The 72,089-nt window shown below is 41.8% G+C and overlaps 2 protein-coding genes across 5 annotated transcripts; one reads left to right on the forward strand and one right to left on the reverse strand.

Moving 5' to 3' along the window:
• Window positions 1–2,454: 2,454 nt before the first annotated feature.
• LOC100285784 (uncharacterized) lies at window positions 2,455–6,104 on the forward strand. Of its 3 annotated transcripts, none has more exons than XR_004849266.1 (11): window positions 2,455–2,851; window positions 3,070–3,160; window positions 3,256–3,308; window positions 3,402–3,494; window positions 3,575–3,646; window positions 4,169–4,241; window positions 4,571–4,616; window positions 4,992–5,023; window positions 5,112–5,165; window positions 5,264–5,341; window positions 5,695–6,048. XR_004849266.1 is itself a non-coding variant. In NM_001158674.2 (11 exons), exons 1-11 carry the CDS (start codon window positions 2,684–2,686, stop codon window positions 5,785–5,787), a joined length of 885 nt encoding a protein of 294 aa, NP_001152146.1. In that variant the 5' UTR covers window positions 2,511–2,683; the 3' UTR covers window positions 5,788–6,104. The 3 variants fall into 3 exon arrangements, 1 of the variants encoding a protein (NP_001152146.1); NR_182228.1 differs by having other exon boundaries at window positions 2,511–2,851; window positions 4,149–4,241; window positions 4,960–5,023; window positions 5,695–6,104; NM_001158674.2 differs by having other exon boundaries at window positions 2,511–2,851; window positions 4,960–5,023; window positions 5,695–6,104.
• Window positions 6,105–48,787: 42,683 nt separating this feature from the next.
• Window positions 48,788–57,349, reverse strand: LOC103637596 (P-loop containing nucleoside triphosphate hydrolase superfamily protein). Of its 2 annotated transcripts, none has more exons than XM_008659756.3 (7): window positions 56,973–57,349; window positions 54,890–55,618; window positions 52,965–54,122; window positions 52,517–52,844; window positions 51,427–51,682; window positions 51,153–51,330; window positions 48,788–50,540 (listed from the first exon to the last, which is right to left on the reverse strand). In XM_008659756.3, the coding sequence occupies exons 1-7, from the start codon at window positions 57,201–57,203 to the stop codon at window positions 49,086–49,088; spliced, it is 4,335 nt and encodes a 1,444-aa protein (XP_008657978.1). In that variant the 5' UTR covers window positions 57,204–57,349; the 3' UTR covers window positions 48,788–49,085. The 2 variants fall into 2 exon arrangements, with proteins under 2 accessions (XP_008657978.1, XP_020402007.1); XM_020546418.3 differs by lacking the exon at window positions 48,788–50,540 and adding an exon at window positions 50,551–50,880 and having other exon boundaries at window positions 56,973–57,305.
• Window positions 57,350–72,089: the final 14,740 nt, after the last annotated feature.

Consider the following 72,089-nt stretch of genomic DNA (forward strand, 5'->3'; position numbering starts at 1 on the left):
GCCAAGTCCCTTCTCCTTTTCTCTATTCTTCTTCTTTCTGTTTCTAACACTTAGACAAATATATTAGTACTTAAAACCAATGTACTAAGGCTTAGAAACATACCTTTACTTCATGATTTTCACCTTGTTCATCCATGTACATAAATTCCCAATTAAGCACATGTGTTGGCACTCAATCACCAAAATACATAGAAATGGCCCAAGGGCACATTTCCCTTTCACAGTCCAGTGCGCCAGACCAGAGCAGCCTTCAGTTTTCTTTAACTCCTTTCTTTTGAACCCTTTCTTGGACTTTTTATTGGTTTGTGTTGAACCTTTGGCACCTGTAGAACTTATATTCTAGAGCGAACTAGTTAGTCCTTTTATTTGTGTTGGGCAATTCAACCACCAAAATCATTTAGGAAAATGTTTGAGCCTATTTCCCTTTCACTTTCCTTGTAGTCTTCACTCTATCAGGTTATCTATAAGTCACATCATCTTGATATTACACCGAAATCCATCTTCTTAATATCTTATCAATGTCCACCGTCTCAATGTATCCTTCTTGTCCTTCTGAAATATCTTTGTCCTTCTGATATAGCAATCCATCTGTTCATGAGACTTCTCCAATTCATTATAAGCTTATTTCTCATAAGCTTTGTCCAATCATGTTTGCTTCCTTATATTTGTGATATCCCATATACACATATCCATCTGATATCTCTTATAGAATATCCTCAACATTGCCTTGTGTTGAACCGTTTGTATGCTTCTGTCTGACCATACTAAAGTATATGCATTATACTTAAAGTATTGTTCAATACTTAGCAATCTGGTTAGTCCTTTATTGTGTTGTCATTCAATTCATAAAAACCTAGAAAGGGATAGATACACTTTCAAGTGACATACAAGTTCATACAAAAGCACGATTAGTTATAAAAGGGTTTAAAAAGAGATATGACATTAATTTCTTGGATACTTTTAGTCATGTTGTTAAGGCCGCTATTATACGACTTATTGTTTACTTGCGATCTCTCAAGGTTGGTGTTTAAAACAACTAGATGTATAGAACATGTTTCTTCATGGGGTTATATAAGAGGACGAAGTATATATGAGATAACATTTTGTGTATAAATACAAACAAAAGCCCTCCTATATATGTTTGCAAGCTTGATAAAATAATTTATGGATTAAAACAAGCGCCTAGGGCATGATATTCAAAGTTGAGCATCAGATTACATGAACTCGACTTTATCTCATCTAAGTATGATGCATCTTTATTCATCTACCAAAAGTTAAGCATTACTAGATTCCTGGAAATCTGATTCTAGCTGTGAGGTATGAGAAACCTGTTGTGAGTTGACGATTGTGGAAAAACTGGAATTTGTTTGGTTGAAATAACTATCAACTATAATTTCTATAAGAGCGTGATAGCTTGTAACTTGGGTGACAAAATATGAAAAAATATGGGTAGGAGGTGATTTTGAATTGAACTATAGGAATCTGTGGTTTTTTAGAAATCTATTCTACTTGTTTGGTTGGGATTTTAGATTTTTAGTAGTGAATCTGGTTCAGAAAGCTGAACCAAACACACCATATATATGCTCATTTATGTAGATGATATTATCGTTGCTGGTTCTTTCAGTGAGGCAATAACTGTATTATTAAAGGATACATTTTTTAAAAGATTTGGATGACTTCCAATATTTTCTTGTGAAGAAGTTAAGAAATCTCAAGATGATCTTATTTTGTCTTAAGAGAAATATACTCATGAACTGTTGCAACGTGCTAATATGAGTCTGTGTAAATCTTTCTCTATTCTATTAGCAATTAATAAAAAAAAACTTTTGACCTATGTTGCTGATGGTTAGTACTCAAAACAATACAAAGTAGGAGTACATGAGTATTATTGGAGCTCTATAATATTTGACCATTACTTGACGAGATCTTTCGTATTTAGTAAACAAGGTATGCTATTTCTTGCATACACCTACAACTAAACATTAGACAACCATTAAAAGAACTATATGATTTCTCAACAATACTATCAGTCCTGGATTAGCGTTCTGAAAATCAAAGTTAAAATTGATCAGTGCCTTCTCAGATACAGACTGGTTGATTGATGATAAACACTCTATAGTGATAATCCATAAGCAAGTCATAGGCGTCTATTTTAGATTATTGTTTGACTTTTACCTACTAATAATTTGTATAAACATACATCTCTAATTGGATTATATAAACTAGATTGTATAATCTATATAAAATAAATTGGACTATATAATCCTGCAAGGAAATAAATAGACAATTAACTCAGTAAAGTTATAGTTGAGGCTTGAGAGGTGTTAGAAACGAAACTAAAGGAAAGTATGTTGTCTACATTTTATGTCTTACGTAACTACAAGACATAAGCGTATCCTGTCAGGACTTTAAATAGGATTCTAATGTCTAAAAATTAGAGTTATTTAATCTGTCGAACTTTATACCTGTCAAACGTATAAATGTATAAATATAGAGGGCCCCCTTCGATCAAATCCTAACCTTCTCTCCTTCCTTTTGATCTTCCCCTCTACGCGATCGAAACCGAAGCTCGAATCAATCCTCCACCCGTTTCCAGCCCCTCGTCCCGGAGCCCCGATCCGCCTCCCGTCTCCTCCTGGGCAGGTCCCCCTTTTCCGCGTGTGCGTTGGCCGGCCGGTTCCCGATGAGGGGGTTGCTGGCGGTGGAGGCCGCGGGCGCGGCGTCGGTCCCGGCCTCGGTACTCCACGGCGCCGTGGACTGGTGGCGCGACGTCAACGAGTCGCCGCTGTGGCAGGACCGCATATTTCACGCGCTCGCCGTGCTCTACGGCATCGTCTCGGCCGTCGCGCTGGTAAGCACCCTCCCGCGCCCGCTTCGCTTCCCTGACCCTTGTCTGGTCCGATCTATCAGAATTTCCCGATCAGATGGGATTTTCTGTCGGTTTCGGTTGGTGTTCGTTTCGATAGCGCGTGCTGGTTTGATTTGTGGTCTTGTGGGACGAATTGAGAGAGGCGGCACTGTAACGTCTGCCGAGAATTCTGAATTCGCGGTGTTTAATTTCTATTGCAGGTCCAATTAATCAGAATCGAGTGTAGGGTGCCAGAGTATGGATGGACAACGCAGAAGGTGTTCCATTTTCTAAACTTCCTTGTGAACGGCGGTGAGCCAGCATTTGTGCCGCTTGCAATACTTAGCTTCTGCTAGGTGTTTAATTTGGTGGACTGATCGATGTGAATGCTCTATTCCTGCTCGCAGTGCGGTCTGTCGTGTTTGTGCTGCGGCGAAATGTGCAACTTGTAGAGCCTGAGGTTTGTAACTGATTTGATTATTATACTATACTCGTGTGATGAATTTGTTGGAGGTCTTTAGTACTAATGGTTTGAAGCAATGTGGTACCACAGATAATACAACATGTGCTTCTGGATATGCCCGGGCTTGCATTCTTCACGACATATGCACTTTTAGTGCTCTTCTGGGCTGAGATTTATTATCAGGTATTTCTTTTTGTCTCTGTTGGACCTCTATTGTTTTGTCAATGTTGTTGTGCCTCTTAATTTTTGTTCCTGTTCTCTAGGCACGTGCAATGTCGACTGATGGGCTTAGACCAACTTTCTATTGGATCAACGGTGTGGTCTATGCAATTCAGGTGATAAATGTGCTGTGGTAATTTAATGCTACATATGCCAATGTGCTCTTTTATAGTGCTGTGCTGTGGACATTGATCACATCTAAAGTTTTAATAGTCTATGAAAGTGCGTGGCAGGTACCAGGTCACTGTTTGCCATTGTTATTAGCCTGCAAAACTAGCTAATCCTTTTGGGTGCCAAGGACTGTGATACCTTCCTATACCAATAAGGAAAAATATCCTGTAAGGGCTAGTTTAGGAACTCCATTTTTCAAAGGGATTCCTATTTTCCCAAGGAAAAATGAACTCATTTCCCTTGGGAAAATGGAAATCCCTTGCTAGCCCTAAACATATTTAGCGCACTATCTTAACTACCATCGGTAAATGCTAGGCCAGGAACCTCTGTAGTACATGCCATAATTGTCTTGAGTCTGATCTCGGAGTAAAAACTGGATAATAATCACACTGGGTTTGTAGTGTATTCATTTTTATTTGATACTGACATTCTGGTTTCTGGACTCAGTTGACATCAATGTATTTCAGATAATTCTATGGTTGGTTTTATGGTGGAAACCAGTTCGAGTTATGGTCATTTTGCCAAAGATGTTCTTTGCAGGTATTCCATGTTTCATTAATTCATTTCTCCATCAATCTCTTTTTATGTCCCTATGACAGCATGAGATCATGGGCATCTTGCCATTTATAAAGTGCGATTAATTTTCTTCTTATGTAGGAGAATTATATTGAGGACTCATTGAATTTTTATTGGTAGAAAATTTTATCAAAAGTAAATTTTAGAAACAGCATTCGTGAAGCATTGGTTCGTGGTATCTGTTATTGCCTTATTGGCAGGGAATGATCTGAAGAACACACCACATTTAATGCTGCAATAGACTTTTTTCAGCTTCTTGACCTTTTCATCTGATAGTGTGTTATACTTTTTAGGTGTATCACTATTTGCTGCCCTTGGATTTGTTCTGTATGGAGGAAGGTAACATTTTTTTTACTCCACTTTGCCGTAACAGTGTTGCTATTCTCCTGAAAATCCAGAAACATTCTTTGCTCACTTTAATAGGTGTTATGTGTGCAGCACCATGATCTTACTATGCCATTTCCTGATAGAGTATATCAAATGCCTTCTTTTTCTTAGATGGTAGTAGAGTTCTGACCAATTTTCCACTAGAAGATCCAGAGCAAGACTTGTTCTCTGTAACCACTATTTTACAAGCAGAATCAGGATGTGTAGAAGTGGTTTTATACACTAGCCATAAATCACCCATTGCTATACTAGGATGCCTGTTGGCTGGATTTTGATATTCTGTCTGTTTCTGTAGGTTATTTCTGATGTTGCAGCGTTTTCCTGTAGATTCGAAAGGAAGGAGAAAGAAATTGCAGGAGGTACACTCTGGTTTCTGTTGGTCTGATTTTTTTAGGTATTTCTGTACAAATTATACACTAATTCTGTATTCTGCATACCATAATGCAGGTTGGCTATGTGACTACCATCTGTTTTTCTTGTTTCTTGATCAGATGTGTCATGGTAAGCAATTGCAATTTCTTTGGACTGGTCTATAGTATTACCAGTTCATGTTGGTAGGTGTGTCAAAGGAATCCACTAACTTAGCATGTATATTGCAGCTGTGCCTCAATTCATTTGATAAAGAAGCAGATCTTGATGTCCTGAACCATCCAATCCTGAACTTCCTCTATTACCTGGTATGAATCCTGACGGTGTAAAATGGTTTACCTTAGATTTTTTTTGTAACCAAGTGGCATTTAGATTTTGAAATATCGACTTGATCACTTCTAGGAAGGCAACTGTGGAAATTTGTTTGGTTGTAATTTTAAAATCTATGGTGAATATACATGTGCAATAGTTTTATTTTGACAAACAATAATTGAAATGTCATTGGAGGACTGTATAGATTATTGCATACGCAGATGCAAGTTTTTGTGAGCTTTGATGGCACATGCCTTAAAGCCCTTGCTCAAACAGCTATGGCTGGGAATCAAATTAGTAAATTACCCTTTTCCAATTTACTGACAGAATTCACCTATTGCGACTGCAGCTGGTTGAGATAGTGCCTTCGGCTCTGGTGCTCTTCATTCTACGGAAACTGCCTCCAAAACGTGGGATCACACAATATCACCCAATCCATTAGAGAGCAGGCCTTGGTGGACAGGCAAATGTTTTCTGGTGGATTGTCTTATATAGCGTGGTAAATACAGAAGGCAGAGTGAAAAGTACCACCTTTGCTCTCGAGCTTGCCCAGCTTTTCATACGAGGGAAGGCTTTAGAATCTCAGGTTTAGAAAATGCGATCTCTTTCTCTCAGATTTAGAAAATGTAAAATGTAATTTATATAACTTTAATATTCTCAGTGCATATCATTTGTTCACATCTCAGTAATCGTTTGCATGTTTCATTTGGTACTCTGCCTCCTCACCTTTGCTGAACCGAGAACAGCTAATCCTCCTGGGGTACGTGGATGATGTGACTCGTTCGCTTCACCGTTGTTCGCTGGAAACTGTTCGGACCCTCCACAAATTCGTTATAGAGATGTCAATAGGCAATTTTCCACCGGATTTGAACACCCTATTCTCATCTCCATCATGATGAAACTATACCTATCGTCATATCTTGGAGGATGGAACTATACCCATCCTCCTACCTTTTATGGGTATAAGATTTATCACATACCCATTCGGTTATCGGATTCTTAATAGATCCACATCTCTCGTAAGAAACATGATCACCTTATATTTTATATGACTTTAATAGGCACACAACATCTAATAACAATATATCACAAATAAATGTGACATGTAACAAATAAAAATATTTAGCCATGCAAAACAATAAAAACAAAGTGACACATTCAAGAGTGAAAGTCGCCTAGAGTGGGTGAATAGGCGAAACCTGAAAATTATAAACTTTGAACATGCACTTCGCCCGGGGTTGGGGTTAGAAATAAATAATATTGAATTCAGAGTGCGGAAGATAGTTCTTGCTATGAGTTGCTTAGTCAATACGGATAACTTTGGGAGCTAACTCAAAACAATGTGGGCAAGAGAACTTTTAGTGAGAGGGGAGAAGAAAGAAACAAATTGAATGTTGAAGATCAACACAAGTGGACACGATGATTTATTTCCCGAGGTTCGGTTCCAAAGAACCTACTCCCTGTTGAGGAGGCCATAAAGGACGGGTCTATTTCAACCCTTCTCCTCTCTCAATCAGTCACTTAGACCGGTCGAGTGCTTCTTCTTAATTATACGGGTCATTAAGACCCCGTAAGGATCACCACACAATTAGATGTCTCTTGCTTGCTTTACAAAACACTTGGACAGTCCGGTGCGCCACTGACTGCAGCTCTTTTATTCTCCAATCTTGTAGAATTGCCCCAATGTCATTTTCTTTGTATGTGTATGTGAACTTTATGCATCTGTGAAAAATATTAACTAGGCAAACTAGTTAGTCCATACGGTTTGTGATGGTCGTCAAACACCAAAATCGATTATAGGAAATGGTTAACCCCGTTTCCCTTTTTAATTTCCCCCTTTTTGGTGATTGATGACAACACAAACCAAAGCAAATACAAAGTGTAGAAGTGTAACTAGTTTGCATTTGACAGATGTGCATAAGTTACTTTGAAATGAAAGCATTTCTAAGCATATATGGTTGTTTTGATATATTTAACATTTTGGACCACACTTGCACCACTTGGCTTATTTTTGCAAATCTTTTGGAAAAGTCTTTTTAAATTCTTTTGCAAATAGACAATGGTATAAGAATATGATTTCTAAAAGCATTTTCAAGTTTTTGAAAATTCTCCCCCTGTTTCAAATGCTTTTCCTTTAGCTAAATAAAAGCTCCCCTAAGGAAGTTCTTCCCTTAGCTGTCAAGAGAGTTTTTGCAAATGCCTATTAATTTCTCCCCCGTTTGAAAAAGTTTTTAGAAAACGGGATGGTGGTGAGGTCCTTTTGCTTGGGGCCTATTAATTTCCCCCCTTTGGCATTAAGCGCCAAAAACGAAGAAAACTAGAGGCCTTTTACAAGATATGGATGTAAATACATGAGTAGGGCAAAGGAGATATGATACAGATAGAGTCGTAGTGGAAGCCTTGCCTTTGCCAATTACTCCATTTTCCCTTTCAATCTAAGACTAAGCATAGAAATATACTTGAAAACACATTAGTCTTAGCTTTGGCACAAGAAAAATAAAAAATATACATTTGTACCAAATGAAAGAGATATGATCAAAGGTATATAAATGAGTAATGTGTGCAAGATTTCAATCAAAGTTCCGAGAATCTAGGATATTGAGTTCATTCCTAAGCTTGCTAAAAGTCTTTTCATCTAGGGGCTTGGTGAAGATATCAGCTAATTGGTTGTGGGTGCTAACATAAGCAATTTCGATATCCGCTTTTGTTGGTGCTCTCTCAAAAAGTGATACTGGATGTCTATGTGCTTAGTGCGGTTGTGTTCGATAGGATTATCCGCCATGCGGATTGCACTCTCATTATCACATAGAAGAGGGACTTTGCTCAACTTGTAGCCATAGTCCCTGAGGGTTTACCTCTGAAAGGGAAATAGGGTTAAACCTTTTCCTATAAATAATTTTGGTGGTTGAATGCCCAACACAAATAATTGGACTAACTAGTTTGCTCTAGATTATATATTCTACAGGCGCTAAAGGTTCAACACAAACCAATAAAAAGATCAAAGTTAGGGTTCAAATAAAAGGAGCAAAAGAAACCGAAGTGAACCCTGGTCTGGCGCACCGGACAGTGTCCGGTGCCCAGGGCCGTACGACTTCAAACTTGCCACCTTCGGGTTTCAGAAGAGCCGCTCCGCTATAATTCAACGGACTGTTCGGTGTGCCACCGGACTGTCCGGTGCACCAGCGAAGCAACGGCTCTAGCGCAACGGTCAACTGCAATGGACACCTGCAAAAGTGCTACAATGCGCGGACAGTTCGCGCAGAGTCAGAGCAGCCGCCAGAAGGCGCACCGGACAGTGAACAATGCCTGTCCGGTGCTGAAAGGGAATTAGGCTTACACCTAGTTCCTATATAATTTTGGTGGTTGAATTGCCCAACACAAATCTTTGGACTAACTTGTTTGCCCAAGTGTATAGATAATACAGGTGTAAAAGGTTCACACTCAGCCAATAAAAAGACCAAGTTTTGGATTCAACAAAGGAGCTATGTGGCAACCGAAGGCCCTCTGGTCTGGGAGCACCGGACTGTCCGGTGTACACCGGACAGTGTCCGGTGCACCAGAGGACTCCAACTCGAACTCGCCACCTTCGGGAATTTCCGGAGGCGACTACGCTATAATTCACCGGACTGTCCGGTGTACACCGGACAGTGTCCGGTGCGCCAAAGGAGGTCGGCCTCAGGAACTCGCCAGCTTCGGGAAAAACCAACGACTCGTCCACTATAATTCACCGGACTGTCCGGTGTGCACCGGACTGTCCGGTGCGACTCCGGAGCAACGGTCATCTCCGCGCCAACGGCTCTCTGCCGCGCATTTAATGCGCGCTCTGCGCGCGCAGATGGCAGGCGCGCCCACTCCGGCTCACCGGACAAGGAACAGTGCATGTCCGGTGTGCACCGGACACCCAGGCGGGCCCACAAGTCAGAAGCTTCAACGGCTAGAATCCAACGGCAGTGATGACGTGGCAGGGGCACCGGACTGTCCGGTGTGCACCGGACTGTCCGGTGCGCCATCGAACAGAGGACCCTGCCAACGGTCAAGTTTGGTGGTTGGGGCTATAAATACCCCAACCACCCCACCATTCATTGCATCCAAGTTTTCCACTTCCCAACTACTACAAGAGCTCTAGCATTCAATTCTAGAAACACCAAAGAGATCGAATCCTCTCCAAAATTCCACACAACGCCATAGTGATTAGAGAGAGAGATTTGCTTGTGTTCTTTCGAGCTCTTGCGCTTGGATTGCTTTCTTCCTTCTTGATCCATTCTTTGCAATCAAACTCACTTGTAATTGAGGCAAGAGACACCAATCTTGTGGTGGTCCTTGTGGGAACTTTGTGTTCCAAGTGATTGAGAAAAGAAAGCTCACTCGATCCGTGGATCGTTTGAGAGAGGGAAGGGTTGAAAGAGACCCGGCCTTTGTGGCCTCCTCAACGGGGAGTAGGTTTGCAAGAACCGAACCTCGGTAAAACAAATCTCCGTGTCTCACTTGCTTATTCGCTTGGGATTTGTTTTGCGCCCTCTCTTGCGGACTCGTTTCTTTATTACTAACGCTAACTCCGGCTTGTAGTTGTGTTTATATTTGTAAATTTCAGTTTCGCCCTATTCACCCCCCCTCTAGGCGACTTTCAATTGGTATCAGAGCCCGGTGCTTCATTAGAGCCTAACCGCTCGAAGTGATGTCGGGAGATCACGCCAAGAAGGAGATGGAGACCGGCGAAAAGCCCACTACAAGCAACGGGAGCACTTCATCGGAAGAGTCCCGCACCAAACGGAGGGAGAAGAAGAAGAGCTCCTCCAACAAAGGGAAGGAGAAGAAATCTTCTTCTCACCACAAAGAGAAGAAAGAAAAATCTTCTTCCCACAAGCCGCACCGGAGTAAGAACAAGGAAAAGAGGATGAGGAAAGTGGTCTACTACGAGACCGACACTTCATCAACATCAACCTCCGACTCCGATGCGCCCTCCGTAACTTCTAAACGCCAAGAGCGTAAGAAGTTTAGTAAGATCCCCTTGCACTACTCTCGTACATCTAAACATTTACTTTCCGTCCCATTAGGCAAGCCACCAACTTTTGATGGTGAAGATTATGCTAGGTGGAGTGATTTAATGCGATTTCATCTAACCTCACTCCACAAAAGTATATGGGATGTTGTTGAGTTTGGTGCACAGGTACCATCTATAGGGGATAAGGATTACGATGAGGATGAGGTGGCCCAAATCGAGCACTTCAACTCTCAAGCAACTACGATACTCCTCGCCTCTCTAAGTAGAGAGGAGTATAACAAGGTACAAGGGTTGAAGAGCGCCAAAGAGGTTTGGGATGTACTCAAGACCGCCCACGAAGGAGATGAGCTCACCAAGATCACCAAGCGGGAAACGATCGAGGGGGAGCTCGGTCGGTTCCGGCTTCTCAAAGGGGAAGAGCCACAACACATGTACAACCGGCTCAAGACCTTGGTGAACCAAGTGCGCAACCTCGGGAGCGTAAAATGGGACGACCACGAAATGGTTAAGGTTATTCTAAGATCTCTCATTTTTCTTAACCCAACTCAAGTTCAATTAATTCGTGGTAATCGTCGATATACAAAAATGACCCCCGAGGAAGTTATCGGGCATTTTGTTAGTTTTGAGTGCATGATTGAAGGCTCAAGGAAGATCAACGAGCTTGATGAACCCACCACATCCGGAGCTCAACCCGTCGCATTCAAGGCGACGGAAGACAAGAAGGAGGAGACTACACCAAATCGACAACCAATAGACGCCTCCAAGCTCGACAATGAGGAAATGGCGCTCGTCATCAAGAGCTTCCGCCAAATCCTCAAGCAAAGGAGAGGGAAAGACTACAAGTCCCGCTCCAAGAAGGTTTGCTACAAATGTGGTAAGCCCGGTCATTTTATTGCTAAATGTCCTATATCAAGTGACAGTGACCGAGGCGACGACAAGAAGGGGAGAAGAAAAGAGAAGAAGAGATACTACAAGAAGAAGGGCGGCGATGCCCATGTTTGTCAGGAGTGGGACTCCGACGAAAGTTCAAGCGACTCCTCCGACGACGAGGACGCCGCCAACATCGCCGTCACCAAGGGACTTCTCTTCCCCAACGTCGGCCACAAGTGCCTCATGGCAAAGGATGGCAAAAAGAAGGTAAAATCAAAATCCTCCACTAAGTATGAAAGCTCTAGTGATGATAATGCTAGTGATGAGGAGGATAACTTACGTACCCTTTTTGCCAACCTTAACATGGAACAAAAAGAAAAACTAAATGAATTAATTAGTGCTATTCATGAAAAGGATGACCTTTTGGATTCCCAAGAGGATTGTCTAATTAAAGAAAACAAGAAACATGTTAAGGTTAAAAAGGCTTATGCTCTAGAAGTAGAAAAATGTGAAAAATTATCTAGTGAGCTAAGCACTTGCCGAGAGACAATAGACAACCTTAGAAATGAAAATGCTAACTTATTAGCTAAGGTTGATTCTCATGTTTGTATTGTTTCAACTTCCAATCCTAGAGATGATAATGTTGACTTGCCTGCTAGAATTGATAAGTTGAATGCTTCCATTGCTAGCCTTAGAATTGAAAATGAAAAATTGCTTGCTAAGGCTAAAGATTTTGATGTTTGCAATGCTACTATCTCTGACCTTAGAACTAAGAATGACATGTTACATGCTAAGGTTGTAGAATTAAAATCTTGCAAACCCTCTACATCTATTGTTGAGCATGTGTCTATTTGTACTAGATGTAGAGATACTGATGTTAATGCTATTCATGATCATATGGCTTTAATTAAACAACAAAATGATCATATAGCAAAACTAGATGCTAAAATTGCCGAGCACAACTTAGAAAATGAGAAATTTAAATTTGCTCGTAGCATGCTTTATAATGGGAGACGCCCGGGCATCAAGGATGGCATTGGCTTCCAAAGGGGAGACAATGTCAAACTTAGTGCCCCTCCTAAAAGATTATCTAACTTTGTTAAGGGCAAGGCTCCCATGCCTCAGGATAACGAGGGTTACATTTTATACCCTGCCGGTTATCCCGAGAGCAAAATTAGGAGAATTCACTCTAGGAAGTCTCACTCTGGTCCTAATCATGCTTTTATGTATAAGGGTGAGACATCTAGCTCTAGGCAACCAACCCATGCTAAGTTGCCTAAGAAGAAAACTCCTAGTGCATCAAATGATCATAATATTTCATTTAAAACTTTTGATGCATCTTATGTTTTGACTAACAAATCCGGCAAAGTAGTTGCCAAATATGTTGGGGGCAAGCACAAGGGCTCCAAGACTTGTGTTTGGGTACCCAAAGTTCTTGTGTCTAATGCCAAAGGACCCAAAACCATTTGGGTACCTAAAATCAAGAACTAAACTTGTTTTGTAGGTTTATGCATCCGGGGGCTCAAGTTGGATACTCGACAGCGGGTGCACAAACCACATGACAGGGGAGAAAAGGATGTTCTCCTCCTATGAGAAAAACCAAGATCCCCAAAGAGCGATCACATTCGGGGATGGAAATCAAGGTTTGGTCAAAGGATTGGGTAAAATTGCTATATCTCCTGACCATTCCATTTCCAATGTTTTTCTTGTAGATTCTTTAGATTACAATTTGCTTTCTGTTTCTCAATTATGTCAAATGGGCTACAACTGTCTTTTTACTGATATTGGTGTCACTGTCTTTAGAAGAAGTGATGATTCAATAGCATTTAAGGGAGTGTTAGAGGGTCAGCTATACTTGGTAGATTTTGATAGAGCTGAACTCGACACTTGCTTAATTGCTAAGACTAACATGGGTTGGCTCTGGCACCGCCGACTAGCCCATGTTGGGATGAAGAATCTTCATAAGCTTCTAAAGGGAGAACACATTTTAGGACTAACAAATGTTCATTTTGAGAAAGACAGGATTTGTAGCGCATGCCAAGCAGGAAAGCAAGTTGGGACTCATCATCCGCATAAGAACATAATGACGACCGACAGGCCTTTGGAGCTCCTACACATGGATCTATTCGGCCCGATCGCTTACATAAGCATCGGCGGGAGTAAGTACTGTCTAGTTATTGTGGATGATTATTCTCGCTTCACTTGGGTATTCTTTTTACAGGAAAAATCTCAAACCCAAGAGACCTTAAAAGGATTCTTGAGACGGGCTCAAAATGAGTTCGGCTTAAGGATCAAGAAAATAAGAAGCGACAATGGGACGGAGTTCAAGAATTCTCAAATTGAAGGCTTCCTTGAGGAGGAGGGAATCAAGCATGAGTTCTCTTCTCCCTACACGCCACAACAAAATGGTGTAGTGGAGAGGAAGAATAGAACTCTATTGGACATGGCAAGGACCATGCTTGATGAGTACAAGACTTCGGATCGGTTTTGGGCCGAGGCGGTTAACACCGCTTGCTACGCCATCAACCGGTTATATCTACACCGAATCCTCAAGAAGACATCATATGAACTCCTAACCGGTAAAAAGCCCAACATTTCATATTTTAGAGTCTTTGGTAGCAAATGCTTTATTCTTGTTAAGAGAGGTAGAAAATCTAAATTTGCTCCTAAGACTGTAGAAGGCTTTTTACTTGGTTATGACTCAAACACAAGGGCATATAGGGTCTTTAACAAGTCCACTGGACTAGTTGAAGTCTCATGTGACGTTGTGTTTGATGAGACTAACGGCTCTCAAGTAGAGCAAATTGATCTTGATGAGATAGGTGATGAAGAGGCTCCGTGCATAGCGCTAAGGAACATGTCCATTGGGGATGTGTGTCCTAAGGAATCCGAAGAGCCTCCAAGTACACAAGATCAACCATCCTCCTCCATGCAAGCATCTCCACCAACCCAAATTGAGGAAGAGACTCAAGTTGATGAAAAAGAAGATCAAGCAAATGAGCCACCTCAAGATGATGGCATTGATCAAGGGGGAGATGCAAATGATAAAGACAAGGAGGATGAGGAACAACGGCTGCCACACCCAAGAGTCCACCAAGCAATCCAACGAGATCACCCCGTCGACACCATCCTCGGCGACATTCATAAGGGGGTAACCACTCGATCTCGTGTTGCCCATTTTTGTGAACATTACTCGTTTGTTTCCTCTATTGAGCCACACAGGGTAGAGGACGCACTCCAAGATTCGGATTGGGTGGTGGCGATGCAAGAGGAGCTCAACAACTTCACTAGAAATGAGGTATGGCATTTAGTTCCACGTCCTAATCAAAATGTTGTAGGAACCAAATGGGTCTTCCGCAACAAGCAAGATGAGCATGGTGTGGTGACAAGGAACAAAGCTCGACTTGTGGCCAAAGGATACTCCCAGGTCGAAGGTTTGGATTTCGGTGAAACCTATGCACCCGTAGCTAGGCTTGAGTCAATTCACATATTATTAGCCTATGCTACTTACCATGGCTTTAAGCTTTATCAAATGGACGTGAAAAGTGCCTTCCTCAATGGACCAATCAAGGAAGAGGTCTATGTTGAGCAACCTCCCGGCTTTGAAGACAGTGAGTACCCTAACCATGTCTATAAGCTCTCGAAGGCGCTTTATGGGCTCAAGCAAGCCCCAAGAGCATGGTATGAATGCCTTAGAGATTTCCTTATTGCTAATGGCTTCAAAGTCGGAAAGGCCGATCCTACACTCTTTACTAAAACACTTGAGAATGACTTGTTTGTATGCCAAATTTATGTTGATGATATTATATTTGGGTCTACTAACGAGTCTACATGTGAAGAGTTTAGTAGGATCATGACACAGAAATTCGAGATGTCTATGATGGGGGAGTTGAAGTATTTCTTAGGATTCCAAGTGAAGCAACTTCAAGAAGGCACCTTCATTAGCCAAACGAAGTACACTCAAGATATTCTAAACAAGTTTGGGATGAAGGATGCCAAACCCATCAAGACACCCATGGGAACCAATGGGCATCTCGACCTCGACACGGGAGGTAAGTCCGTGGATCAAAAGGTATACCGGTCGATGATTGGGTCATTACTCTATCTTTGTGCATCTCGACCGGATATTATGCTTTCCGTATGCATGTGTGCAAGATTTCAAGCCGACCCTAAGGAAGCTCACCTTACGGCCGTAAAACGAATCTTGAGATATTTGGCTTATACTCCTAAGTTTGGGCTTTGGTATCCTAAGGGATCCACATTTGATTTGATTGGTTATTCCGATGCCGACTGGGCGGGGTGTAAAATCAATAGGAAGAGCACATCAGGGACTTGCCAGTTCTTGGGAAGATCCTTGGTGTCTTGGGCTTCAAAGAAGCAAAATTCAGTAGCTCTTTCTACCGCCGAAGCCGAGTATATTGCCGCAGGTCACTGTTGCGCGCAATTGCTTTGGATGAGGCAAACCCTGCGGGACTACGGTTACAAATTGACCAAAGTCCCTTTGCTATGTGACAATGAGAGTGCAATCAAAATGGCCGACAATCCCGTCGAGCATAGCCGCACTAAGCACATAGCCATTCGGTATCATTTTCTTAGGGATCACCAACAAAAGGGAGATATCGAGATTTCTTATATTAATACTAAAGATCAATTAGCCGATATCTTTACCAAGCCTCTTGATGAACAATCTTTTAACAAACTTAGGCATGAGCTCAATATTCTTGATTCTAGGAACTTCTTTTGTTAAATTGCACACATTGCTCATTTGTATACCTTTGATCATGTCTCTTTTATATGCTATGACTAATGTGTTTTCAAGTCCATTTTAAACCAAGTCATAGGTATATTGAAAGGGAATTGGAGTCTTCGGCGAAGACAAAGGCTTCCCCTCCGTAAATCATCCTTCGCCGTCACTCCACGCTTCTCTCCATCATTTGGGGGAGAATTCAATGCAAAAGGACCTTGTCTTTGGGAGAAATGAGCCCAAAGCAAAAAGACCGGACTTCGTCTTTGGTATAATCCTAACTCATTTATTTATGACCAAAGGGGAAGATAGCACTTCAAGGGCTCTAATGACTCCGTTTTTGGCGATTCATGCCAAAAAGGGGGAGAAGTAAGAGCCCAAAGCAAAAGGATCGCACCACCACCAATTTCAAAAACTTAAAGTGTTGAATATTTTCAATTGGTGTCCTATTGTGTTCAAAAGGGGGAGAAAAGTAGTATTTCAAAATGATATATCAAAACCCTCTTGAACACTAAGAGGAGAATCTCTTTTAGGGGGAGTTTTGTTTTAGTCAAAGGAAAAGCATTTGAAATAGGGGGAGAAAATTTCAAATCTTGAAAATGCTTTGCAAAAATTTTATTCATTTACCTTTGACTATTTGCAAAAGAACTTTGAAATGGATTTACAAAAGATTTTGCAAAAACAAAACATATGGTGCAAACGTGGTCCAAAATGTTATATAAGAATGAAACAATCCATGCATATCTTGTAAGTATTTATATTGGCTCAATTCCAAGCAACCTTTACACTTACATTACGCAAACTAGTTCAATTATGCACCTTTATATTTGCTTTGGTTTGTGTTGGCATCAATCACCAAAAAGGGGGAGATTGAAAGGGAATTAGGCTTACACCTAGTTCCTATATAATTTTGGTGGTTGAATTGCCCAACACAAATCTTTGGACTAACTTGTTTGCCCAAGTGTATAGATAATACAGGTGTGAAAGGTTCACACTCAGCCAATAAAAAGACCAAGTTTTGGATTCAACAAAGGAGCTATGTGGCAACCGAAGGCCCTCTGGTCTGGGAGCACCGGACTGTCCGGTGTACACCGGACAGTGTCCGGTGCACCAGAGGACTCCAACTCGAACTCGCCACCTTCGGGAATTTCCGGAGGCGACTACGCTATAATTCACCGGACTGTCCGGTGTACACCGGACAGTGTCCGGTGCGCCAAAGGAGGTCGGCCTCAGGAACTCGCCAGCTTCGGGAAAAACCAACGACTCGTCCACTATAATTCACCGGACTGTCCGGTGTGCACCGGACTGTCCGGTGCGACTCCGGAGCAACGGTCATCTCCGCGCCAACGGCTCTCTGCCGCGCATTTAATGCGCGCTCTGCGCGCGCAGATGGCAGGCGCGCCCACTCCGGCTCACCGGACAAGGAACAGTGCATGTCCGGTGTGCACCGGACACCCAGGCGGGCCCACAAGTCAGAAGCTTCAACGGCTAGAATCCAACGGCAGTGATGACGTGGCAGGGGCACCGGACTGTCCGGTGTGCACCGGACTGTCCGGTGCGCCATCGAACAGAGGACCCTGCCAACGGTCAAGTTTGGTGGTTGGGGCTATAAATACCCCAACCACCCCACCATTCATTGCATCCAAGTTTTCCACTTCCCAACTACTACAAGAGCTCTAGCATTCAATTCTAGAAACACCAAAGAGATCGAATCCTCTCCAAAATTCCACACAACGCCATAGTGATTAGAGAGAGAGATTTGCTTGTGTTCTTTCGAGCTCTTGCGCTTGGATTGCTTTCTTCCTTCTTGATCCATTCTTTGCAATCAAACTCACTTGTAATTGAGGCAAGAGACACCAATCTTGTGGTGGTCCTTGTGGGAACTTTGTGTTCCAAGTGATTGAGAAAAGAAAGCTCACTCGATCCGTGGATCGTTTGAGAGAGGGAAGGGTTGAAAGAGACCCGGCCTTTGTGGCCTCCTCAACGGGGAGTAGGTTTGCAAGAACCGAACCTCGGTAAAACAAATCTCCGTGTCTCACTTGCTTATTCGCTTGGGATTTGTTTTGCGCCCTCTCTTGCGGACTCGTTTCTTTATTACTAACGCTAACTCCGGCTTGTAGTTGTGTTTATATTTGTAAATTTCAGTTTCGCCCTATTCACCCCCCCCTCTAGGCGACTTTCAGGTGCCACATAAAGACAAAGCTCAAACGGTCGAAACCGTCAGAACCCTAACGGTTGAGTGACATGGCTGGTGCATCGGACACTGTCCGATGGCGCACCGGACTGTCCGGTGCGCCCATCGACAGCAGCCTGCCCCAACGGTTGAATTGGTGGTTGGGGGCTATAAATACCCCGCAACCACCTCCACTCCAACCATCCAAGCATTCATCACACTCCATTCAATACAAGAGCAAAACACAACACTCCAAGACACAAATCAAAGCCTTCGATCCGATCAAAGTGAGAGCACCTAGAGGGGGGTGAATAGGTGATCCTGTAAAAATCAAACACTAATAGCCACAAAAACTTAGTTATGAGTGTTAGTACGACTAAGTAGCTTGAAGCGAGTTCTTGTGAACACAAACAATCACAGAGAGATCAACACAAGACACACGTTTTTTATCCCGTGGTTCGGCCAAGTAACACTTGCCTACTTCCACGTTGTGGCGTCCCAATGGACGAGGGTTGCACTCAACCCCTTTCAAGTGATCCGATGATCAACTTGAATACCATGGTATTTTCCTTAGAGTATTTTCCCGTTTGCGAGGAATCTCCACAACTTGGAGTCTCTCGCCCTTACAACAGAGATCACAAAGAAAGCACGGAGTAAGGTTGGGAAGAGCAACACACACAAGACTCAAATACGCAGCACACCCACGCACACAAGTAAAGACTTGAGCTCAAATGACAACACGGGGAGTTCTCAACTCGAATGGAGCTCAAATCTCTAACACAACGAAGCGGATGCGGGGGAGCAGAGTCTGTATGCCTTAGAATACTCAGTGAATGCTTGGGTGACTCCTCCATGCGCCTAGGGGTCCCTTTTATAGCCGCAAGGCAGCTAGGAGCCATTGAAGATCAACATGGAAGGCTATCCTTGCCTTCTGTCGAGTGGCGCCACCGGACAGTCCGGTGCGCCACCGGACAGGTCCTGTAGACGATCCAGTGCTTGATCTCCTTCCAAATTTGGCATATCCGACCGTTGCTCCCCTGGGCTGATTGGTGCACGAGACACTGTGCGGTGCGCACCGGACAGTCCGGTGCACCAGCCGACCGTTGGAGCAGTCCACGTGTCGCGCGAAGATTGCGCGGCCGATCGTTGGCGTAGGCGACCGTTGGCTCACCGGACAGTCCGGTGCACCACCGGACAGTCCGGTGAATTATAGCCACGTCGCCCCTTTGCTTTTCCCGAGGGCGACAAGTTCACCACGGATGACTCACCGGACAGTCCGGTGCACCACCGGACGGTCCGGTGAATTTTAGCCGTACGCCGTCGTCGAGTCCCGAGAGCGGCGAGTTCACGCGGACCAGCGTGGCGCACCGGATAGTCCGGTGTGCTAAGCCGAGCTGGAGTTTGCTGCACATAGCCAACTCTTTTTCCAATTCTTTTCTCACTGTTTCTAGCACTTAGAAAAAACACATTAGTACTCAAAACAATGTACTAAGTCTAGAAATGTACCTTTTTATTTGATTTGCACTTCTCACTTTATATGGCACATTAGAACTTAATTAAATGTGTTGGGCACTTAATCACCAAAACATTATAGAAATTGCCCAAGGGCACATTTTCCTTTCAATCTCCCCCTTTTTGGTGATTTATGCCAACACAACCAAAAGCAACCAAAAGAAGTGCAACATCAATGCAATTGAAGACCAAATTGTTATTGACTGTAATTTGGCATATTTGGATCGCTCTTTGCCACCACTTGGTTTGTTTTTGCAAATCAAATTCATTTTCCTATCTCTAAGTCAAACACACTTGTTTGGGCACATAAAGAGTTATTCCAAGAGTAAAATTGATCAAGTGCCAAAACTCCCCCTATTTCCCATAATCAAAATTCTCCCCCACAAGAGACCAAATTTTGCAATAAGTGTACTTTGGATAAATCAAAAATTCTAACTCTATTATTTTTGAAATTCACCACAAGTGGTAGCTGATCCATTTGCTTTGGCCTTAATTTCTCCCCCTTTGGCATTAAGCACCAAAACGGGATCATTATTGGCCCTTTAACCCCATTGCCTCACCAAAACTGTCAATTAAGAGCAAAAGGCAAAGAGAGCATAAGTATGAACTTGGAAGTAAGTACACTAATACCGGAGTGCAGTGGAAGTCTTTTCATGGTCCAAGTTCACCTTTCCCTTTCAATACACCTTTGAGGCTACATCAAGTATACTCAACCAAACATGTTAGTCTCAAAGGGTCAAGTTGTAGCACATCTCCCCCTAAATATGTGCATCATTCACACATGGACTTGTGAGGTCCGGGGATCCCTTGCACAACTTGAGCACCATAAATAAGCAGCAAATCATATAAATGCATGAAGTAACATGATCAAAAGCATAAAACACATGTATGCTATAGATCAATCCAAGTTACACGAATCTAAGACATTTAGCTCACTACGCAACCTGCAAAAGGTTTTCTCATCCAACGGCTTGGTAAAGATATCGGCTAGCTGGTTCTCGGTGCTAATATGGTACACCTCGATATCTCCCTTTTGCTAGTGGTCTCTCAGGAAGTGATGTCGGATGTCTATGTTCTTAGTGCGTCTGTGTTCAACAGGATTATCCGCCATGCGGATTGCACTCTCATTGTCACATAGGAGTGGGACTTTGCTCAGATTGTAGCCAAAGTCCTGGAGGGTTTGCCTCATCCAAAGTAGTTGCGCGCAACACTGTCCTGCGACAACATACTCGGCCTCAGCGGTGGATAGGGCAACGAATGTTTGTTTCTTGGAACTCCAGGACACTAGGGACCTTCGTAGAAATTGGCACGTCCCTGATGTGCTCTTCCTATCAACCTTGCACCCGGCATAATTGGAGTCTGAGTATCCAATCAAGTCAAAGGTAGACCCCTTTGGATACCAGATCCCGAAGCAAGGCATAGAAACTAAATATCTAAGAATTCGCTTAACGGCCACAAGGTGACATTCCTTGGGGTCGGATTGATATCTAGCACACCTGCATACACTTAGCATAATGTCCGGTCTACTAGCACATAAATAAAGCAATGACCCTATCATAGACCGGTATGCCTTTTGATCAATGGACTTACCTCCTTTGTTGAGGTCAACATGTTTGTCGGTTCCCATAGGTGTCTTTGCAAGCTTGGCGTCCTTCATCCCAAACCGCTTGAGAAGATCTCGTGTGTACTTCGTTTGGGAGATGAAGGTGCCGTCCTTGAGTTGCTTCACTTGGAACCCAAGGAAGTAGTTCAACTCGCCCATCATCGACATCTCAAACTTTTGAGTCATAACCCTGCTAAACTCCTCACAAGACTTTTGATTAGTAGAACCAAATATTATGTCATCAACATAAATTTGGCACACAAAAAGATCACCATCACAAGTCTTTGTAAAAAGAGTGGGATCGGCTTTCCCAACCTTGAAAGCATTAGCAAATAAAAAATCTCTAAGGCATTCATACCATGCTCGTGGGGCTTGCTTAAGTCCATAGAGCGCCTTAGAGAGTTTGAACACATGGTCGGGATACCTGTCATCCTCAAAGCCAGGGGGTTGTTCCACGTACACCTCCTCCTTTATTGGCCCATTGAGGAAAGCACTCTTTACGTCCATTTGAATCAACCTAAAAGAGTGGTGAGCGGCATAGGCTAATAAAATTCGAATAGACTTGAGCCTAGCCACAGGAGCAAAAGTCTCCTCGAAATCCAAACCTGCGACTTGGGCATAACCTTTTGCCACAAGTCCAGTCTTGTTTCTTGTCACCACCCCGTGCTCGTCTTGCTTGCTGCGGAACACCCACTTGGTTCCCACAACATTTTGCTTTAGACGTAGCACCAGGCTCCAAACTTCATTCCTATTGAAGTTGTTGAACTCTTCCTGTGTTCCCCCTTGATCATGCTTCTCTTCTTGAGGTACCTGTCCATCATCTTGGGATGGAGGATGCACCATTGTTGAGGAAGAAGGCTGATCTTGCTCTTGTTGTTCCTATGGTCGCACTTCTCCAATCGCCATCGTGCGCATTGTGGCCGTTGGAACATCATCTTCATCTATGTCATCAAGATCAACTTGCTCTCTTGGAGAGCCATTAGTCTCATCAAATACAACGTCGCTAGAGACTTCAACCAAACCCGATGATTTGTTGAAGACTCTATACGCCTTTGTACTCGAGTCATACCCTAGTAAAAACCCTTCTACTGCCTTGGGAGCAAATTTAGAATGTCTACCTTTCTTCACCAGAATGTAACATTTGCTCCCAAATACACGAAAGTAAGAAACGTTGGGTTTGTTACAGGTAAGGAGTTAATACGAGGTCTTCTTGAGAAGGCGATGTAGGTAGAGCTGGTTAATGGCGTGGCAAGCTGTGTTCACAACTTCCGACCAAAACCGCTCGGGCGTCTTGAATTCTCCAAGCATCGTTCTCGCCATGTCGATGAGTGTCCTGTTCTTCCTCTCTACCACACCGTTTTGCTATGGTGTGTAGGGAGCAGAGAACTCGTGCTTGACGCCTTCTTCCTCAAGATACTCCTCCACTTGCATATTCTTGAACTCGGACCCGTTGTCGCTTCTTATATTTTTCACCTTGAGTTCAAATTCATTTTGAGCCCTCCTTAGAAAGCTTTAGGGTCCCTTGGGTTTCTGATTTATCCTGCAAAAAGAACACCCAAGTGAAGCGGGAAAATTCATCAATAATTACAAGACCATACTTACTTCCCCCGATGCTAAGGTAGGCAATGGGTCGTAAGAGGTCCATGTGAAGAAGCTCCAGTGGTCTTGATGTTATCATCACATTCTTGCTGTGATGAGTGCTTCCCACCGTTTCCCTGCCTGACAAGCTGCACAAGGTCTATCTTTCTCGAAACAAACATTGGTTAGTCCTAACACATGTTCTTCCTTTAGAAGTTTATGAAGGTTCTTCATCCCAACATGTGCTAGACGGCGATGCCACAGCCAGCTCATACTAGTCTTAGCTATTAAGCATGCATCTAGATCGGCTTCCTCTTTCGAAAAATCAACTAAGTAGAGTTTGCCGTCTAATACACCCTTAAAAGCTAATGAACCATCACTCCTTCTAAAGACAGATACATCAACGTTTGTAAAAAGACAATTGTAACCCATGTGACACAATTGACAGACAGAAGGTTGTAACCAAGCGACTCTACTAGAAATACATTCGATATGGAGTGCTCGTTGGTGATGGCTATCTTGCCCAAGCCTTTGACCTTGCCTTGGTTCCCATCTCTATAGATGATCGTATCCTAGGAATCCTTGTTCTTGACGTAGGAGGTGAACATCTTCTTCTCCTCTGTCATGTGGTTTGTGCATCCGCTGTCGATAATCCAGCTTGAGCCCCCGGATGCATAAACTTGCAAGGAATTTAAGCTTGGTTTTAGGTACCCAACTCTTGTTGGGTCCTACAAGGTTAGTCACAATAATTTTTGGAACCCAAATACAAGTCTTGTCTCCCTTGCATTTGGCTTCCAACTTCCTAGCAACCACTTTTTCATTCTTACATGAAAGTACAAATGAAGTGTTGCAAGCATGGAAAACAGTAGTAGGTATATTACACATTTTCCTAGGCACATGATGCACAACATGATTTTTCTTAGGCCTACTTCTACCATGTACAAAAGTAGAGCTAGAAGCAGACATAGCATGTGAATCATTATAAGCAACATGAATATGACTCTTATTATGATGAGGACGACTAGCAATTTTCCTATCATAAATAAAAGCATGGTTTCTTTGAGGACTACTAGCCATAGGGCCTTCCCTTTCTCCTTGGTGAGAGTGGGAGCCTTTTGACTTGTTAAGTTCTTGGTTTCCCTTCGAAAACCAAGTCCATCCTTAATTGAGGGGTGTCTACCAATAGTGTAGGCATCCCTAACAAATTTCCTATATCAAGTGATAGTGATAGGGGCGACGACAAGAAGGGAAATAGGAAGGAAAAGAAGAAGTACTACAAGAAGAAGGGTGGCGATGCCCACGTGTGTCGAGAATGGGACTCCGACGAGAGCTCCACCGACTCCTCCTCCGACGAGGATGCCGCCAACATCACCATCAACAAGGGACTCCTCTTCCCCAACGTTATCCACAAGTGTCTCATGGCAAAGGACGACAAAAGGAAGAAGGTAAAATCTAGAGCCTCCACTAAATACACAACATCTAGTGATGAGGGTAACTCTAGTGAAGATGAGGATAATTTGCTTACCCTTTTTGCCAACCTAAACATGCAACAAAAAGAAAAATTGAATGAATTGATAGGTGCTATTCATGAGAAGGATGAACTCTTGGATAGCCAAGAGGAATTCCTTATTAAGGAAAATAAGAAGCATGTTAAGGTATAGAATGCTTATGCTCAAGAAGTAGAGAAAAATAAAGACAGGGTTTTGTAGCGCATGTCAAGCAGGAAAGCAAGTTGGTACCCACCATCCACACAAGAACATCATGACGACCGACAGGCCACTGGAGTTACTCCACATGGATTTATTCAGCCCGATAGCTTACATAAGCATCGGCGGGAGTAAGTACTGTCTTGTAATTGTGGATGATTATTCTCGCTTCACTTGGGTATTCTTTTTGCAGGAAAAATCTCAAACCCAAGAGACCTTAAAGGGATTCTTGAGACGGGATCAAAATGAGTTCAGATTGAGGATCAAGAAGATAAGAAGCGATAATGGGACGGAGTAGAAGAACTCACAAATTGAAGGCTTTATTGAGGAAGAGGGCATCAAGCATGAGTTCTCTTCTCCCTACACACCTCAACAAAATGGTGTAGTGGAGAGGAAGAATAGAACTCTATTGAACATGGCAAGAACCGTGCTTGATGAGTACAAGACACCAGACAGGTTTTGGGCGGAAGCAATCAACACTGCTTGCTACTCCATCAACCGACTCTACCTTCACCGAATCCTCAAGAAGACATCATACGAACTCCTCACCGGTAAAAAGCCCAATGTTTCATATTTTAGAGTCTTTGGTAGCAAATGTTTTATTCTTATTAAAAGAGGTAGAAAATCTAAATTTGCTCCTAAGGCTATAGAAGGCTTTTAACTAGGTTATGACTCAAACACAAGGACATATAGAGTCTTCAACAAGTCCACTGGATTAGTTGAGGTTTCTTGTGACATTGTGTTTGATGAGACTAATGGCTCCCAATTGGAGCAAGTTGATCTTGATGAGCTATATGATGAAGAGGCTCCGTGCGTCACACTAAGGAACATGTCCATTGGGGATGTGTGTCCTAAGGAATCTGAAGAGCCTACACAAGTTCAAGATCAATCATCATCTTCCAATCAAGCATCTCCACCAACTCAAGATGAGGATCAAGCTCAAGACAATGAAGATGAAGATCAAGAGGATGAGCCACCTCAAGAGGAGGACAATGATCAAGGGGGAGATGAAGTTGATCAAGACAAGGAAGATGATCAGGGTCAAAGACCGCCATACCCAAGAGTCCACCAAGCAATTCAAAAAGATCACCCCGTGAACTCCATCCTCGGCGATATTCATAAGGGGGTAACCACTCGATCTCGAGTCGCTCATTTTTGTGAACATTACTCTTTTGTTTCCTCTATTGAGCCATACAGGGTAGAGGATGCACTAAGAGATTCGGATTGGGTATTGGCAATGCAAGAGGAGCTCAACAACTTCACGAGGAATGAGGTATGGCATTTAGTTCCACATCCTAACCAAAATGTTGTAGGAACCAAGTGGGTATTCCGCAACAAGCAAGATCAGCATGGTGTGGTGACAAGGAACAAAGCCCGACTTGTGGCCAAGAGATATTCACAAGTCGAAGGTTTGGATTTCGGTGAAACCTATGCACCCGTAGCTAGGCTTGAGTCAATTTGTATATTACTTGCCTATGCTACTCACCATGGCTTTAAGCTTTATCAAATGGACGTGAAAAGTGCCTTCCTCAATGGACCAATCAAGGAAGAGGTCTATGTTGAGCAACCTCCCGGCTTTGAAGATAGTGAGTACCCTAACCATGTTTTTAAACTCTCAAAGGAGCTTTATGGGCTCAAGCAAGCCCCAAGAGCATGGTATGAATGCCTGTGAGATTTCCTTATCACTAATGGCTTCAAAGTCGGAAAAGCCAATCCTACACTCTTTACTAAAACCATTGCAAAAGATTTGTTTGTACGCCAAATTTATGTTGATGATATCATATTTGGGTCTACTAACAAATCTACTTGTGAAGAGTTTAGTAGGATTATGATTCAAAAATTCGAGTTGTCAATGATGGGGGAGTTGAAGTACTTTCTAGGATTTCAAGTCAAGCAACTCCAAGAGGGCACCTTCATTAGCCAAACGAAGTACATTCAAGACATACTTACCAAGTTTGGAATGAAGGATGCCAAGCCCATCAAGACACCCATGGGAACTAATGGGCATCTCGACCTCGACACGGGAGGTAAATCCATAGATCAAAAGGTATACCAGTCGATGATAGGATCTTTACTCTATTTATGTGCATCTCAAGCGGATATTATGCTTTCCGTATGCATGTGTGCAAGGTTCCAAGTCGGTCCTAAGGAAGTTCACCTTAGGGCCGTGAAAAGAATCATGAGATATTTAGTTTATACTCCTAAGTTTGGTCTTTGGTACCCCAAGGGATCCATATTTGATTTAATAGGATATTCAGATGCCGATTGGACAGGGTGTAAAATTGATAGGAAAAGCACATCAGGGACTTGTCAATTTCTGGGAAGATCCTTGGTGTCTTGGGCTTCAAAGAAACAAAACTCAGTAGCTCTTTCTACCGCCGAAGCCGAGTATATTGCTGCAGGCCATTGTTGTGCGCAAGTACTTTGGATGAGGCAAACCCTCAGGGACTATGGCTACAAATTGAGCAAAGTCCCTCTCCTATGTGACAATGAGAGTGCAATCTGCATGACAGATAATCCCGTTGAACACAGCCGCACGAAGCACATAGACATTCGATATCACTTTTTACGGGATCACCAACAAAGGGGGAATATCGAGATTGCTTATGTTAGCACCAAAGAACAATTAGCCGATATCTTTACCAAACCACTAGATGAGAAAACCTTTACCAAACTTAGGAATGAGCTAAACATTCTTGATTCTCAGAATTTTGATTGAAACATTGCACACATAGCTCATTTATATACCTTTGATCATATCTCTTTCACTTTGGCACAAATGCATAATTCTTCTTATTTATGTCCCAAGGCTATGACTAATGTGTATTCAAGTGTATTTCTACTAAGTCATAGATTGAAAGGGAGACAGAGTCTTTGGCGAAGACAAAGCTTCCACTCAACTCTATCGTTATCGTTTACCCTTCGCCGTCACTCCACACCACTCTTCGATTGGTATAATCTTCATTATTTTTTTTATTGACCAATGGAAGAGAAAGTAAAAAGGGCTCACAAAGTCTCCGTTTTTGGCAATTCATGCCAAAGGGGGAGAGAGTATTAGCCCAAAGCAAAATGACCGCACCACCACAAATTTCAAAACTTCAGTTTTCTTTAGTTTTCAATTGGTATCTTGTTATATTTCAAATGTATATGGTATTTTCAATTGGTATAAGTTTTATCTAGCATCTCAAATATATTTCCAATTGGTAAAACCCTCTTGAAAACTAAGAGGAGAATTTCATTCAGGGGGAGTTTTGTTTTAGTCAAAGGAAAAGCATTTGAAACAGGGGTAGAAAATTTCAAATCTTGAAAATGCTTCTCGCAATCTTACTCATATACCTTTGACTATTTGTAAAAAGACTTTGAAAAGATTTTCCAAAATAATTTGCAAAAACAAAACAAGTGGTGCAAGCGTGGTCCAAAATATTAAATAAAAAGCAACCATGCATATCTAGTATAAATATAAATTGGTTTAATTCCAAGCAACCTTTACACTTACCTTATGCAAACTAGTTCAATTATGTACTTATATATTTGCTTTGGTTTGTGTTGGCATCAATCACCAAAAAGGGGGGAGATTGAAGGGGAAATAGGGTTAAACTTTTTCCTATAAATAATTTTGGTGGTTGAATGCCCAACACAAATAATTGGACTAACTAGTTTACTCTAGATTATATATTCTACAGGTGCTAAAGGTTCAACACAAACCAATAAAAAAAATCAAAGTTAGGGTTCAAATAAAAGGAGCAAAAGAAACTGAAGTGAACCCTGGTCTGGCGCACCGGACTGTCCGGTGCCAGGGCCGTACGACTTCAAACTTGCCACCTTTGGGTTTCAGAAGAGCCGCTCCGCTATAATTCACCGGACTGTCCGGTGTGCCACCGGACTATCCGGTGCACAAGCGGAGCAACGGCTCCAGCGCAACGGTCGACTGCAACGGACACCTGCAAAAGTGCTACAGTGCGAGGACAGTTTGCGCAGAGTCAGAGCAGCCGCCAGAAGGCACACCGGACAGTGAACAGTGCCTGTCCGGTGCGGCATCAGACTGTCCGGTGCCACATAAAGAAAAAGCTCCAACGGTCGAAACCGTCAGAACCCTAACAATTGGGTGACGTGGCTGGCGCACTGGGTGCGCCCATCGATAGCAGCCTGCCCCAACGGTTGAATTGGTGGTTGGGAGCTATAAATACCCCACAATCACATCCACTCCAACCATCCAAGCATTCATCACACTCCATTCAATATAAGAGCAAAACATAACACTCCAGACACAAATCAAAGCCTTCGATCCGATCAAAGTCCCTAAATCAATTCTAGTCTTTAGGACTTGTGAGAGGATCGTTCTTGTGTTTCTTTGTTGCTCTTGTTGCTTGGTTGGCTTTCTTGTTCTCAAGACACTTGTAATCAAAGCAAGAGACACCAAGTGTGTGGTGGTCCTTGTGGGGTCTAAGTGACCCGTTTGATTAAGGAGAAATCTCACTCAGTCTAAGTGACCGTTTGAGAGAGGGAAAGGGTTGAAAGAGACCTGGTCTTTGTGACCACCTCAACGGGGACTAGGTTCTTTGGAACCGAACCTCGGTAAAACAAATCACCGTGTCATCCGCTTTATTTTCTTGGTTGATTTGTTTTCCCTCTCTCCCGGACTTGATATTCATTCTAACGCTAACCCCGACTTGTAGTGTGTGCTTAAGTTTATAATTTTCAGATTCCGCCTATCCACCCCCTCTAGGCGACTTTCAATCTCATCCAGAGTAATTGTGCACAACAATGTCCTGCAGCAATATACTCGGCCTCGACGATGGATAGAGCTACTGAATTTTATTTCTTTGAGGCCCAAGACACCAGAGATCTCCCTAGAAACTGACAAGTCCCTGATGTGCTCTTCCTATCAAATTTACATCCGACATAATCGGCATCGGAATACCTAATTATATCAAAGGTAAATCCCTTGGGGTACCATAGCCCAAACTTAGGAGTGTAAACTAAATATCTCATGATTCTTTTCATGGCCCTAATGTGAACTTCCTTAGGATTTGCCTGGAACCTTGCACACATGCATACAGAAAGCGTAATATCCGGTCGTGAAGCACATAAATAGAGTAAGGAACCTATCATCGACCGATATACCTTTTGATCTACTAATTTACCTCCTGTATCGAGGTCGAGATGCCCATTTGTTCCCATGGGTGTCTTGATGGGTTTGGCATTATTCATTCCAAACTTCTTGAGAATATCTTGAATATACTTTGTTTGGCAAATGAAGGTGCCCTCTTGTAGTTTCTTGATTTGGAACCCAAGAAAATACTTCAACTCCCCCATCATCAACATCTCGAATTTCTGTATCATAATCCTACTAAACTCTTCACAAGATGACTTGTTAGTAGACCCAAAAATAATATCATCAACATAAATTTGGCATATAAATAAGTCTTTATCAATTGTTTTGGTAAAGAGAGTAGGGTCAGCTTTTCCGACTTTAAATCCATTAGTGAGAAGAAAGTCTCTTAGGCATTCATACCATGCTCTTGGGGCTTGTTTGAGCCCATAAAGCGCCTTCGAGAGCTTATACAAATGTGAAGGATACTCATTATCTTCAAAGCCGGGAGGTTGCTCAACATACACATCTTCCTTTATAGGGCCATTGAGGAAGGCACTCTTCACATCCATTTGATATAATTTAAAGCCATGGTAAGTACCATAGGCAAGTAATATACGAATTGACTCAAGCCTAGCTACGGGTGCATAGGTTTCATCAAAATCAAAACCTTCGACTTGTGAATATTCTTTGGCAACAAGTCGGGCTTTGTTCCTAGTCACCACACCATACTCATCTTGTTTGTTGCGGAATACCCACTTGGTACCTACAACATTTTGGTTAAGACGTGGAACTAAATGCCATACCTCATTCCTCGTGAAGTTGTTGAGCTCCTCTTACATTGCCACCACCCAATCCGGATCTCTAAGTGCATCCTCTATCCTGTATGGCTCAATAAAAGACACAAAAGAGTAATGCTCACAAAAATGAGCAACTCGAGATCGAGTGGTTACCCCCTTGTGGATGTCACTAAGAATGGAGTTGACATGGTGATCTCTTTGAATTGCTTGGTGGACTCTTAGGTGCGGTGGTCTTTGATCCTGAATCTCTTGATCATCTTCCTTGTCTTGATTATCTTCATCTCCCCCTTGATCAATGTTCTCCTCTTGAGGTGGCTCATCGTCTTGATCTTCATCCTCTTCTTCTTGAGCCATTTCCTCATCTTGAGTTGGTGGAGATGCTTGTATGGAAGATGACGGTTGATCTTGTGCTTGTGAAGGCTCTTCGGATTCTTTTGGACACACATCACCAATGGACAAGTTTCTTAGCGCGACGCATGGAGCCTCTTCATCATCTAATTCATCCAGATCAACATGCTCCACTTGGGAGCCATTAGTCTCATCAAACACAATGTCAAAAGAAACTACAATTAATCCAGTGGACTTGTTGAAGACTCTATATGCCCTTGTGCTTGAGTCACAACAAAGTAAAAAGCCTTCTACTACTTTAGGAGCAAATTTAGAATTTCTACCTCTTTTAATAATAATAAAGCATTTGCTCCCAAAAACTCTAAAATAAGAAATATTGGGCTTTTTACCAGTGAGGAGTTCATACGATGTTTTCTTGAGGATTCGGTGAAGGTAGAGACGGTTGATGGAGTAGCAGGCGATGTTAATCGCCTCCACCCAAAACCGATCTGGTGTCTTGTACTCATCAAGCATGGTCCTAGCCAAATCCAAAAGAGTTCTATTCTTCCTCTCCACAACACTGTTTTGTTGAGGTGTGTAGGGAGAAGAGAACTCATGCTTGATGCCATCCTCCTCAAGAAATCCTTCAATTTGAGAGTTCTTAAACTCTGTTCCATTGTCGCTTCTTATCTTCTTGATTCTTAATCCGAACTCATTTTGAGCCCTTCTTAAGAATCTCTTCAAGGTCTCTTGGGTTTGTGATTTTTCCTGCAAAAAGAACACCTAAGTGAAGCGAGAATAATCATCCACAATAACAAGACAATACTTACTCCTGCCGATGCTTATGTAAGCAATCAGACCGAATAGATCCATGTGAAGTAGCTCAAGAGCCCTCTCGGTCGTCATGATGTTCTTGTGTGGAATGATGAACTCCAAACTGCTTCCCTGCTTGACATGCGCTACAAATCCTGTCTTTCTCAAAATGAACATTTGTTAGTCCTAAAATGTGCTCCCCCTTTAGAAGCTTGTGAAGATTCTTCATTCGTACATGGGCAAGTCGACGATGCCAGAGCCAGCCCATATTGGTCTTTGCAATTAAGCAAGTGTCTAGTTCAGCATTGTTATCATTGAAATCAACTAAATATAGCTGACCATCTAACACTCCTTTAAAAGCTATTGAATCATCACTTCTTCTAAAGACAGTAACACCAACATTAGTAAATAGACAGTTGTAGCCCATTTTACATAATTAAGAAACAGAAAGCAAGTTGTAATCTAAAGAATCTACAAGAAAAACATTAGAAATAGAATAGTCAGGAGATATAGCAATTTTACCCAACCCTTTTACCAAACCTTGATTTCCATCCTCGAATGTGATTGCTCTTTGGGGATCATTATTTTTCTCATATGAGGAGAACATCCTTTTCTCCCCAGTGTGGTTTGTGCACCCGCTATCGATTATCCAACTTGTCCCGCCGAATGCATAAACCTACAAAACAAATTTAGGCCTTGTTCTTAGGTACCCAAACAGTCTTGGGACCTTTCACATTAGAAACAAGCACCTTGGGTACCCAAACACAAGTCTTAGGACTCTTATGTTTACCCCCAACATATTTGGCAACTATCTTGCCTGATTTGTTAGTAAGCACAAAAGATGCATCAAAAGTCTTAAATGAAATGCTATGCTCATTTGATGCATTAGCAATCTTCTTTTTAGACATTTTGATATGAGTTGTATGCTTAGAGCTAGAAGCCTCATTACTATATATATAAGTATGGTGAGAAACAGAATGAGATTTCCTAGCATGAATTCTTCTAATTTTGTGCTCAGGATAGTTCTCAGGATATAAAATGTAACCTTCCCTATCTTGAACCAAGGGAGCCTTGCCCTTAACAAAGTTGGAAAGCTTGTTCTTAGGGGCATTAAGTTTGATGTTGCTTTGGCTTCCTTGTTGGAAACCAATGTCATCTTTAATGCCAGGGCGTCTCCCATTATAAAGCATACTACGAGCAAATTTAAATTTTTCATTCTCTAATTCATGCTCGGCAATTTTAGCATTTAATTTAGCTATGTGATCATTTTGTTCTTTAATCATAGTAAGGTGATCATTCATAGCATCAACATTAACATCTCTACATCTAGTGCAAATAGTGACATGTTCAATAGTAGATGTAGAAACTTTGCAAGCATTCAATTCTTCAATCTTAGCAATTAAACTAGCATTTTCAGTTCTAAGACAAGAAATTGAATCATTGCATACTTCTAGCTCTTTAGTCAAGTTTTGGCATTTTTCAACTTCAAGAGCATAATAATCTCTGAGCTTAACACATTTTTTATTTTCCTTAACGAGCAAGTCCTCTTGGCATTCTAAGATATCATCCTTCTCGTTAATGGTTTCTATCAATACATTAATTTTCTTCTTTTGCTCTTTGGTAAGGTTTGCAAAAAGATAAGTCAAATCATCATGATTATCACTAGAGCTACCCTCATCATCGGAAGTAGTGTATTTGGGGGTATCTCTAGAATGTACCTTCTTCTATTTGATATCCTTAACCATGAGGCATTTGTGCCAACGTTGGGGAAGAGAAGGCCTTTGTTGACGGCGATGTTGGCGGCGTCCTCGTCGAAGGAGGAGTCGGTGGAGCTCTCGTCAGAGTCCCATTCCCGCCCCATGTGCGCCTCGCCACCCTTTTTCTTGTTGTAGTATCTTTTCTTTTCCATCTTCATCTTCCCTTTCTTGTCATCGTCCCTGTCACTATCACTTGTATATGGACATTTAGCGATAAAATGACCGGACTTACCACACCTGTAGCAAACCCTCTTGGAGCGGGGTTTGTAGTCCTTCCCCTTCCTTTGTTTGAGGATTTATCGGAAGCTCTTGATGATAAGAGCCATCTCCTCGTTGTCAAGCTTGGAGGCGTCGATTGGGAGTCTACTTGTTGGTGTAGACTCTTCCTTCTTTTCTTCCATTGCTTTGAATGCAATGGGTTGCACCTCAGATGTGGAGGTGGCGCCTTGCTCCAAGTTGACAATATGCTTGGAGTCTTTCATCATAAGTTCAAAGCTCACAAACTTGCTAATTACCTCCTCGGGAGACATCTCTTTATATCTAGGATCTCCACGAATTAATTGAACTTGAGTGGGATTATGAAAAACAAGAGATCTTAGAATAACCTTGACCATTTCATGGTCATCCCACTTGGTGCTCCCTAGGTTGCGGACTTGGTTGACCATCATCTTGAGCCGATTATACATTGCTTGTGGCTCTTCTCCTTTGTTGAGGACGAATCGACCGAGTTCTCCTTCGATTGTTTCGCACTTGGTGATCTTGGTCACCTTGTCCCTTTCATGTGTCGTCTTGAGGACGTCCCAAATTTTTTGGCACTCTTCAACCCTTGCACTTTGTTGTACTCCTCCCTACACAAGGAAGCGAGGAGTATGGAGGTGGCTTAGGAGTTGAAGTGCCTTATTTGGGCGGCCTCATCAAAGTCGTAGTCCTTGTCGCCTACCTGTGGTGCCTGCGCTCCAAACTCAACAATATCCCAAATAATTTGTGGAGTGATGTTAGATGGTGCCTCATTTTATCACTCCACATACAATAATCTTCACCATCAAAATATGGTGGTTTGCCTAGGGGTACAGAAAGTAAAGGAGCAGATTTAGGAATGCGAGGATAGCGAAGAGGCATTTTACTATACTTCTTATGCTCTTGGCGCTTCGAAGATGTGGACTCGGCACCAGAGGTGGAAGGTGATGAAGAATTGGTCTCGTAGTAGACCACCTTCTTCATCTTCTTTTTCTTCTTGTCACCCTTCCTATGTGATTTGATGGAGCCAGCAGATTCCTCCTTATGCTCCTTTTGCTTGTCGTCGGCCTCCTTCGATGGAGTCCTTTCTTCGTTCTTCTTTCCTAAAGATCCGGGCTTCTCCTCAGTCACCATCTCCCTCTTGGCGTGTTCTCTCGACATCACTTCGAGTTGTTAAACTCTAATGAAGCACCGGGCTCTGATACCAATTGAAAGTCGCCTAGAGGGGGGCTGAATAGGCAAAACCTGAAAATTATAAACTTTGAACACGCACTTCGCTTGGGATTAGGGTTAGAAATAAATAATATTGAATTCGGAGTGCGGAAGATAGTTCTTCTTGCTATGAGTTGCTCAGTCAATGTGGATAACTTTGGGAGCTAACTCAAAACAATGTGGGCAAGAGAACTTTTAGTAAGAGGGGAGAAGGAAAAAACAAATCGAATGGTAAAGATCAACACAAGTGGACACGGTGATTTGTTTCCCAAGGTTCGGTTCCAAAGAACCTACTCCCCATTGAGGAGGCCACAAAGGCCGAGTCTATTTCAACCCTTTCTCTCTCTCAATCGGTCACTTAGACCGGTCGAGTGCTTCTTCTTAATCACACGGGTCACTAAGACCCCACAAGGATCACCACACAATTAGGTGTTTCTTGCTTGCTTTACAAACACTTTGAAAGATTTGAATGAGAAGAAGAAAGCAACCAAGCAACAAGAGCAACAAAAGAAACACAAGTCACCCTCTCTCAAGTCACTAAACACTTTTGATCACTTGACTTGATTTTGGAACTTGGAGAAGATTGAATGCTTTGATTGTGTCTTTGGAGCATATTCTTTGCTCTTGTATTGAATGAGGAGAATGAGAAGCTTGGATGGCTTGAATGGTGGTGGTTGGGGGTATTTATAGCCCCAACCACTATTCTAGTCGTTGGCTGACTGTTCTATTGATAGGCACACCGGATAGTCCGGTGGTGCACCGGACACAACACTATTCATTGTCCGGTGCATGCCACGTCAACTGACCGTTGGGGTTTGGAGCGGTTGACCATTGAAGTCTTCTGACCTTTTGCTTCACCGGACAGTCCGGTGCGACCTATCATCGTGAACTGTCTGCTGACTTCTGGCGTTGCAGACTACGCGCGCAGTCGCACAGTCGACCGTTGGGCGAAGTTGATCGTTGCTCCACGGTCTCACCAGGCAGTCCGGTGAATTTTAGTGGACGAGTGCCGAGAATTCCTGAGAGCGACCAGTTCGCGGAGTGCTCCAGCCAGGGCACCGGACAATCCGGTGCGCCATTGGCTACAACTTTGTTATGCTCCAATCTTGTAGAATTGCCCCGAGGTCATTTTCTTTGTATGTGTATGTGAACTTTATGCACCTGTGAAAAACATCAACTAGGAAAACTAGTTAGTCCATACGGTTTGTGATGGTCGTCAAACACCAAAATTGATTATAGGAAATGGTTAATCCGATTTCCCTTTCAAAGAGTAGTAATTTAATTAATCACAACACCTAGTTTTACTGGATGATTATTAATCATGTATAATCAAGTTAAGATTCTGTCTTTTCATACCCATACCAACCATATACAATGGGGGAAGAATTTTCTCGAAATCTGTACTCGTGGAAATTAAAATCTCTTCAAACCTTAACCCTAATAGAAAAAAACTCCATGGGTTAACGGGTATAAGGTCCCCATTCATATTTCTAATCCGTTATATCTCATTCGTTTTTGACAGCGACTCATCTATCTCATTTTTTGGTAGCGTTTTATATATCTTGTCCTCTATACGTTAAACCCATATTAAGGATATTTTGTTTTATATTTTTTGTACGCGTGTATTTGTTACATATACATATTTTAGTTTTGTTTAATTTATTATCTAAAGTATAAATATAGTTAATATAAGAAGGGAACATATCATGTGCAAACTAATTCATTAGTGCAAAAACATGCAAACCAATACAAGAATAGAGATAGGATGACCTTTTAAAAAAGAGTAAAATACAGTACTGGTCATCGAACTTGGCACATTGTGCCACTTGGGTCTCCGAACTCAGAAAACCAGCAAAAATAGTCCTGTAACTTGGTCGACCCGTGTAAAACTATCCAAAACCGAGTTTGCTCAAACCAGATGCTGACATGGCATGCCATGTTAGAGCATATTAATGAAGGTTTGAGGACTTAAGTGACATAGTGTCCAAGTTTAAATACCTAAATGACACATCATGACAAGTTCGTGGACTCAAGTGACTCCAACATGGTACGCCACATCGACATCTGATTCGAGCAAACACAATTTTGAATGATTTTGCATGGGCAGATCAAGTTACAAGAGTCATTTTACCGGTTTTCTAAGTTCGAGGATCCAATTGATACAATGTGCCAAGTTTGAAAACCGCTATTGCATTCTACTCTTTTATTTATTAAAAATATCATATTTCAAATCAACCCTTCCACCTCTCTTTTTAAAACATCTTTTCACCTCTATTGTCGTGTTGGTTTACACGGTTTGCACTTGATATGTTCATAAAGAATGTGTGTGTATAAAGTATTCTCTATATTTAGAAGAGACTTTAGAGGAGATTGTTAGAAACTACATAGGAGATGATTTTATCTATATTTTGGATAGAGGAGTATATAAAGTCTCTTGTTGGAAACAACCTTATAATCTAAATTATAAAAATACTCTATCAATTCTAAATTATAATATTCATTAGTATTCATTTTAACTCTTGTTTTTATTGTCTATATTCAAATGGATAATAATGAATATAGAGATATATAAAAACACATGTACCAATTATTGTGTGAATCTATTAAAAACTTAAAGGAAGAAGATGATTCACAAGATTAATCTCATGGGTGTGCCCTTGCAGGAGGAAGACATCATTTTTAACATTGTCAGGAAAGAACAAAGAAAAATGAGATATTTCACCTATAGGGAGAAGGGTCACTACCAGGATAATCGCTCAAATAAGACCACACCTGTTGGGGACTTGTTCTCAAATACTACGAATTAAGAACAAGGCAACACAAGATATTAAATGTTAATACCCTTCGTCCTTAGAAACATTATTCCCCTCAGGATATAATGATCTTCAGACGAAGGTCATGAAAGACATACCTTCATCATTGCAGCATATATTAATAAAAGAAGAAGCATATGAAATATAAGAGACAATATAAACAATCATATAACATTGTTAATTCATTCTTATTATATTGCCATAGAAAGGCAGGAACAATATTGAATTACAAAAGTGCCTTCGTCTTGACAGAAGGCAAAAAGTACAATTGTGACGCAAAAGCAAGTATCCATCGTGTCTACAGTACGGGGGTACTGTTCATCTATTTATAGGCACAGGATGTAACCTGTGAGAAATTACACTCATGCCCTTTACATTTGCTATTAGCTTATAGAAAAATCTATGAGGACTGAATAGCCTTTTCCCCTTTAAGTCGGTTCCTTTTCTCGTGATTGAGCCGAAGCTCCTTTGTGCATAGCTTCAGAGCGGCGACAACCTTCGCCATGATCACGTCCCTATCCTGTATGCCTTTTAGTCCTGAATCCGAAGGTACCTGTTTATAAATCAGACTTGACAAACACTGTTAAATTACGTTTTTGAGGACCTTCGGAGGACGAAGGCCCCCAACAGTAGCCCCTCACAGTATTAATTTGTTTAAGATAACGAATTCAGACTGCGACATGGACGAAGGCCTTAAGCCGAAGGTCCGAAAAACACCTTCCCTTTGCTAGAATAGCAACAGTTAATGACAAATGGGACCCTCCAATTTGGAGCGCGTCGATCGTATAAATAAGAACTCACCCTGAGCATATTTGGTACGCTACTTGCCGCTTGCTTTGCTTGCTCAATTTTTTAGCTCTTGCTTACCAACGCTTGCTTAGTTTTTCCGACTTCCTAAGCTTCGGTTTTAAAGACGCATTTTTGCCATTTCCGAAGAAAAGATGTCTCAAGACAAAAAAGTTGCTGCTGAGACGAAGCTGAGCGAAGAGGAGAAGCTCCTTGAGGAGAAGACTGCTGGATTTGTTGAGTCAATAGCAAAAACAAATACAGAGAAGATTACTAAAGAGATACTAGAAGGCTTGCTTGAAGATACTGATGATAGCGACAGCTATGATGCGGAAAGTGGAGGCAAAGACTCTGAAGATCGGCCCTGGCGACCAAGTCACGCAGTCTTCGGGAAATCAACTATCAAACAGAGTCATCTTGAAAATATGAGAGGAAGGTATTTTCGAGATATGTCTATTGTGACGGCTGACGTAGAAAGAGCCGTTCCTGCTCCCGAAGAAAACAAATTTGTAATCTACTGAAGCTTCTTCAAAGCTGGACTTCGGTTCCCGTTTAGCAGATTTGTGGTTGAAGTTTTAAAGACGTACCGGATTTTCCTTTCCCAGATCACTCCCGAAGTAGTTATTAGAATGGGGATCTTCGTCTGGGCTGTGAGGAGTCAAGGTCTAGAGCCAAGTGCAAGATGTTTTTGCAGCATGCATGAACTTTCGTATGAGACGAAGCCCTGGGGTAAAGAACAATATCATAACAATTTCGGTTGTTATAGCTTCGTTGCTCGCTCTAGCGCAAGCTACCCAGTGCCAACGTTTCGAAAGAGGTGGCCCGGGGCCTAGATGGAAGAGTGGTTTTACGTGAAAATGATTTGAAGGCAAGAGAAGACATTAAAGAAATCATCATGCGCCCCATCTGGTCCCGCTTCGGTCTCCGAAAGCTAAAGGTGAAAATTGATGAGGCAACCGAAGCATGCTGAAGGGCCTTCAGCACAGTTTGCTCTTTTATTGGGACAAGAGACATAGTTCAAGAACATGTAGCCTACATGATATGACCAATGATAGACAGCTGGGAAATGCCGAAAGAAGCCATCACTAACCCTAGCGAAGGCGGTCTGGTTCGATTGAAATACACCTTCAGGTTTGGAGATCAGTTTGTCGAACCAGATGATGACTGGCTGAAGTGTGTTGAAAATACTAGCGATGAGTTACTTGGAGCATATTCTAAGTCTGAAGATAATGCACTATCTGCGGCCTTCGGGAGCCGAAAAAAGAAGAGATTAAATAGGGTTTTTGATGCTATTGGATTTGTGTACCCTGACTTTCGCTACCCGCCACGGGGGCAGAAAAGAAAGGGTGCAACCTCTGGAAAGGTTGCCGCTTCAGCTGCGCCAAGCGAGCCTGCGCCGAAGAGGAAAAAACTGAAGGTCCTTGCCCACCGACCATGCTACATTGAACCGACCATAGTGCCTGAGTTTGGCGGGGAAACTTCTTCAGCTATTGAAGCGAAAGAACCTGCTCCTTCCACGCAGAAGATTGAAGAGCCGGCTGCAATGCCGGAGGCACCTTCGACTAAGCTTATTGAGACGAAGGTTGACGAAGATAAGGCTGAAAAATCAAAAATTGAAGAAGCAACAAAGATGCCCGAGATTCTAAGTCCTTCAGCAGAAGCAACAGTGCTGAAGGTAGAAAAAAGTTCTGCAATAACCCCTAGAAGGAAAAGGATGGTAAATGTATTAGATGTTTTGGAAACAACAGGCTCCAAACGCCCCTCTTCCATAAAGAAGGTTGCCGAAACTGCCAAAGCGCGAACTAAAGCTAATACTAGGCAGATAAAAGGTAAAACTGCAACAATTGAGGCTAGAACCGAGGCCGAACCCACAGTGCCTGTTGAGGCAAAGCTTGCCACAGCCGAGCAAAGGGCCGAAGAAGTACCTCCAAATACTGATATAGCTTTTGAGAGAAGTGTGGCCAAAGAAGCCGAATCCCTTACTCCCGAAGCACCTTCCGAAGATCTTGATTATGTCATTCGACATGCTTCGGGAAAAAGATTATCTGAGGAAGAAATTTTTGAAGCTAAACACTATACCCGAGAACTAAAGTATCCGAAGGGGGCCTTAGTGTTTAATGGCACGGATGAAGATGATTTCTTGTATTGTCTCCTAGACAAAAAAGAATTATCCGTCTGCCGGGAGATGGCCAGAAGTATGGGTTTTCCGAAGCTCGAAGCTGGCCTCTGTGCCATGACGAAGGACGATCTTGCGGATAGCCTAGCATACAACAGTCTGAAGGTACAAAAGATGTGAATTTTAAAGTTTATGGATCCTGCATTAGAGTCTTTTGTTCTCATGTTAATCCATTCATTCTTTCTTGTAGGGCTTAATACTCAGCAACGCCTTAAGGGCGCAAAAGAATGCTGAAGACGAGAGCTGCACTATTGCTCTCAACAACCTTCGAACAGAGGTTATCAGGCTGAGAAACGAAGCCACGGAAAAAGACAAAATTCTGCTTACATTGGTGGACAAAGTGAAGGGGGATGAAGCTAACTTCAAGGCTCAATCTGAAATTCAAAAGAATGAGATTGAAGACCTTCAAAAACAACTGGCTGAAGCTAAATTAAAATGTGTTGTTGCCGAAGCTGACCGAGATGCCAGTGAGTACTGGAAAAATTATTTTGAAAAAACAGTTGCAGAGCTTCGCGCATCAAAAGAAAGATGTTTTGAAAAATCTGTGGAATGCGTAAAAAAGATAAAGACTAGCTTCGCCAACGTGGGCGCGTACTCAAGCGAAGACAACTTCATACGGGGCGACCCTGAAGGCGTAATCGAGTGGATCAGCGGTGAAGCCGAAGCTTTTGAAGAGATTTTGAGTGACCGCGGGGACGTCTGTGCATTCTCTGGTGTGAGGGGAGTTGCATCCATTTTGGAGAAGGCAGGTTGTGAACATGTTAAAAACTTGGCCCAGGCCGAAGCTGCCTTCTCCATCGACGATATGAAGGACCCCTCAGCCGAAGCAAGCTCAATAGGCGGAAAATTTTTCACTGATATCTAGGAAAATGGTGGCTGAGGGATGGCCCATGAAATAATGAAGAAAAACAAAAAAGATATCCATGACACTCGAGAAGCAACAAAAGAAGCTGAAAGAGCTGCGGAACTCGAAAGACGAATATGTATCACTTAATGGCTTTTAGCTTTGTTATTTATTTTTGTGACTTCGAACTAATTTATGTTTTCTACCACAGCTGAACTATCTCCTCCTCCAGATCCATTTGACCCACTGGCCGACCCAGAGACAAAGAAAACAATAGAAATTATTAATATGGCCGAAGCTATTGTAGATGAAGTTGTTACCAAGCTGCTAACCGAAGCTGCAGAAAAAGTTTTGAAGGAAGAGGAGTAGCTATTGTAAAAACATTTTCTAGAATATTAATGTAACATTTGTTGAACTATATTTTTAATATTCAGTGCTTGTAGATTTGAATGTAATATATGATTGGTTTGTAATTCAGTTCTTTGCGATGCATGCAACTTTTTGTACATACCGTTTTTGAGCCTGCGGCGAAAAAATACCTTCCCTTCTTTTCATGCTTCGTAAAGAAGAGCTTTTATGCTTCGTAAAAATCATCCATACTTTGTAAAACATCAATGCTTCATACACAATAAATCCCTTTCTCCGCATCAGAACTGATGAAGCTGTGATTCTCAGTTTACGTTGTGCCTTGGCAACTTTCCATTTTTTGTAAAGCATTGCCCGAAAATCGGCCTCGTTTTCAATTAATGTCATCGATGTGATATGATGTATGATGTGATGCTATGCGATATGATGCGATGATATGATGCGAAGAATGATGCTAATGTATCGTGCAAATGAACGCCCAAACACACACATCTGAAGCTTCATCCACAACCTTCATTCCCTAAGGAATGACTGAAATCTCTTTGCCGTTTATTTTTCGGCTGCACCATTTATTTTTCGGTGTAAGTTCTGCATTCCCTAAGGAACGTCTTTTGAACTTCTTCGCCTTCTATTTCGGCGGTATTCGCGTTGACTTTTCACGCTTCACCTTATATTTCGGCGGTATTTGGCTCTGCATTCCCTAAGGAACGACTTTTGAGCAGAAAACTTACACTGCGCTCCCTTGAGAACGACTTTTTGAAGCTTCGGCAAACTTACGTTGCGCTCTTTAAGAACGACTTTTTGTAGCTTCGGTGAAACTTTCACTGCGATTTTTAGCTCTGCATTCCTGAAGGAATATCTCTTTGTAGCTTCAGCATTCTCGTAAGTCTGAGATGAAGGTATATTTCATTTTGATATAAACGAAGCTAGTACAGGAAATTAAAAAATAACAAGAAAACTAGGTTTACATTGATTGTTCCTTATTAAAAAGAAAACAACAGTGAATGTAAAACTGTGCCAAAGGTAGGATATCTCTCAATATATGTGTTTTGATTCTGGCACATTACCGTTAACTGTGCGAGCTTCGGACCCTCCCTGAAATCTCGTTGCTGATGGGTCTGTTGACTCCCTTCTGGCTGCTGACCTCGTGAGTAGGCAGGCTGTAGTGGCGGCGGAGGTGGAAGCTGAGGCCAAGAAACTTGCGGCTGACTAGCCGAAGCAACAGAAGCTGCGAGATGATTACCCACATATTCTGGTATGTAAGGTGAATGACACGAAGTAGTGTGCAGGACCTGCTTCGGTTGACTTTGCCGGGCTTCGACTTCTGCAATATCTTTTTGCTTTTGGATGGTGATTTGACATGTTCTTGTATTGTGGCCCTTGTCTTCACCGCAAAATAGACAATAGATCTTTCTGGGTTGATCCCCATATCTTCCTCCGAAGCCCCTGACTCATCTGCCTCTTGGAGCTAGCGGCCGGAAAGAGCTTTGTTGCTGTCCCGAAGCTTGCGAAGAATACTGCGGCCTCTGTTGTTGACTTCCTCTGTCATCACTCTGGGTGGAGTTGTGAATTGACCTGACGTGCCTCGGATGGATTCTTCCTCCGAAGCCCTGGTCATTTCAGAGAACCTGTATGCTTCCTCCCTTCTTTGGCGGAAGTCATTGTCAGCCCGGATGTATTCATCCATCTTCTGAAGCAGCTTCTCCAGAGTCTGTGGAGGCTTTCTAGCGAAATACTGAGCAGTAGGTCCTGGACGAAGCCCCTTAATCATGGCCTCAATGACAATTTCATTGGGTACTGTGGGCGCTTGTGCTCTAAGACGCAAGAACCTTCGGACATATGCCTGGAGATACTCTTCATGATCTTGCGTGCATTGAAACAAGGCCTGAGCTGTGACTGGCTTCGTCTAGAAGCCTTGGAAACTTGTCACCAGCATATCCTTGAGCTTCTGCCACGAAGTAATGGTTCCTGGCCGAAGAGAAGAATACCATGTTTGGGCCACATTCCGAACTGCCATGACGAAGGACTTGGCCATGACAGCTGCATTGCCTCCATATGAAGATATAGTTGCTTCATAACTCATCAAAAACTGCTTCGGGTCTGAATGCCCATCATACATGGGAAGCTAAGGTAGCTTGTATGATGGGGGCCATGGGATAGCCTGCAGTTCTGCTGCCAAGGGAGAAGCATCATCAAAAGTAAAGGTATCATGATTAAAATCATCATACCATCCATCATCGTTGAACAAGCCCTCTTGATGAAGCTCCCTGTGTTGGGGCCTTCGATCTTGCTCGTCTTGAGCAAGATGACGCACTTCTTCAATGGCTTCGTCGATTTGCCTTTGAAGATCAGCCAGTCGGGCCATCTTCTCCTTCTTCCTTTGCACTTGCTGATGGATTATCTCCATGTTTCTGATTTCTTGGTCCAATTCCTCCTCCTGGAGTGTTGGACTAGTGGCCTTCCTCTTTTGGCTTCGGGCCTCTCAAAGAGAAAGAGTCTCCTGATTTGGGTCCAGTGGCTGCAGTGTGGCAGCCCCTGGCGCTGAAGCTTTCTTCGGTGGCATGACGAAGGTCAGTGCTTGCCGAAGGTGGTCGAAAAGGGTTCACCGGAGGTGGGCGCCAATGTTGGGGACTTGTTCTCAAATACTATGAATTAAGAACAAGGCAACACAAGATATTAAATGTTAATGCCCTTCGTCTTTAGAAACATTATTCCCCTCAGGATATAATGATCTTCAGACGAAGGTCATGAAAGACATACCTTCATCATTGCAGCATATATTAATAAAAGAAGAAGCATATGAAATATAAGAGACAATATAAACAATCATATAACATTGTTAATTCATTCTTATTATCTTGCCATAGAAAGGTAGGAACAATATTGAATTACAAAAGTACCTTCGTCTTGACAGAAGGCAAAAGGTACAATTGTGACGCAAAAGCAAGTATCCGTCGTGTCTACAGTACGGGGGTACTGTTCATCTATTTATAGGCACAGGTTGCAACCTGTGAGAAATTATACTCATGCCCTTTACATTTGCTATTAGCTTATAGAAAAATCTATGAGGACTGAATAGCCTTTTCCCCTTTAAGTCGGTTCCTTTTCTCGTGATTGAGCCGAAGCTCCTTTGTGCATAGCTTCGGAGCGGTGACAACCTTCGCCACGATCACGTCCCTATCCTGTATGCCTTTTAGTCCTGAATCCGAAGGTACCTGTTTATAAATCAGACTTGACAAACACTGTTAAATTACGTTTTTGAGGACCTTCGGAGGACGAAGGCCCCCAACATTCGAAGGCCCCCAACAACACCTAAAACAGGAGTCAATCCAAAGTACCCACATCAGTCGAGACATGAGATGATTCATCAAGTGAGGATAAAGTCCCACCAAGGAGACATGACCATCATTACAGTTCATCACGCTTCATAACTGCAATCTCAAAATTGCCTTATGGCATGAGGTGACCGCCCCCATTGCATTATATTAAGAAGAAGACCTTCTCACGCAGGTCGAGAAAACCTCCGAACCCCTGACCCATACACAGCGACACCGTAGCCCATGTAAGAACGACCACGACTAGGACCGGGCCTTAGACTGTGCTTTGGCGTGGGACAACCGAGGCAATTTTTTTATCCATAGCCTAAAAATTCGCTCCCACAGGGAGTCAAAATCAGGACCTGACTCAGACCACCTAACCAACTCGGTTAGAGGCTCTTTCGCTTTTCTAGTGAGTATGATAGTGATAATGATAGTGGTGATGAAAAACCCTCAATAGTTAAACTTGCACATGTCGTTAACTTTTTTGAGTAGGTTTGTACTAAACAAAAAACCCAATTAAAATTATTAAAATCTAGGTTGATTAGCTCTCAAAATGATTATAAAAATTTGCTTGATAAATTTGAATTATTTGCAAATTTAAATGTTGAGCTAACAACTAAAATTGAGCAATTAGAATCAAATGCACCATCCTTTACTACTGATGAGAGCTTAATTAAAAAAGAATGAAAAACTTAAAAAGCTAAGTTAGCTAGCTAAGAAAATGTATTGATAACCTGCTAAGTAAAATGGAAATTCTTAACATACATAATAACAAGCTAACCACAAAGTTAGAAAGCATCAGTAGCACCCTAGAGGTACTTAAAATTGAAACTCCTAAAATTATTAAAAAGATGCCCCTACTTTTTCTTAGATTTAATTGATATTAATTGCAATCCTTGCAAACAATTTTGTATTAAGAATGTTGTCGTAGAAACATGTTCTAAAGAAATTGCAAGAAAAAATGAGCTTAAGCTAGAAGTGGCTCACCTAAGTAAGACGTTGTACAACAAAAAAGGCAAGGTCAAACAAACCCAATATCATCCGAATAACACCATTGCGAGAGTGAAGAAGCCAAACGACGGTGAGACCATGGTTTGTTGGTTATGCCACAGTGAAGGCCATAAGTTTAACCAATGTAGGCGAAGACCGTAAGAGTAAATAAAAAGGCCATCAAGCAACCTCTCTAACACCTATAGCAACAAGGTGGGCAAAAATGCTACAACACCCTACTTGATCAAGAAAGAAAATAATAAGATGATAGCCATCAAGGTCAACAAGCAAGCCAACAAAGGTAAAAGGGCCAAATGGATTTGGATGTCAAAGGACATTATCTTAAATATGAAGAGCGCCAAAAAGGTCTAGGTCCTAAGAGGGAAGTGAGAAGTCTAATGGACTTCGTTGAATTTGGAGGCTTAGCAAAAATGAGAGATATATTATGGAGTACATCATATCATATCAAAATTATTGCCAAGTGGATTAGTAAAGATTATGGACCTAAATTCCCTACCCACTCGGTGCTTTGCGAAGTGCTTAGGTGTAACACCCCGTCCACTCCCGGACCGGCGGTACTTACTCCTGGCAGCTCTCTAGGATCATATATTGTCCCACAGACCAACACGGGTCTTTTGTGCACACTTTGTCCTCACTCATGCGCACCGGATAAAACTTCTCGGTCGGCCACCCATCCCAAATTGCTCCAAGCCAAACACGCTTAACTTGGAGGTTCTTTCAAGATAGGGTTTTGAAAAAGAAGATACACATTGTTGTTATGGATACTCTATTAATTCTATTAAACCTTGGGCCAGGATATCACCATCCCAGGGGCCAGGATATCACAATCCACCCCCCCCCCCCCTTAGAAGACTGACGTCCTCGTCGGTCAACTCCAATCCAGGAACCTCCCCTCTTAGCCACGTCTGTGTGTCTAGTGTCGTCATATGCCATGCCATGTGACCACTCTGGGCCCACATGCGCCATATACCCGAACCCCCTAGCCCACACACGCCCGTGAAACCTCGAGGGTCGGCTCTCATACCACTTGTAACACCCCGTCCACTCCCGGACCAGCGATATATAATCCTGGCAGCTCTCTAGGATCATATATTGTCCTCACAGACCAACACGGGTCTTTTGTGCGCACTTTGTCCTCACTCATGTGCACCCGAGAAAACTTTCCGGTCGATCACCCATCCCAAATTGCTCCAAGCTAAGCACGCTTAACTTGGAGGTTATTTCGAGATAGGCAATCGAAAAAAGATGCATCTTGTTGCTATGTATACTCTATTAATTCTATTAAGCCTTGGGCCAGGATATAACCATCCTAGGGGCTACGATATCACATTAGGTTAGTTAGACCGCTGTATAGCGTTTGCTTTAGATTTGTTCCTAGTTGATTAGAGTGAGGTCAAACACCCATATACCTCTCGACTCTTGTGTGTATCGTTGTAATTGTATCGAGTGGAGCGATACTTTTTAGACCATACCAACCATGTTTGTGGTGTGGCCGCCATAGTGTACCGGAAGGAACTATGCCTTGTTGAAATAAATGAACCAAAAACATGGATTAGCTTCAGGAGACAATTTTTTTTATTACTTGAGAACTTGTAATTATATTTCAATGTGTAGTTATTCTATATCTAGTATTCAAGATATTGTAAACTTCTAGTTTTGTGTAATATTTGGACTTTGAATCTATTTGTAAAGTGGAACTTTAAATGTATGCAATAACAATGCAATCATGTATGCATTTGTAATAATGTTTTTCTAGCAGTGAAAAGATGTGGTGATTAATCATGTATTAACTTCATATTTAATTTTTTATAAGTTTGTTACACACTCTTACAAAGACTTAACACCAACAACCATTACACATGGCTCCAACCTAACTACCCAAACCAAAATTGGCACCAAAACCACTCGACGCAAAGGTTCATTCGGCTAGAGGTGAAAACGAAAATGGTAATTTTCGGATACCGGGAATCGTTTTCGAAGTTTTATTGAAATTTAGGTCTAAACAAAAACAGAAACGATTACCAAAAATACGAAAACGGAATAGGCCTCTTCCGACCGTTTCCGTAAATTCTCGTTTTTATTCAGTATTTTACCGTCGGTAATAAATTCGGTATTTTTCCAGAAAAATATTAAATCTGAACTGATCTTTATAAATTCATTTTAGCTTAAAAATATGAAACTAATTTTATTATTTTTCTAAAATCAAGATCTATCTAATGGTATATAGTTTAGAATCGTTTGAAACTTTTATAAATCTTATTTATGTTTTCTTACCTGTTATTACTCTTGATACATATATTCATAATTTGCACGAGAACTTAAGAAGGACCAAGAGAACACTAATTATATTGACTATGTCAAGTAGTAGGAGTACAAATCGAATATAAGTGTCATATTATTATACACATCTTGATTCTACTTTATTTAAATACATAATAAGAATTTTATTATTGTATACTTCTTACCTTGTATGTTTAACGTGACCTTCTACCTTATATATTATTGTTAATTTTATATGAATGTATGACTTGCATGAATTTTTAAAGTTAATTGAGGTACATGTTACTGTTTTTACCGATCGAATTTCAGATTCCGATTATAACCGGTGTAATTTTCGTACCGAACTTTCGTTTCCGATGTTTCCGACTTACCAAAGTCGTTTTCGTTTCCGGAGTTACCGTTTTCGATCTCGTTTCGGAGAAAAAAAATATGAAAACGAAAATTATTTTAGTGTTTACTCATCGTTTCCGACCGTTTTCACCCTACATTAAACCGACCATCAATCAGATTCTTCATCCACCCAGGACGAGCTCAAAAATGAAACCAAACAACTCAGCCTGCACTACTTGAACCTTGCCAGCTTACCCTAGCTCCAAAAAGCAGCCAGGCAGGATTGGACCACCCCAACCAATCAGGCCCTACATGCTTATTATGCACAGGTTTCTATACAGAGCAGAAAAAGAAAGGTAACATATCAAAATTCAGAAGTGTCTACTGTCTAGCTATCTTGTTCTACGGTTTCAGGTTTATTTTCTGTGCTGTCCTGGTGTACTGACAATGGTTCTGTAGCGCACGAGTCTGCTCTTCCCATCCCTCGCTGCTCAGGGACAGGTTGTTCATGTGAAGCGGTTCCAGGACTGCCATCCTGACCCTGATAAGGTGCATCTGATGGCTCTACTTTACACAAGCCGGCTTCCATCCCCCTATGCTCGGGAACAAGGAGTTCAAGGAATGCTTCAGAACTGCCATCCGGAACCTGACATGGTATATCTGGTGGTCCTGCTTCACGCAAGTCTATCCCCACCCCACCCTGCTCAGGAACAGGCAGTTCACAGGAACCAGCTCCAGAATTGCCATCCTCTGTGGTACAAAGAGGTTTATCTGCACTTTGTTTTAGTGTTACTTCTGAGGACTCATCCTGTATTGGTAAATCTGACGATTCAGCTTCACATACACCTCTCTTCACTGCTCCCTGTCTAGAAGCATGCTGTTCAGGGGAGGGAGCTCCAGAACCACCATGACAAACTGGCCCAGGGCCAGGAGGTTGATCTACACTTCCAAGTATCCTTTTTGTGTTGTCCTGTTGCGGTGAATCTGATGATTCTGCTTTACACCAGTTCCTCTTCGTCCCTTGCTGCCCAGGAGCTAGCAGTTTGTGGGATGCAATTTCCAAACCGCCATTCTGCACCTGACAGTGAGGTTCTGTCCAACGGCAAACAAACCGTTCATGCCATCCTCTTGTATCTCCTCTCCCTTGGCAGGAAGTTCTTCCTCTGCCTTGACCACCAATTCGACCATATGGCACTCGTCGCTCAAGACTATTGAATTGTCTGTCTCCATTGGCCCTACCAAATCCAGAATCTGCAGCTCCATATGAACCAAACCTTTGTTGAAAAGACCCTCTGTTCTGAAACTCAGGACAAACAGTTCTATTCTGAGGTCCACAATTGTAGTAGGTTCCTGGAGCTTGCCATGAGCCAAGAACACTAATTTGGCCATGTGATTCTTCCCCATAAGCTGATCTAGGAGTATGCCTTACATCGCCTTCTTGAAAACTACTACTGCATTCATGTGACAACCTGGCATGTGGTTCTGGCCCAACATGCTGCTTGGGCCATCCTCTATACCCTTCCACAGAGCCATGCCACTCACTCGAAGCATTGTAGTTGTTGAACCGATTTTGATTAGCAGGCGCAACTCGAGATTGATTATTGTAGTGACCACTGCGCAAGGGTTCGCCGTGCTGAAAGCGAGTTCTGTAACTTTCCTCTCTACTAGCTGAGAAATTATTGGTCCATCGACATGCATTTGGTCCCTGATCATAGGATTTGGTCACGCTCCTTGCATTGCTAGAAGCTGGACGGCCATTCCATCTTCTTGGTGGGTTGTTCCTGTCAGCCACCACATCCCATGATGATGGCCAAGATGGCGCTTCATTTGCACGACTATTCCTCTGATAAAGTGCAGAAAGAATGATTGTAAGGCATTTGGATCAACAGAACTTTGCAAACAAAATTGTATTAGGCTACTAATCTTATGAGGGGGATGAATTATGCTATAGTATAAATGATAATGTTGCTGAACAACAGAATTTGACTGGACAAGAAAACACTGCAAATATTATAGTTAGTATAGCATAGCCAGAAAATCCAAACAAGTATATCTTTCAAGCACACTATGGTATTACTTCACTCATCCTATATTGCTCACTCCAGGATCTTTTAGAAACCGGTTTCAGGGCAGCAGCACTCGAACAAGATTAGAAGGCTCCTGATGGCACCACCAGGACGGACCTGATTGCGCCACCAAGAGCAGAAAGTCAGTGACCCTCATAATGTCTTCACAACTTCAACTCATATGTGTATCCTTGAATAGACATAGAATATAACCATATGTAGGGTGTAGAGATGTAACAAGTAATTGTAAGATTCACTTTTTATGGTTTTGTTAAAGAGGAAAAGGAAACAATCACATACTATCAAGGAAGTAACTACATGCCTAACAAGCAGGATAGATAGAGCTCTTTGCTTCACCAAAAAAATGAGGATACTAGATTCCAGAATACCTGTTCTCTTCGATTCCATTGCTCAGGCTTAGTTGCAAACATGACTACTTCTGCTAAGTCCTTATCCTTAAAAGCATCAAAGAAACATCTGCGCCTTTTTGAATCACGGACTAAATCAGCCCATATTGAATTGCTAGCCAGTAAAGTGGTTCCATTTCCAAGGATCCAAAGGCAGTACCTATTATGAGAAATATAGCAATTACTGAACTAAAAATGCAGTGGAACAGTGTTTTAACTGTGACTTCACTATACTAGGGAGTCTAGGGCAACATACTTGGCTCTTGTCAACGCCACATTGATTCTCCCAGAATCAGAGAGAAAGCCTACTTTCCCATCTTTATTGGACCTAACTGTTGAAATCAAAATAATGTCCTCCTCACCACCTTGAAATCCATCAATAGATTTTACTGTAACAGATAGAAAGTCATGCTTCTCAAACTTTCGTCCAAGTCTATCTTGCAATGCAATCACTTGAGCTGTATAAGGAGATATTATACCAACACTTGTTCTCTGCCTCTTCTCAGTGCACTCTACAATTGTTTTAGACAAAAGAAAAGGACACCAATTAGCTTTATCAAAAACTCTGGAGAACAGTTAATCTAGCCAATAAAATATTTCTTTCAGGATAATGTTTTAACACCTAATAAAAAATTTAAAAGAATGCAAAACATGATGAGTTGACGACCTTGGCAGTAAGCAATGAAACATGGTGACCAATATCTAGGGGTGACAATGGGCTCTAAATTTTGCACTATAAAATTTAAGGATTGGATCGGATAGAATCAGACTCTATTTCTATTCATTTTTGAACTAAAAATAATTTAGGGTCCTAACAAATTGTGAAAAAACATTTGGATCGCGATCCACTACCACCCCTACCAATATCTGGACTAAGAATGTACGTTTTTTTCCATTTTGTGCTATTTGAGCAAGCAAGAGAATAAACAAGTTATAAATGCATGTTCATTCCAAAGATGACAGCATGGAATCCAATATTTCGACACTGGTAAAGGAGAGGCCATTTCCTATTCTCATCATAAAACCAACAAAATAAAATAAGCAAATATAAGGCCAAAGAACATAGGTCATAAAGATGCACAGTACTATTATTCCCAACCACTTATTTCCATTAACAAGAGGTCAACAGTCCGTTTTTCAAAGTGCAAAATACTGATACGAGTAGAACGATTAAATGTTTCATACAGAATTACAAATCAGGCCTGATATCATCACTGAGGTAATCCATGTTAAAAGGTTTATTAAACATAAGTATGTTTTATCATGCCATCAAGGTATAAAACCTTCTTTGTACAGTATTCAATTCTTTCAGTGTGTTATGCGAAGGCTAAAGCCTTAAAATGTACCTTTTGCAAGTCTTTCGACTATATTGGCTGCTACAGCAACCTCAGCCATATTTTTGGAACTCTGACCAAGGCTATCAAGCATTTCCATGTCGTTGTCAATATGAATGAATGAATAAGCACCATAAATAGGCCCAGGTAGATAACTCTTGGCATAGTCCTCCTGCCTGACAATGGGACCATCTGAAATTCGATTATCATAAAAATTGGAGTTTGGAAATTTACTGATGCTAGGGTGCATTCTATATTGTACTTCCAGCAAGTGTTTGCTGTAGCCCATCGTGCACAATCTCTGATAGAGGCTTCGTCCAAAGTCAGCATCTTTAGCAATCTAGCAAGTTGCAGCAAGTAGGCATAGTATGAGCTTTTGTAGAATTCTAAAAATAATCGCTGGTATATGTAGTTGATAAAAGAGATCATGGCATTCAAAATAATCTCATAACAAATATACCTTGCTCTTTACCAATGATGATAGCTGGTTTTCATCGCCAATTAGTAAAACATGTTCTATCCCTTGTAGCAATAGAGGAACCAGTGATTCACATTCTTTTAGTTGTGCTGCCTCATCAATAACTAAGATGCTTATAGGCCTCACACTTTGCAGTCTGAACAACTCAAATGAACTAGAAGCAGTGCAAAATATAAGTTTCGCATGTTTCAAACACAAGTCCCGGATTGAAAGCTCATTGTCTTCACAAGGAAGCCGCATGTTTGAAAGAGACATAAGAATTTTTATGCAAAGAGACTTTATGTCCAAAGGGCTATCTAGAGAAATCTTACAGTCATGAAAGTCATCTTCATCATCTATCAGATCATCATGACTACCAGATGAGTCAGGAACTTCATCGGCAGGATTAAAGATTGTAAAAAGAAGCTCATCAGACACATCATCTGCGCTCAGCGACTGCTGCAATTTATCTAGCAATCTTTTGACGAACATCATTTTATCAAAGTTCTTGCCCAGGGAACTCCTTGGTAGATGGTCATAGAATGTATCGATACATCTGACCAATCCATCGGCTAAAGTGCTGAATCTACTTGTAAAATATTTCTTAAAGGTAAGGTCGCGTGCATCACTGCTTCCTTGCTGTATATCCACGGACATTCTGTACCGAGAATTGCAATTTTTTAGGAATGTTACAACAGAATCCACACAATGCTTCCACCCATGTTGTCTGTTGAAGCTGCTCAACAACTTCTGGACACGGTCATCCAAATATATTTCTGACAGTAACTTGCCAATTTGCAAACGGTCCTTGTTACCGAATAAAATGATGTCACCTAATGAATAATTGTGTCTTAGAGAGAAGTCCCCAATCAGCTCAAGAAGACGAGAAGCAACTTGCAGGACAGCCATGTTAGTTGGAGCACATGCGAGAGTTCTCTGTTCCTTCATCAGAAGCATTTGTAGCATCACTGCAACTGTTGTAGTTTTACCCGTGCCTGGTGGACCCCAAACTAGCCCCATAGAAGACCTGTGAGTGCATTCACTTGCCAAAATGCAACTTGCTACAGCATCAAGTTGTGAGTCATTCAGCTTAAAATCACAGAGATCACCCTTGATTTCATCATGTGATTTATTGACGCAGTGTTTACAATGTCCAAGAGCCTGCAGCATCAATACAAAAACTTCAGCCTTCAATGCACAAAAAGCAATGGTTCATGAGTTCTATAAACAAAAACGTAAAAAAGAAGACAACTAACAACACAAAATCTTCAAATTGTATGAACATGCATCACCACATTCATTTTGTGCCATCAGAATGTGAATTACTTAACAAAAAGCTGACAATGTCAACGAAGGCCAACTTTGCATACAATGTTGGTAAAATAACAGTAGGGCTTAAAATTAATACTGCGGCAGCATAACAGTAGGAAGGAGCAATTCCATTCATTCCATTCCACAAGCTATAGCATACAGTTATACTAGATCAACTGGTCAGCAGTTAAGAATATGGAGTTAATTTTCATGTCATTTCATATAATTTAAAGTGGTGTGTGACATTCTAGGAGTATTTTTATAAAGCTCCGCATATCTGTAACATCAGGGTGCCAATCATGAAAAGAATATATGCAAGCGTGTGAGCAGCAGTGAAACAGATATTCTAACATATAGTTCAAAACCATGCATGCCTAGATAGACAAGTTGCTCCATTCTATAAACAATGCAAACAAGCAACGATTGTTTATTGCACTTTGTTCGCATCTTACACAAGAAATAATAACAGAAAAAAGCAAGACATGTGATGATCAAAAGCATACAATCCTCATTAAGGTATTTCAGATACAACTACAAAAGATAACATGGAAAAGGGATTTTTCTCTTGTAAACTACAAACTAGTCATGTCAGCTAATATTGTAACTGAAAAACTCACATAATTGTTTCTGCCCAACATGCTATGGATGATTTTTGAATCCATTGTCAGACCCCTTCGGAGCACAACCCAAACACGGTCATATGTTACCATATTAGTCAGGTACATGGCATAGAAGGACCATCGCTTTGATTCACCTGTCTCTTTCTCATTTCTTCCATGCACATCGCTGCGCTTTTCAACCTTGTGTGACTCTTTCCAGACATTGCGATGCACAGATGAGTTTCTACATTTCGAAGCCATTGCTTCTTGATCTAGCATTTCCCAAGACTTGTCCAAACATTCAGCATACAACTTATCGTATTTATTAGCCCCAATTGGTCGCCGTTCACCTCCTTGAGCCCCAGTCTCCATCAACTGTGATGCCTTGACTGTCATCTTGTTACCATTAACCTTACTGACCCATACGATGACACAGGATTTGGACTGTTTCAGGATATCAGATTGATTTGCCGGTTTCGTTTCTGAAATCAGTAGAACATCAGCCGATTTTGGCTTATAATTATCAATCCCACAGCCATGAGACGTTCCCCTCCATCTGCCAAGACTGATCTCGTATGACCCCTTCCCTTTCCTCATTGAATTAACAGAGAGCAGGTCTGCATATGGAGCGTTGGAGATGTCCTCCATGCTTGAACACATGTCACCTCTAACCTCTTCTAAAAGTGGCCCAAAATACGATGTCATGTACTGCTCTATGCTGCTAAATGTCTCTGGTATCTTCGACACCTGTAAGAACAATCTACTTCCATGAATCATAGATGTTTAGCAGTTTGTGATAAATCAGTCCATAAAACATTTATTTTTATGTTTAAATCGGTTTGAATATATTCAGTATAATCAGTCCATAAATCTGCTAAAGTATAATCTGTAGTGTACCCCTTTGAGAACAGGATCCGTTGCCATAAGAATAAGTGTAATGCAATGATGCCTCCAAATGTCATAGGCGGATGTACGTGAATGAAATATAAAATTCAGACAGCAGCAGGATAGTTATATCCTAGCTAGTGGCACAGTCTAAACCAGTGTTTTAAGACCGTCCGATTAATTGACGTTTGACAATTAGTCGACTGATCGTAAATATGCATTTGATTAGAGGTAACGACACGATTAGCACGATCAGGAATCTGATCGTCCAACTAACCATCAATTAGTCATGATTAAACGAACAATTAGATCGCGGACGATTAGTTTGCTGCTTGGGGATTTTGGCAATCTGCATTGTGAACGTTTAATCGTTAGGGATATTGTCTACTTTTAGTTGTGTACTTGTGTTAGACTGTACCAGCCGAGTTTTTTTTACTTGTGTTTGACTGCTTGTTACCTTAATGTTAGCACTTAGCAGTTTAGCATGGTCCTACATTTTGTTGAATCTAAATTTCATGCTTTTAGATCTACATTTAATTTGGTGTTGCTGTTGCTTGCTGTTTAGGTTTGTTGTGTCCTACGCAGATTAAATTTTGATTTTTATTTTTTTGGTACAAAAATTCAATGCTGGGCTGCTGACTACGCTAGGGGTGTGTGGCACTGTGGCTATTAGCTAGGGCCATTGTGGTCTGGGTTCATACAATATACTACCAATCCAATGAGATTTCGCTACACATTTTCAATTCAAGACTCATGTTTGAAATGCAATTTAGCATAAACGATTAATCGTTCTGATCGTCCTATTAATCGTTCTGATCGGCTGATCGCCCCTCTGGGGCTCAGAAGCAATCAACCGATTAGAAAACATTGGTCTAAACTCTAAACCAAAGCAGTAGACCTAGACGATATCGCGGGGACCTAGGTGCAATTCAAACGACAAACAAAGCGCAATCAGTAAATCATCCGCTGCTGAAGTTACAAGGGAAAACGAATTGTACAAAAAAATCACTACCCAACACCAAATGCGGGCCCCAAATAACTCCACCTAATGAACCTAAAACAGCCCAGGGGAAGGGAGGAATGCCCATTAACGCGCAAAACCCCACGCACTTCCTCAGATCCACACGGATCGTCCGCTAAGCACGCCAGGTGCCTAGTAGAGAGATGTGGAGAGGGAAGCGCGGGCGGGCGGCGGGCAACGTAAGCAGCTTCTCACCTTGTCGCGGAGCAGGTCCTTGTCGAGGATTTGGTCCACGGACCACGAGAGCACTATCTCGGAGAGGCTCTGGCTTCTCCACCGCCACAGCGCGTCCACCGGGCCGTCCTTCCCCGGCGTCCGCGCCGCCTGGCGCCGCTCCTCCTCCTCATCGCCGGCCCCGTTGACAGCGGAGCTCGACGGGTAGCCGCGATCCTCGTCGCCGTCGCTGGCGTCATGGGGACGGCGCATTTTGCCTCGGCTCGGAAGTGCACGAGGGGGGTCAAGAGGCCAGACGAAGGCGACGAGGCGCTGTTTCGCGATTAGCAGGGGATTTGGGGAACCCTTTTTCCTTAAGACAGGGGCTCTCAAATCCTAGGTCTATTTGTAGTCGGTAGGCGATAGGATAGGGCAAGGTATCCACCTGCATATTTTAAATCTAGAACATATATGTATATATATCTATCTCATCTCCCGCCACTGGTAGAAGAAGTTTTTCGTAAAATTGATGGTTATATGAATATGAATATCATACCTTTAAGACTTTGTTTAGGTTTAGGGTTTCGTAAAATTGACATAAAATAGATGTCCTAATTTAAAATATGTATATAAATATTATAACTTTAAAACTTTGTTTGGATACTCTGTTATTTACTTTAATTTACACGTATCAAGATAGATTAAAATGTAACTTTAACAAATTCACACCTCAACCCACCAGACATCGACACGAGTTTCTGTTGTTGATATCCATTCGTTGCAGCTCGCTCGAATATTCATGACAAGTTTGGTTAGTGTCAGGTCAGAGTTTGCAACGACAAAATATGCCTGTTACATAAAGTATGACGGATAAAATCAAAGCCACACGTAAAAAATAAATTAACATGTAAAATAGGATGCTAAAAGATATGGCATATCAGAGAACCAAATAGCTACCAATAATTGTACTACTAACCTAAACCTTCGGTATTTATCGAACTAATCGGTTCGGTTCTTTGGTCCCTACAAATTCAGTTCCTTGAAGAATAGGTATTCATTGGTTTCTTTAAAAATCAAAACCGAGCAACTTTGGTTTTGATATTTACCGAAAAAATATTGAACAAATAAAAAACATACAATAGCAAGTTTAAAAGCCAAATTTGACATATTTTTTATATGTTTTCATAGAGAATAATAATAGTGAATACGTGTGTGTGTGTGTATATATATATATATATATATATATATATATATATATATATATATATATATATATATTGTATATTAGGAGCCCTGTGCTTCCAATAACTAAAGGAAGCTCAGGCCAGACAGTGCAATCCGGTCGAGCCGGACCAGGTTCAGACGTCTATAAAAAAATCTATAGTGCTAGGGATCAGTTTTTCACGCCCCATCTCGATTCATTAGCGACGGCGGTTGCCCGACAGCGCGCGCGGCGGTGGACCCCGGCCAGTGGCTGCGGTGGCCGCGGCTCCCCGACCTCGACATGCGGTGGCGGCGGTTCCCAGGCCGGCGGTGGCGGCCCCCGATCCAGAGGGCGAGCGGCGGCAGCGCCCTTATGCGGTGGCGGCGGTTCCCAGGCTGGTGGCCGCAACTCCATTACCTCGACGCGCGGTGGCGGAGGTTCCTCGATCCGCAGCGGGGCCATTGTGTGGGCAAGAGGCGGCGTCCCTGAAGCCCCGAGGAGGCGGCACTTCCAAGGCCGGTGAGCAAGCGACGCCTGTCGACGTGCGAGTAGCGACGGCGACGAATGAGGCGCGATGTTCGAGCGAGCGACGTCACAGAAGGCGCAAGATGCACGCAGCGATGATCACGCGTGACATCCTCCGATCCGGCGCAGTTTTCATTTCGATTATTGTGTTTTATGCCTACCACATGTACTATTTACGCTAAAAACTGTACAATTTTATGCTTGAACACGGAGTTCGTATATCAGTTTACTGCATGCACATTAGAAAGGCAATTCCTTAATTTATGTTGTTCGTAATTTGCGCGCATGCAATGGAAACTCCCACGATTTTGCCATAATTTTTGGATCTGTATAAAAATAGAAACCGCATGCATGCGACTGCCATGTTTTTTCGGATCTGTCAGAAAAATAGGATCGTAATAACAACCTACTAGAGCTATCAACCTCTCATTGACTCGGTATTTACGCTTATAATTGAGGAATTTTATGCTCAAAACTTAAGGTTTTTACGCTTCAGCCGGATATGCGTCCACCAGTGAACAACATGCCAGATTTTTTACGCAGTGTAAGGAATTGCATAAATACCTACACTGTGTAGTATAATTTGTTTCAATATACATCATTAACTAGTTCTAATTGCATAAATACCTATATTTATGAAGGAAATAAAACATTAAATGCGATTTTTTGTTTTTATGCATGCAATTCATTTCCTTTTATTGCATATTTTTCCATCATAAATTCGTGTGCATACAGCTGGTAACAGATTTTTACGCAGTATATCCAATTGCATAATTATCTACACAATGTAGCATATTTAGTATCACTATATATCATAAAATAATAATTACGAGTCTAGCTGCATTGCTGTTGCAGCGATCCTAAATTTATGGAGGAAATAAAGCATTTAAAATAGAAACCGTCACACATATATTTCCTAAATTTACGCGCATGCAAGGAAACATGTTTGACTCATGCATGCATTTTGCCATAATTTTTGGATCTGTATAACCGCATGCATGCGGCTGCCATGTTTTTCGGATCTGCCATAAAAATAGGATCATAATAACAACCTACTAGAGCTATCAACCTCTCACATTGGCTCGATATATACGCTTATAATTGAGAGATTTTATTCTCAAAACTTAAGGTTATTACGCTCCAACCCGAAGATACGTCCACCAGTGAACAACATACCAGATTTTTTACGCAGTGTAACGAATTGCATAAATATCTACACCATGTAGTATAATTTGTATCAGTATATAGCATAAACTAGATTTAATGTGTTTAGCTGCATAGCTGTTGCAGGGATCTTATATTTATGAAGAAAATAAAACATTAAATATGATTTTTTGTTTTTATGCGTGTAATTCATTTTCTTTCATTGCACATTATTTTCATCATAAATTCGTGTGCATGGAGCTGGTAACAGATTTTTACGCAGTATATCGAATTGCATAATTATTTACACAGTGTAGCAAATTTAGTCTCAGTATATATCATAAAATGGTCCTTACGCATCTAGCTGCATGCCTGTTGCAGCGATCCTAAATTTATGGAGAAAATAAAGGATTTAAAAATAGAAACCGCCGCACATATCTTTCCTAAATTTATGCGCATGCATTGGATCGTGTTTGACTCATGCATGCATTCCTTTTTTTTGTGCTAACAGACGTGGGGCAGGTGGCGCACCCAGCAGCCTGGTTGGGCACGCTGGGTTGAACCAGTTTGCAGGGGTGGTCGGCCTGGGCTTCCTTTAACTATTGGAAGCCCAGGGCTCCCGTTATACCTGCCCTATATATATATATATATATATATATATATATATATATATATATATATATATATATATATATATATATATATATATATATATATATATATATATATATATATATATAAGTCGTCCACAAGATCAAGAGTAGAGTACCTAGAATACATAATATAACAGTTTCCAATAGTACAACCAATAACATAATAGCACTTACACTAAACAAGTTGCACATAGTTCAGAAAATTTGATTTACGGAGATAAAGCACCAAATTTACTATGTGAAAGAGGGGTGAATAGACGAAACCTGAAATTTATAAACTAATAACAAAATCAATTTAGATGTTAGAGCAAGATGTAAGTCAATCAGAGTAAGGGAGAAGCTCTACTTGCGAAGTTGCTCCCTTAGAATGTAAGGGATTAAACTTAGAGCAACAAGAAAATAAATATGTGAAGATCAAGTGCAAGAGAACTTAGGGACAAAAGGAGTAAGAAAAATTGCAACCATAAGAACACAAGAGAGGCACGACAATTTATTTACCGGAATTCGGTTTTATAAAGAAACCTACATCTCGGTTGAGGAGTCCACTAAGGACTAGTTTTCTCTCAACTCTTTCCTCACTAAAGTGATCACCAAGATCAAATTTGAGTTTCCCTTTTTCTTTTCTCAATCAAGAGACCGAAGTTTCCGCGAGCCTCTTCACATGTTTGAAGTCTCTTGTTATCTTTACAATGGATGGGTGCCCTTGCACCAAGACTCAAGAACACAACATAGGCTCTTTTCTTATGCACTATCTCTAGGCTCTATCTCAATTCACACACAAAAGTGCTCTATGCTCAATTCACTCTTTTGTGGCACTTAGGAGGCTTGATCTCTTTAGGAGTGTTGCTCTAGTGTATTGGAGTTATCACTCAACTCTTGTGTATTGAATGAGCTGGTTGTGGTGTATTTATAGCCCCCCAACCACTCATATAGCCATTGAAACCAACTCCCAAAAATTGTTCTGAATTCGGGTGCACGGGACCTATCACTATAGTAGGTCCGGTGCACATCGAACCCCTATTAGACTATCGTTTCAGTGACCGTTCTAAAAAGGATGTCAGGTGGCACCGGATGGTCTGGTGCACCACTGGACTATAACACGTTAGTGCCACGTCATCTTGACTGTTGGGCAATCTAATCCAACTGTTGCGTCATGAAGGTCCGGTGTTCACCGGACCTCGGTCTAGTGTGCTAGCGGCCCTTCCTTTAAGAAACAACCTCTTTGTGTAACTGGTCTGGTGACCTGTCCATTGCACATCGGGCTGGTTTGGTGCGTTAAGCCTTCTAAGCCTGAAAACATCTTCTCTGTGTAGTCGGTCTGGTGCACACCGGACTAGTCCGTTGCCACAAAGAACAACAAACTTAGGTTATTTTGGGGCTTTTCTTCCTTGTCTTTATTTGGCTACCTTCTTGAGCACTTCTATGACTTAGAAAAACATATCTAGAGTCCACCCAACTAGTCTAAGCCATAGATCCTTATGCTTTTAATCATCTTCACTCATTTTCTCATACAAGCTCAAACTTAATTCTAGAAGACCAATTTCAATGTCTAATCTTTCCTACCTATCTTAGGTGTTCAAATATGTTTCTAGGACTATTTATGACTTATCCAAGTACTTGAACTACTCATAGTTCATCTTTTCTAAATTATGTCCTTACTAGCTGAGTTTTTGAGCCGTAGTTCATATTAAATCTTCTATTTTCATTCTTATGAACCTACAACCATTCACTTAGCAAACTAGTTAGTCCATAATGTTGTGATGGTCACCAAACACCAAAACTAATATAGAAATGCCTCAAAGCCCATAATGTCATCACAACCAAAGCAAATATGAAATTTCTAGCTTGATAACTTGTTTGCTAACAATCATATGATCATAAGATAGCAATTGAAATTCAGAACTAAGGTGAAAATGAGTTTGTTGTGATTTTAACATTTTGGACCACCTATGCAACCACTTTGTATTTTGATTTTGCAAATCAAACCTCTTTTGCAAAGTTTCAAAAATTTCTTCCCTTTTGTCAAAGAATCATTTTCTCAAATCATTTTTGAGATCACCTAAAGGGAAGGTGAATGGGTGATCCTGCAAAACTTGCTCTAAACAACACAAACTTGGTCCAATAAATGGGTTATATTGAATTAAAACCAAGTTCGGATGAGAAGAGGAGAGAAAGAATGACTCTTCACTTGATTGCTCTCTTGAGATGTGTATTAAACTAGGAGCAATATGTAAGTGAAGTTTATGCTCAAAGGAAGAAAGAAATCACAATAAAGTAAATGGACAAGAGACACAACGATTTTTCCCGTGGTTCAGCCAAAGCCTACTCCAGGTTGTGGTGACCTCCTTCGGTCAAGGGTTGCACTCAACCCCTCTCAAAGTGATCCAAAGATCAAACTTGAGTGTCGCGGTATTTTTCCTTATATCAAACCCGTTTGTGAGGAATCTCCACAAGCTTGGAGTCTCTCAAAGCCTTACACAAGTGATCACAATCAAACTTAGAGTAAGGGAGGAAATGAAAACACGCACACAAGAGCACAATCACAGCAACAACATGCACACAATCAAAGAAGAGAGCGCAAGAACAAATCGATAGAGTAACGGCTCAAAAACACGCTCAAATCTCTCTCAAACACTTCGAAAGCGTGGCCGCGAAGTCTCAAAGTTGTAGTGTGCTCTTAGAATGATTTTTGTGCTGGTAGAGGCGCCTAATGGTCTCTTTTATAGCCCTAAGGGACCAAGGAGACATTGCTCCTTCCATTGGAAACTATAGATTGCCTTCTATCTGCGGGTGCACCGGGCAGTCCGGTGCACACTGGACACTCTGGTCTGCAACAGTCACCGCATCGGTTTTTTGTAACCTTCCATTTTGGGTGGGCACCAAACTATCCGGTGGCCCACCAGACATGTCTGTTGACCCTTCTCGACGGTTGTCGTGCTGACATGGTCGGCGACAATTACGTCGCCGACCGTTGGCGCGAGCGAAGAGCCGTTGCACGCCTAGCCCACCGGACATGTCTGGTGAATTTTAACCAGTGCGCCTGGGCAAAAACCCGAGAGCGGCCAGTTGTGGCCAGCGGACCAGGCCAGCACCGGACATGTCGGGTGCACACTAGTGACTAGTCTGTCCGGTGAAGCCCAGTTTGGGCCAACTTTGACTCTTTTGAGCCAAACTTCTTCACTTATTTTTGACTCTTTTTGTGATGATTCCTAGCACTTAGACAAACATAGTTAGCAACAAAAACAATTGACTAAGGGATAGAATCATACATTTATCACTCCATTTCAAAAATGGTCTGCAATATGTCCAAACTCAAGCCCAAAAAGTGTTTTCTCTACAAAATGTATTAGAGCCCAAACTCAAGTACTAGAAACATTGTAAAGGACCTATGCAGCATATTTAAAAGTACAAACCTCACACTTATACCATTTTACACAAAGTTGCATATTTGGGTCTAGGTTTGAGCTCTTTTGGACTTGATATCTTCAATCTGCATTCTTCTACACATGTGCTTATGCTCATACAAAGAGTGTTAGTCCATAGTGGGGTGTTGGGTAGTTAATCACCAAAACAACTTAGAAATGGCCCAAGGACACATTTCCCTTTCGATTTTTGAAATTATCCCCCCTTTGGTAAAATATTTTGTTTCATGCAACTAAATTTTTGAAAATGCCCCTTTGGCAATTCTTCCCGTTTTTTAAAATTTCCCCCCCTTTTTTGAAGTCTTTTTGCTTTGGCCAAATTCTCCCTTTTGTAAAGATTTTCTACAAGAATCCTCCGCCTTTGATAAAAGCATATGGTGGGAAGATGGAGCAAAAGCAAGCCACAAGGCAAATGTATTGTGTTGAGTGTGCAAAAGAGGGACTTTTTGCTCATGAGCGTAATACTCCACCACTAACACCCATGCCCAAGCAAGTTAGATCCTTTGCCTTCCATATTCACTACATGCTAATAAATATATTAGTAGAAAGGTTAAGGTTATGTTTCTAGGCCCATTGAGCAATAATAACCCAAACAAATTTGGGTTGCAAAGTCTCTTATTGAGAAAATGGTAGGCCCTATCAAGTTTGGATGCCTAAACATTAAACTTATCTCTCTCATGTGTAGGTGAACTATAAGACTAGTGGAAGTTGTTGCATAATCAATAGTGGTTGCACTCAACATATGATTGATGATCCTCGTATGTTCACCTTACTAAATGAGGAAGTTGATGATCAAGAAAAGGTACATCTAGAGACAAATGTGTGATCTTTGAAGGACAAAGGATTGGGCAAAGTGTTTATATCTAATATTTTTTTCAATTTTCAAATGTACTTCCAGTTGCTTTTTAAAGCTTCAATTTGTTATGATCTTGGATTTCAATGCTTACTCTTTGAGAAAGAGGTTGTTGTGTCAAAGAATGACAATGATCAAGTCATATTCAAAGGCTTTAGATAGAACAACCTATATCTAGTGGACTTCAACTTCGAAGATGCCAACTTGAAGACATGCATATTCACCAAGTCGCCACTTGGGTGGTTATGGCATATAAGGTTTGCTCATATAGGAATGCACACACTTGAGAAGCTACTAAAGAAAGGGATGGTTAGAGTTTTGAAGGATGTTGTGTTTGAGAAGGACAAATTGATAAGTTTTGTAGTGCATGTCAAGTCAGCAAGCAAGTTGCTAATACACGCACAACCAAAGCTTTCATGTCAACGTCAAGGCCACTAGAGCTCCTACACATGGATTTATTTGGACCAACATCATATACAATTGTGAGAGGCATCATTTACTGTCTTATGATAGTAGATGACTATTCAAGGTACACTTGGGTGTTCTTCCTTCATGACAAGACTGAAGTTGCATCTACATTCAAGAAGTTTGCCAAGAAAACACAAAATTAATTCAAAGTGAAGATAAAAATATTAGAAGTGATAATGCAAAGAAGTTTGGTAACACAGACATATAACAATAATGTGATGAAGTTGGAATCAAGAATAAAGTATTCGAAACATCCACCTCTCAACAAAATGGTGTTGTTGAAAGGAAGAATCATACTTTGATCACTCTTGCAAGAACCATAATTGATGAGTACAATACACTAGAAAGGTTTTGTATCGAAGCTATCAACATTGCATGTTATGCATCCAAGGTTGGGAAGGCCTCGTATGAGTTGCTTAAAAGTAAGAAGTTAGATATCTCATTCTTTTTAGTGTTTGAATGTAAATGCTACATCTACAAGGAATGTCAATGTGACACCCAGTTTTAGAAGGCAACCGAATGCGAACTATGTACATGCCAGGATCAGCAATTCACGTACACAACAGTTACATAATCGGACATCATCACACAATGCTCGAATAATAACATAAAAGAGGGTAATAGTTGATTACATCATGATGTCCAAGACATCCACATAGTCATTAACAATTATCAAAGTGCGAAAACGAAATGTAGATAAACACAGCCTTCACAGGCAGCCGACTGGGGTTTGCCGCTAACCCACGCCTAGAACTCATCGTACTCTTGGAACTCCTGGAAGTCCTCCACCACGACTTCATCTTCTCCTGAGCAGTAGTTGCTACGTGGACAACCTGGGGGGTTGGTGTGTAAAGCAAGGGTGAGTACACATCAACATACTCAACAATTGTCTCGTTTGACTGTAGTGGACTAGCTTTATGTGGGGGTTAAAGTCAAGCAGTTGCTTTTAGTTGGTCAGGTTATTATTACTAGTAGGATGCCAGGTTTTAGCATTAACCCAAGTTGTTAACCCAAAAGTACCCTTTCCAAACGGAAAGAATACCAGAAACCATTACCATAATCATAATCAAAACCATCATCCTCATTATCACCTGTAAACAAAACATCTCCGATCAATGTGTCTCTAATCAATGGAGCTCCCAAGGCCGCTTATAACTGCGAGCACGATTGATATATCAGTTTCATAACACTCTGCAGAGGTTGCGCACTTTACCCACAAGCCGTGATTCCCTTTTTGCCTCGGGCCGATCAAACTCTTAAACACTACCAAGGTGAATAGGCAAGGTTTCACTACGTAGCCTTTACAAAGATTCCCTAAGGCTATAGCCGTCTGTTAGGTTTCCTAAATGTACCACACTCCTCTCCAAGGGGCAAACCACCCTCGGCAGAGCGAGCCGCATACACTGAGCCCCATTGACGGCACGACGGCGAAGCGAACTACACCTCAGTTCCTCAAATTATTCAGCTAAGGGCGTCCCATACCACCCTCATGGTTGCACTGTTTTCCCGGGCAGTCATCCAACGAACCAGTCCTTACGGAGAGGCACTCGAGAAACCACTCGAGTCCCCTTAAATGTCACAATACATCATCATAATCAAAAGGAAAACAGCGTATCATAAATAATCTCATCATGTTCATTGATTAGTGTGAGGCACTAGAATAAAGCTAAACCAAAATAACCCAACCTACATAGGTAAACAAGGACATGATAAACAAAGCTAGTCAATCTATAGGTATAAATTGTGTAAATGCGGGGAGTGAATTATAAAATGAGTAGGACATAGATGGGTCAAGGGACACTTGCCTTCACCAACAGCTACTGCTCAGGGTCTTCACCTGCAACTTCCTCGGACTCCGCCAACTGACTGTTATCTATACGAGTTCAAACATACATTCCACGATTTTAATACAAAAAGAACAATACACCACTCAGTAGAATATAACAAATAAGCACATGTTTGGCGCATGGCTCGCACCTACGACTAAGCGAGAAAGAGAAAACAATGGTCGAGTCTACGGTCGAAGGGCAATTACGTTAAGCAGCTATGGATTAAAATACTTGTCTAAACATAACCATATTAATTTGACAATCACGCTACGCATAAAATAAAGTTACGCTACGAGTTTAATTGTTATAAACAATTCAAGGTAAATTTAAAAGGATTGTTGTGTGGCGAGACGCACGACAACACATACGAACTAAACCAAAAACTGGGACGAGTTGTCACGCGACGAAACGTGTGACAGCACACACGGACTAAGCTAAAAATAAAATGAGTCGTCGCGCGATAAAACGCGCGACGCAACACTTAGACTAAACTAAAATTAAACGAATCGTCGCGCGACGAAGCACGCCACGAAACACTTGAATTAAATATGAAAATAACGTAAAGCATCGCGCGACGAAGCGCACGACGACATACGCCACTTGAACTGAATTTAAAACAAAACGTCGCGTGACTATACGCGCGACACAACACATTAATTAATCTGAAATTAAAATAAATCATCGCGCGACGAAGCGCGCGATGCAGCACACTAATAAATCTGAATTTGAAATAAATCGTTGCGCGACGCAGCATGTAAATTAAACTAAATTTAAAACTACTCAAAATAAATTTTTAAATGTTACGCGCTTGGGCTGCGCGCGCCGGGGCCACGTCGAGGCGCGCGGGGAGGGCGCCGGGGCGGGGGGTCGTGCGCAGGGGGCCACGGGGAAAGGCCGCGCGCAGGGGAGAGGGAAAGGAAGGGAGGAAGAGAGGAGGGAGAGGGGAAGCTCACCTTGGGATCCGATGATCGGTGGCAACCATCCACCGGATCACACTTAGGGCAAAGGAGGTGGAAGAGAGGGAGAGAAAGTTGCTGCGCGCGAAAAGAAAATGAGATAGAGAGGGGGAGGGGGCGCATGGGGGAGGTAGAGGCGCCAGGGGCGCGTGCCAAGGGTCGGGCCGGACCGAAAATCCACTGCATGCACGACCACTAATCGAAATCAAATCGCGAATCGAAAACCGAAACGAGACGAACACACGATCAGACACAACACCAGACAAATAAATATGCTTCGGCATGATACAACACCCATGTCAACTTAGGTTTTTATTTACATGCGATACGGATACCAGTCACTATACTGCTTTGAAAATTGGAAGAATGAGCGAAACAGGAAGAGAAAAGAGAGTAACGCCTGAATTTGGTGAGTATCAAAGAAGAAAAATTGTACCCCTCAAATTCTGGGCGTTACAGTCAACAACTAGGGAAGTTTCAAAGGGAATGTGGCATTGGTTTCTTACTTCATTACTCATTAAAGTCCAAAGCATATAGTTTTTTGAGGATTGTTTGATAGTAAATTTATGCAGTAGGTCATGAGACTGAGAACTGAAGGTAAATTCATATGAGACTTCAAGATTTAGATAGGTTCGGGCTCTCAATGCAAGATAACACCCTATGTCCTATGTGTGGTGGTGTTTACTGCCTATGAAATGTGATATGATGATCTACCCTTTTGGGGCACCCTAACTTTTCTTTTATATTCCAAGGAGGCGTGGTGTTTTTAGGATATGAAGCCTTGTTGGTTATGGATAGCAACCAAGTCTAATAAGGAAATCATGACTGAGTCTATCCCAGGTTGGGTAGCATATCCCTACTGGTACATGTGTTTGACCCTTATCATCTAAGTTTTACCATATCTATATGGATATCGATCTTATCTTCTAATCTGATATAATCTTTGTCATCTTTATCTCCATGGAGTTTCCTTGCAGGTAGCGTCTTTCCCTGATCATGTGGGCTGATTCGCTAGGCTTCTGGCTAAGCCCATTGACCCATATGTCATGGCATTCTTTGTTCAGTTGGTCTTGGATACCCCTAGTATATGTCTTCGATAATATCCCATGAGGCTTATTTGGCTGAGTTATTGACTTAGGAAGATAAGACTATTCCCTTGAATCTTATTACATGACTTGTCCTTGTTGTATCTAAGTTATTCTATCTTCTGATCGAGTTCCTAACTCTATAGTGTTGCCCTCAAGTCTATAGACTTGACTTTTTACTATTCAAGACGTTGTCATTCCTTTGGATTGACGCTTTAGATTCTAAAAATTTGTGTCGCTTTGGCTTATTTATCGGCTTATCGATAAAGGGCTCCATGAGACTTCTTCTTTAGTGGCTAGATATAAATGAAGTTGCTTTGTGACCTTTAGGCTTCCATGAACCATCTATCTTCTAGCACACACCCACATTTGTCGGTTCATCCCTTAGATTTTTTGTGAACCCTAGATTTTCTCTTCCATCACCAGATCTAGAAACCGCACCCATGGTCGCTTCTCACCTACACGAGTTCCTAGCCTCTATGATTGAGACAAAGGATCTAAAGAACCTAATGGTGATGGGTCCATTCTAGGCAAAGAACATCATTTAGTATAAGATCCTAAGTAAGGAATCTTTCCCCATGCTCGATGCGAATCAAGTTGTTGTAATCTCCCAATTTTTGTTACATGGATTTGGCCTCCTAGTCTCTCCATTTTTCTATAATTGCTCCATTACTACCTGATTGAGCTTATCCATCTCAACCCTAACTACATTCTGCATATCGTCATCTTTGCGCATCTATGCGAGGTGTATATGAGGATTCCCCCTTTCTTTCATCTCTTCCAACACGTGTTCTTCCTTGGCCTTGCCCTAGCAAAGAGGAGCTCATGGTAGTTGGAGGTGTAGGGGTTCAGTTGCGCACAATCTGCCAATATCTCGATTGCCCTCTAAAGACGTCACACAAAAATTACTAGCACCCAAGCATTCCTGTTGGACGCCGAAGGTCTCGTGGGAAGAAGCAGCTTCGGCTGAAGCTGTCCGCATGAGATGACCGAAGGATCCTCTTCATGAAGCTTCGGAATTACAAACCGACTTAAAAGTAGAATGACCTTTTAGTCCATAAATGTTTGGGTCGCTGTTGTAATCCCTTATAAGGGGCATAATTGTAATTCCCCACAGGCTGTGTCCTGTGCCTATAAATAGTGAACAGTATTCCTTTACTGTTCACGCATTCCTGTATTTGCAATCGCATCATTTGGGAACCAATCTTTGCCAAGGCAGAGGTATAATTGTATTCAATGATTAAATTTACTGAGTAGATATAATATGGTTCGTTTATGATTCATTTATCTTTGATACTCTATATTTTATGTTATCTTATACAATCTATTAAAATTCAATTACGAAGATTTAACCTTCGTAATCGTATTGTCATTAACCTTCGTCCAAGGTCCATTAATCCCCAAGGGAATAATGCTTCGTTGGACGAAGGACATTAACATTTAACATTTTATGTTGCCTTGTTCTTAATTCATAGCATTTGAGAACAAATCCCCAACATTGGCACCCACCTCCGGTCAACTCACTTCCACTTTTTGAGCTGATGGCTTCGATTAACGATCAAGTTGGAGCTGCTTCGGCCCCGAAGCTGGTGTTCCCGATAACAGGTGGTTCGTGCTCAGAACCAGCCAACAAAAAGCAGAAGAAAGAGGCGCAGAGAAGGGTACAACATGTTGGAGTGCAGGGACCCTTCATCAAGTCAAGATGGTCCCATGTTCCAATCACCTTCTCCCAAGAGGACCTTCAGCTCAAGGATTTTCCTCATAACGATGCTATGGTTATTTCTTGCGTTATCAAAGGGTTTCTGGTCCACAATGTTTTGGTTGATACAGGCAGTGCAGCTGATATTATATTTGCTAAGGCCTTCAAACAAATGCAAGAGCCAGAAGATAAGATTCATGATGCTACACACCCTCTCTGTGGCTTCGGAGGAAGACAGATTGTAGCACTGGGCAAGATCACCATGCCAGTGACCTTCGGCTTCATCAACAACACCAGAACCGAGCAAGTTGTGTTTGACATTGTTGACATGGGATACCCTTACAATGCAATTATTGGTCATGGCACCCTCAATGCTTTCGAAGCAATTCTTCATCCTGCTTACCTTTGCATGAAGATACCTTCGGATCAAGGACCCATTGCTATTCATGGAAGTCAGGAAGCTGCCAGAAGGGCCGAGGGAAACTGGACTGACTCAAAAGCAATCCATAACATAGATGGAGCTGAAGCTTGTGAACAGTACAAATTCAGAAGGGAGAAAGCAGCTTCAGCAGATCAGCCGAAGCCCATGCTCTTATGTGAAGACATAGCAGAGCAGAAGGTGCTGTTGGGCTCTCAATTATCCGAAGAACAGGAGAAAACCTTGATAAAGTTTTTGTTCAACAACAAAGATGTTTTTGCATGGTCAGCCAATGATCTTTGCGGAGTTAACAGGGATGTTATTGAACACTCGCTCAATGTTGACCCATCTTTCAGACCCAGAAAGCAGAGGCTTCGGAAAATGTCTGATGACAAGGCCGAAGGCGCTCGGAATGAAGTCAAAAGGCTCCTCAGTGCAGGAGTTATCAGAGAAGTAAAGTACCCAGAATGGCTAGCTAACACTGTTATGGTAAAAAAAGGCCAATGGCAAATGGCGAATGTGTATCGATTTTACGGATCTCAACAAGGCATGTCCGAAGGACGAATTCCCATTGCCAAGGATAGACTCCTTAGTTGATGCAGCAGCTTCGTCAGAGCTTATGAGTCTTCTCGATTGTTATTCAGGCTATCATCAAATTTGGATGAAGAAGGAGGATGAGCCGAAGACCAGTTTCATAACCCCTAGTGGAACATATTGTTACCTTCGGATGCCTGAGGGGCTCAAGAACGCTGGAGGAAGTTTCAGCAGAATGACTGCGAAGGTTCTCCAGTCTCAGATAGGCAGAAATGTGCTAACTTATGTTGATGATATCATTGTAAAAAAGCACGAAACAGGAAAATCACATTGCTGATTTGCAGGAGACCTTCGCCAGTTTTAGACAAGC

Source organism: Zea mays, chromosome 1, assembly GCF_902167145.1.
Source record: "Zea mays cultivar B73 chromosome 1, Zm-B73-REFERENCE-NAM-5.0, whole genome shotgun sequence".
Taxonomy (NCBI): domain Eukaryota; kingdom Viridiplantae; phylum Streptophyta; class Magnoliopsida; order Poales; family Poaceae; genus Zea; species Zea mays.

Excerpts from the sequence above, each read along its gene's own strand:
- LOC100285784 (NM_001158674.2), top strand. The coding sequence starts at position 2,684 with ATGAGGGGGTTGCTGGCGGTGGAGGCCGCGGGCGCGGCGTCGGTCCCG. Across the intron at positions 2,852-3,069 it reads TCGTCTCGGCCGTCGCGCTG|GTCCAATTAATCAGAATCGA; the intron begins GTAAGCACCCTC and ends TTTCTATTGCAG. Across the intron at positions 5,166-5,263 it reads TCTTGATCAGATGTGTCATG|CTGTGCCTCAATTCATTTGA; the intron begins GTAAGCAATTGC and ends TGTATATTGCAG.
- LOC103637596 (XM_008659756.3), bottom strand. The coding sequence starts at position 57,203 with ATGCGCCGTCCCCATGACGCCAGCGACGGCGACGAGGATCGCGGCTAC. Across the intron at positions 55,619-56,972 it reads AGGACCTGCTCCGCGACAAG|GTGTCGAAGATACCAGAGAC; the intron begins GTGAGAAGCTGC and ends TTGTTCTTACAG. Across the intron at positions 51,683-52,516 it reads AGTCGAAAGACTTGCAAAAG|AGTGCACTGAGAAGAGGCAG; the intron begins GTACATTTTAAG and ends AAACAATTGTAG.